The sequence below is a fragment of the Cryptomeria japonica genome, chromosome 6 (genome assembly GCF_030272615.1).
Source record: "Cryptomeria japonica chromosome 6, Sugi_1.0, whole genome shotgun sequence".
NCBI lineage: Eukaryota > Viridiplantae > Streptophyta > Pinopsida > Cupressales > Cupressaceae > Cryptomeria > Cryptomeria japonica.
The window spans coordinates 585,612,082-585,684,170 of NC_081410.1; the positions used below are offsets into that span (position 1 = coordinate 585,612,082).

At 36.3% G+C, this 72,089-nt stretch overlaps 2 protein-coding genes across 7 annotated transcripts; one reads left to right on the top strand and one right to left on the bottom strand.

Annotated features, from left to right (window-relative positions):
- Positions 1–15,744: 15,744 nt before the first annotated feature.
- Positions 15,745–41,063, bottom strand: LOC131035667 (transcription termination factor MTERF8, chloroplastic). Of its 6 annotated transcripts, none has more exons than XM_057967389.2 (2): positions 39,666–41,063; positions 15,745–15,928 (listed from the first exon to the last, which is right to left on the bottom strand). In XM_057967389.2, exon 1 carries the CDS (start codon positions 40,956–40,958, stop codon positions 39,777–39,779), a length of 1,182 nt encoding a protein of 393 aa, XP_057823372.1. In that variant the 5' UTR covers positions 40,959–41,063; the 3' UTR covers positions 15,745–15,928; positions 39,666–39,776. The 6 variants fall into 6 exon arrangements, with proteins under 6 accessions (XP_057823372.1, XP_057823371.1, XP_057823369.1 ...); XM_057967388.1 differs by lacking the exon at positions 15,745–15,928 and adding an exon at positions 35,649–38,254; XM_057967386.1 differs by lacking the exon at positions 15,745–15,928 and adding an exon at positions 35,649–38,268.
- Positions 34,138–34,803, top strand: LOC131035707 (secreted RxLR effector protein 161-like). Its single transcript, XM_057967446.1, has 2 exons — positions 34,138–34,277; positions 34,401–34,803. Exons 1-2 carry the CDS (start codon positions 34,138–34,140, stop codon positions 34,801–34,803), a joined length of 543 nt encoding a protein of 180 aa, XP_057823429.1.
- Positions 41,064–72,089: the final 31,026 nt, after the last annotated feature.

A 72,089-nucleotide genomic window follows, 5' to 3' on the forward strand; every position in this document is an offset into this window, starting at 1 on the left:
ATTTGATACATATGTGTTTAGTTTGGGATTTGAGCGTTCTAAATCAGATCACTGTGTTTATTATAAAATTGATGGTGATCATTTCATGTACATTGCATTGTATGTTGATGATATGTTACTCATTGGTAAATGGAAAGGTATGATTTTAGAGTTAAAGTCTCATCTCGCTGCTAAATTTGAAATAAAAGATCTTGGTGCAGCAAAACACATTCTTGGGATGGAAATTAAAAGAGATAGAGTGAACAGATAGCTATGGCTAAGCCAGAGTAAGTATGTGAATTCAGTGTTATAGAGGTTCAACATGCATGATTATAGACCATTGTGTGTTCCTTTTATAGTTGGAACGAAATTATCTGTTGTAGATTGTCCTTCATCTCCATCGGAGATGGAAGACATGAGCAAAGTGTCTTACCAAAGTGTAGTTGGAAGTTTGATGTATGCTATGGTCTGTACTAGACCAGACATTGCCCAAGCAATGGGAGTTCTATCCAGATATATATATCTAATCCTAGTAGAGTTCATTGGGATGCAATCATGCGGTTAAAAGATTCTTCAAATATTTGAAGGGTACCTCAGAGTATTCTTTGTGTTATCATGATAATTTAGTTGGAGATGTGATTTCCCTTGATATTCATGGTTATGTGGATTCAGACTGGGCAGGTGATATTGATAGCAGAAGATCTACCAGTGCTTATGTGTTTACTTTATTTGGTGGTGCAATTAGTTGGATGAGTAAGCGACAGGCTATGGTTGCTTTGTCCACTACTGAAGAATAGTATATGGCAACTACTCATGCTTGTAAAAAATCCATTTGGCTTAAGAGACTTTGTTCAAATATTGGAATAAAAAAAGGAGTTGTGACAATCAGAGTGTGATCTGCCTAGCTAAGAACCCGACATTTCATGCCCGGACCAAGCACATTGATATTCAGTATCATTTTGTCAGAGATCGTCGAAGATGGAAGGGTGAAGCTGGTTAAGGTAGAAACTTTGATGAATATTGTAGATTCTTTAACTAAGGTTGTGAGTACAGAGAAGTTCAGATGGTGTTTGGAGTCTATGGGCCTTATGGCCCCTAGCAATTGATTTATTGTGTTGATACTCCCTTTGCTCTTGCAAAGTGTTCGACAAGTGGGAGATTTGTTGGGAAAATGGTGTCTCAACCTTGCATTTACATGAGGTTACTATTTATACTAAGTTTTCATTTGAGCACAAAATGATGCAAAATTCTCTCTAAAGCTTCTGGTTGGATAGATAAGCATTCCGATTAAGTTACATTGGAAGATCACAACTGGTTTTGAAGATATTAAATTTTTCACTTTGGAGAGGTCCAATGAAAGGTTTAAATTTGATTTTGATGACTTTATAGGCCTCGAGATGTCTTGAAAAGTGGGTGTAAGTGGCGTAGCCACTTACGAGGCAATAAAGCACTTCGCAAGCTTTCTAACACTTCAAACAGTCCGTCAATCGGACACACGGTTCTCAAGTTATGGCCTCCGAATGTTGTACTCTTGAAATAGGAAATATAAATTACATCAGACACATAAATGAGCTGTAAAAAGGGAGGGACGTGTCATAGGGCATCTAGAACATAAATAAGGTTGGCTACACCTTATTGGGTGGTTTTAGCCCATGGTTTTGTAATACTGCTTGACAATTTATTGTATTGTATCTCCTATATATGAGGTGCGTGAGATAGAGGTTGTGTGTAAGAGTCTTATGACTATTGAGGTACCTCTAAATCTCTAATTAGTGGTACTCATGTGAAGAGCTTGCTCTGCAAGTATATTGTAATCTATTTTGATTACTCAATAATATATTGGGCGGCTTTTGGAGTGTGGGATTTTACTCCCAAAAGGGTTTTCCCAATGTAAATCACTATGTTATGGTTTGAATGTTATTATATCTATTTCTATTTTTTGTAACTGTTGTAAAGATCTGTAAAAGTTTTGCATTACCCTCCTCTCAAGGTTAGTGTAGGAAGTTGTTCTTCTACTTAACTTCCTTGCATGTATATATGCATATATATGTATGTGCACGAAAGATTATGTGGCTAATCCTTCTACACATATGTGCATATACTTGTAGATATGTATATGTGTGTTTATATGTATAGAGTTTGTGTTTATTCTGAAGAACATCCAAATAGAAAAAAAAATAATAGACAACCATGCAAAATCACAAGGCATGTATCTCTCCATTCGCATTTTCATGTACTATATGTGTAGATGGATACATATCTATTTTTGGGTAGGCACAATAAATATACAGATAGTCAAAACTGAAAATTAGAATATGGATAGGCACTTTCTGTATATACATTGTCATTGCAAGTAATGTATATTTATGGAAATACATGCATTTGTTCCTAGATATGTATGCATATGTTGATATATATAATGTCTGCATAGCATGCAAATAACATACAGACAATTTTTTTTTTGGGTCAATAATAAGATTATTTTATTAAGTAACCCGAGTATTGACCTGGCTCGAACCAATAGGGGCTACAATTAGGGAGCTCCCTCCCCATAAATGTCATCTCCTTCATGAGATGAAGATACATAGTTAATACTGCCCCCTTTTCCATTTTTATCCTTTTTTAGTTTAAATTCAATCCAACCCTCCTCCTTTGCCTCCTTCACAAACTTTATATTTATATTTTCCAGTAAATTTGTTCTTCTAGACGTTACTATCAAATTTGTTCCCTTGGTAACCAGGTGTGATTGCTCTTGCGGTTGGCCACGAACTTTCCTTGAGCCACGTCCAGCCAAAGAGTTAACCACTGAGGCATGCCCTGTCACCCTATTAGCCTAGATAGAACATCCACCTAAGAAAGATTACCTATGCACCAAGCCATCTACAACTTCAATTGTGCCTTATTTAGGAGTAGTTTCGCTCTCCATGTTTCCCAAAGCACCCTTATCAGTGCCCTCCAGACCCTTCTTGGCACCCTGATTCTCTACCACTTTATCCATCATGTATAGAAGAAAAGAAACTTCCTTCCACCAAGAAGTCGATTGTTCACCTTGCCCCTTTCACACAACGTTGCATTATGCCCAACACTAAAACATCTCCGACACCTAAATGGAACCCCTTCATAATCCATAGGCTACTTCCGACACCCTTTCGAGGTAGTAATTGAAATATAAGTTGGGAGATCCTGTGATGTATCCATCTCAACTAAAATGCGAGCAAAGGTAGTGCGCAAAAGGTTTAAAGAACCTTCATCAGTCTAAATAAACTTACCCAAAGAGTTACCCACTGCTTCAAAACAAGAATCAAACCAAAACTACATTGGAAGGTTAGACAATCTGATCCAAAGAGGGGTGTGATCAAAAGATTCTGAAAGGGGATTGAAAGTCGGATGCCATGGTTTCAACATCAATGGTTGGTTGTCCTCTCATCACCATTGACCTCCACTCAGGACCTTATTCCTATCAGCCTTAGATTGAAAAACCACAATGAAAAAACTCACGTATGAGGATAAATCTGCATACACTCATCCACCAAGGGTTCCCAGTGCATCGAAATCCACTTATGTAAATCACCAAGACTTGGCCAAAAACCTTTGAACTGCTCAATCAACCCCAAATCTGAAAAAACCTTTCAGTTGTGCTCAACCTCCTTTTCCACTTCCTCTGATAGACAAATATTGATTGGTTTAGCCAACTGAACAGGAGCCAAAGAGGAAAAACCTAGAAAAGTCAGACCGAAGACGGGGAAGCATCATGAGGCAGAGGTTGAAAACCCACACAATCCATAGCCTTACACTTCTTGTGAACCAAGAAATCACCATCTCTCATCGACGCCCTAGATATAACATCCATTCTATGCCCTCACCATAGATTAGATCCACCACAACCATACTTTATCACTGTTCTATTTCCCTGATCACCTATGTGTCGTTTTCTTGCAACATTGTGTGGTCTCTACTCTTGCCATAGATCACCCTGCTTCCTTTCAAAACTGAAACCCTAGACCACACTAGCACCCCGCAACTTGCTTAGCTTGGCCATGTTATGGCCACCGCCACCAAATCCACCCAGCCTCACCATGTTCGCCTAGTTCGGGCCATGTAGAGAACAACTACTATGCCCGACAACCACTGTCGAGAAAACCCTACCCCCAGAGGCCCATAGAGCCATTCCTATACATATAGAAAATTAAAATACACCATATGTTTGCATATACATGTGCATGCATATATATATATATATATATATATATATATATGTCATTATGGATAGACACAATGAAAATGTAGAAAATGAAAACCCTAAATTGATTGTGAACTTTGTCACTAACAATGCAATTGGCAGCCACACTTCCAAACTAGGCTGGAAATATGTACATCCATCCATATATATGTATGTGTGCATAGATGCATGCTTTGATGTATATATATGTATCTTTGCACATATATCTATGTCTCTACGAGCTTCGTTGAATATATATTTCTTGGAATATGTGCATATGATAATAAATATATGTATGTGTGTTTCTATACAGACATTGTATACCTTGCAAAGAACATGTAAACACACACAAAAAAAATTCATATACATGTCCATGTGTGTGTGTGTGTGATGGAAGTGACAAACATATAGGCTCTCACGTCATCATTGAAGCCTTCCATTTATGGTGTGTTAGGTGGTATGTCACTTCATTGTTGTGTCACACTCCAATGCATCAATATAAGATGTTCTTCAATCTGTCTTTTCATCAGCCGAAGAACGAGGCTTGGTTGAAAAGTTGCTAGAAAATAGATGTTCATTGAAAGGCTGACACTACATACTTAGATACATGCTTAAAATGAATATATATATTTTCCTCCCATACAAAAGTATGGAAATGGGTGATTATATGGTTATAGATCTTTTGGAGATATGTCCATATGCTAATACATACGTATGTATATGTTTATATATCCTCCTTTATATACCATTGAAGAAACATGCAGGGTCAAAATTAAAAGATACCATGGAATTTCACAACAACTATACATTTGGGTATACACCTACATATATATGTATACATAGATATATAAATCCTGGTGGATGGGCACAATCAAAATGCAGACAATGAAAACCCAAAATTAATTGTGAACTTCATTCCCACTGTTCCATGAATGAACTTATGCAAATACTAAAATAAATGTTAAGGAGATGTACCTCAGATCTATAATTGTTGATGATGATACAATTCTCTTTGAATGTAATCACAAATGTTTGATGTAATGGCATGAAAAACACATGATCATGAAAAAGCCTAATCACACACACATGCTTGATTGAAAGATTGATGTAACTTTGCTCCACAATGCTTGAATGATGAATATGCAACCTTGAATCTTAGAAAATGTTTGATGACATGAATGCTTCACAGATGCACAAATAATAGTGTATACCATTTAAGTCAAAATGAATCGATAGGATGTCTTTATACAGGGTTCCCTAGCTAAATTATTGATTAGTCCAACCTCCAATGATCATGTGTAGCCCCTATCGAGGAGTTATAACACCGACCCCATTTCAAAATAGGGCCTATTTGAGAGGGTCCAAGGAGTTTTGGGGTGCCCTAGTCTAGACCTGACCATTCCACACCGTGGTCCTTCTACAAATAGGACCATAATAACCAACCAAGGGGGAAAGTATCCCACATCACGACCCACCAAAGGGTATACATGACATCAAAGTTGGATAATAGGGCAAAAAAAAACCTAGAGAGACGATGGGGATATGACATGCTAAAGTAGGAGCACAAATATTAGGTGTAAATTGGACTAGTGACAATTTACGACGCTACCTATACTAAAACAATCAGCTCAATATATATGGATGCACTTTTATCAAGAAACCAAATCTTATTGTAGTCTACTTTAAAAAGTGATGGAACATTTAGAAATTTATCATTTTATTTACTTAAAACAAAAAAATTAATTAGAGACAAGGGGGTTGCATTACATTCTTATGGAGGATACAAAAATAACAACTCTAAATTAAAGAGGGAAAACAACATTAATAAATACAAAGAAAAGAGGAGTTAAAAGGGGTAGAGAGAAGTGGGAAAAGAAATGGAGTGGTGGAGAATGATCTATTTTGGGTTTTTTTTAAACAGTAGTATCATGAGTTTTCACAACAAAAAGACTTAAAGGGATGTAGATTTGAAGGTACATAGAGCTAATTATGAGTTGCATAACAATGGAGGGAGAAATAAATGAATAATGAGAGAGATATGAGAGGTGTTTATGTATTCTTTTGTAGATTAATGTAATTTGTATTACATTTTTTTGTTACCAATAAAATACGTTAAAGTTGTGTTTTCCATTATGTTGTGCACTGTGAGTTATTTATGGTTGTAGCTAAGAGTTATGCATCAAAATCCATCTTGCTATCTAAGTGGTACAACTAATAGTTTTTTGAGAAAGCATGGTCCTTGACTACTGTCAAGTTGAGTTGTTATAAAAGTTAGCAGTTATACCTAACTTAGCACTATAATTGAAAAATAGATTCCTAATTAGAAATAATTAGATCAAAATCAATTGATTTAGAATATTATACATAGTCATGAAATTCTTATGTTAATTTTCACAAACACAAAAAATACTTGGATCCAACACAAGATGGCCTATACTCAATAAATAAACAAATGCCAACTATAAGGTAGTCAACCCATTCACTTCATTCAACTCACTTCAAAAGCACATTATACATTAAATATATTTTATTAGATTATTTTATCTCTTTTATGACCATCTAATACCCAATTTTGAAAGGAAATGATGAAACTTGAAAGACCTCTAAGATCCAGTACATGTGACTAAAGTAGAAACAAGCATAGTTAATTTCCCATGCATTAACCTTTAGAGGAAACATTATGTAGTTAGAAAATAAAATTTTGGCAACATAGTAACATGTAAATCAGAACTTCAAGAACATGAAAGAAGAATAGAAAAAATATAGATAGAAGAGAAGAAACACCAATATATGTGCAGAAATCCCTTTTGGGTAGAAAAGCCCCACACTCCAATGTATCAATCCAATGTAGTAATATGAAATGAATATTTATAGTACACTTGGAGGCTCTAAGTCTTTATATGGAGTCTACATCTTGCACATGTAGAGGAAATTTGATAGCATAACTGATAGGGAGAAGCCTAAAGGAGGACCAATTAAAGCCAAGTATAATCTTCTTCTTAAGAGACTCCTTCAAATGAGAGAGGTAAGGTTTTGGTTTTCTTGATAAGGCCCACTTTCAATGTTCACAAGCTTCACTAAACCCAAAACTTCCTCCTTGAGTTCTTCCCATCATTTGTTCATACACTTGCTCAACTCAAACTACCAAGCTCACTTACTCAACACTTACTCAAACCCTTCTTATAGGTCTAAACCCCAAATATATAAACTCTGATCATACTGAGGTGTTAGGAGGTTTCCTTGAGTGTTTTCAAATGGATTCCAATGGTTCTTCAAGACCATTCAACCTTGCACCAATCAGGTTCACACTTTTTGCAAAACAGGGCTAAAAAGGGCTACTAGCCGAGTAGGCCTAATTTGGAGTATTTTGCTCATCTTGTTCAACGATGGCCAATACCAACTTGGGAGTTGATTTGGATGCTTATAACAATGCTAGAACTCAATGATTTTTCAGGTCTTAGGTTCTATAAGGTAGGTTTAGGGACTGTCCTCAATTTTAGGCTTAAAAGTAGGGTTTGGTGAGGGTTTTAGTTATTCCACCATAGTTACTCACTCCTAAGCTTGGTTCAAGCCTCCACGCTGCTGATAACCCTCTGCCACAACATACCAATGCCTGCCCTGCCACTAACAACCAAGCATTATGCCAAACACTTGGAAAACAAACTGAAAAAGAACAAAAACACTGTCAAAACCACTATTTTTCTGAGTTTTCACTGTTATTTCTGTAAGGCAGTAGGTTAGGGGCACAAATAGAACATCATCATTACACATATTTATCACCAAACAAGTGTTTAACTCCGCCCCAACATTAAAGACAATCTACCAACACAAGAAGGTAACTTTTGAGCGAGTTTTGAAGCAAAAACCCAATTATTTCCCAAAACAGGGAGTTCATTGTCCTACACCAAACAGTGACACTTTACAATGCAAAAAAAGTGTGGTTTGGAGATCCAATCCCTTCAAAAAGCTTCTAGGACAGGTGCAAACCTTTGTCCATGTTTGTTTCAACACTTGATGCTTAGAATCCAAATTTTGAGCATAAAGGAAGAATACTAATCAAGTTAGACAACTTGCCTAATAAGTGCTCAAACTCATCTTTTCCATCACAACTGACAGCAAAAACTTAAAATACAATATGTACAAAGGTCCAACTTGGTCTCCAAGGTTCATTTTTTCTTGGTTACCCATGGAGACCAAGTGTTTCAACCCATTTTCTTCAAAACCCCAGTTTAGGGTAGTCAACTGGCAAAAACTAAAAGATTTTTTTTGATAAACCAAAACACAGTAAAAACCCTAACACAAAGAATGAAAAACCTTCATAAAACCATGACACAAACTCCCATGAAAGAACAGTACAGAAATAGTTCTCTGTACAGACTGTTATAGCAGATTAAGCTTAAAAAGCATGAAAAACAATCATACTTAATAACTTCCTCTTGACAATACAAAAAAAACCTATTTACAATGTCTGAAGTGTCCTTATATAGGCACAATAAAACCATTTCAACCATTATGGCATCCATAACTACCTTGTAGAGTGATTTTACAACTTTTCTCACTTTTTGTCAAAATGTTGCTTGACAACATTAACAATTTTTGACTCTTAGTGCATTTTTGACTTACAAGACAAATATCTTCCACCTAATCATTTGAGATGGTGTCAAATCAATAAATACACCTACTCCAATTCCTTTCTAGGCTTGTTACAAGGTTTTTAACACATTTTTACTATAATGCCATTTTTGGCTTACAAGGCACTATGGACCAAAACTGGAAATAAAACTTGTGAACCCTTTGGTAAACCACTCTAAGATAAACCTAAACCATAATGAAACCTAAAACACGCACTTGGACTCTTACAATAGTCCTTTATTCAATTCATAATCCCATCAGGATCAAACAAGCCAAAATTGTGAAGTTGCTCTTGCACCAATAACCCTAAAAATAAATATTTTCCTCACTCTTCTCTTGAAACCCACATAGAAGACATACAATATATAGAGAAATACAAGTTTGAAGTGGCTTCTAGACAAAGCCAAAAGAGAGGTTTGTCCAAATCCATGTCGCACATTTTCCAACCACCTACAAACATGCAAATGACACTTGTACATCATTTTCGAACCCCTCTCACATACAACCAAATTTGGGTGCTTCATTTTTGCTAAAAATGGGTATTGATATATGTTCTTATGTACCTTACAACTGTCATAAAATATGTCATATATTTAGTTGTAAGAGAATATGTCATAAATGGCTATAATTAAATAATTATCTTAAAACTCATCATAGACTAACTTGGAAAGCCATATTATCCATGCAAGATGTCTTATAATGCTCGTCCAACTTGTCATAAGAATTTTTTATACAATAATAACTTACATAGGTTTCTAATATTCTGACATGTGGTCAAATACCTCTACTAAAGTGGGACAACTACTTTCCCATATAGGGATAAAATACATTCTTATCTTCTTCCATGTCACCTCCAAGAATGAAGACAACTCATCATGTCATGTCAATACACTAGAGTACAAAATATGATGAGAAAGAAATTACAATTAAGGAAATAAATAAAAAAATGCTAGGAATGGCTAAGCTTGAGACACCTTAATTCCCATCATTCTCCCACTTTTTGAACACCTTACCATGATCAATTTGGAAAAGATTGCAAAGGGTTAAACAAAGAGATTCAACATTGTAGCAATCTATCAAACCACACGAATCTCCAACATGCTCTCATGCTCCAACAAGGTATCTACAAAAACATTTAAGGTGTCCACCATATCAAGCAATAACTTCTCTCATCCTCCAACATACCACCTATGGAAGAAAAGGAACATGTGAAGTTGAAGATGCACCATTCTAAAGAACTAAAGCATCAAATACAAGTAATAGCAAGGGCTACAAACTGTTGCCACAACTCCATTATGCTCATGAGTTATACAAGCATCAACGATTCAATTACCAGAACACAATTCTAAAGTTCACAACATTCTTCCTAGAACAAGATCGAACATGAATGCTCCAAAAATAGAAAAACTACAATTGATTGTTAACATCTAACTAAAAAACCACATGATTCAAAAAATTAACCACAATAATGACTAATCCATCCAATTATCCATACTTCAAACATATCCAAACTATAATTAGAACTCATTTTTAGGATTTAGGTGTCATCAACCTTATAAATACTTTAATTTATTACTTTCCTAATGTCAATTGTAATTTACAAATAAGAGGTTAAACCATTCAACCAATGGTTGTGAAAGAGACCATGTAAAAGAAAAGTTACAGTTACTATTTTTAGATTCCAGGAAGGGGACAAAATAGCTAGGTTTCCCATTTGGAATCTCCAATTCTTGGGGGGTTATGACATCCATCATAAATTGTAAGAGGATCTATGATAGCTATGACAATTGTTAGAAGATACTATGACAACTATGATAGCATCTACGATAATATTTATGACAAAATCCTTACACAAGTGCCAATGCATGATAGATTCCTTATGACAGTTGTGAAAGCATATTTAAGTTGCTATTTTGGGTGGATTTGACTAATTCACAAAAGGTAGGTGTGAGTTTTTCTAGGTGGTTTTTTTGCTTGTTGTTTGGTGATACCATAGTGGTAATCATCCTCACAAACTCCTATAGATTGGTGCCTTACATGTGTTATGGTTTTCTTCTTGTTGTTTTGATTCTGCGATCACATTATTAAGGGTTAATCTGTAGTTTCATATTTGCAATAACATATTATAATCTTTCTTCACCTTTTTTTACAACATTTGGTATCATAGCTAATGGTTTTGTTGAAGCAGGCATGTCTTTCTCTATAAATGTTGAAGGGTTTTTGCTACAATAGGGGCTTTTGCTTTGTGGGCTTTTTGTAAATTTGAGAAAGATTATATACCATGGCCTCTAACTCTCATCAAGATATTGAGAAGTTCAATGGCACTAGATACAAGATGCAAAAGTTGATTGTAGAAGATCTCCTTGAAGAGAGAGATCATCAGTTGTATGCTTCTAAAGAAAAGAAACCAACTAACTCTCTAATACCAGATGAAGAATGGAATCAAAATGACAAGAGAGCATAGGGAACCAATCAGTTGTGTATCATAGACTTCTTCCTCCCAAATGTCTCTACATAGACACTACATATAAATATGGAGGAAAATAGGTGAAATCTACCAACCTAAGAGTTTGTCCAATAGGTTTTATTTGAAAAGATTAGTGTATTCTTTGAAAATGAAAGAGATCGATTTTATTAATGAACATCTAAATGCATTTAATTTGATTATAATTAAGCTTTCTTAAATAGATGTTAATATTGAAGATGAAGATATATGTATCTTCTAATTTACTCTTTGCCTAATTCTTGGAAAAATCTAGTTGTTGCCATGTGTAGTGGTGGTGCAAAGCCTAAGATAGATAGTGTGATCCCCTTACTTCTTTAAAAAAAGATGAGAAGAAAAACCATGAATGTTGACTCCCAAGATGCCTTGTGTGTTTGAGGAAGGTCTAAGGAAAAAGAGCCTAAAGGGGATAAAAGTAAGGATAGGTCAAAAGGATGTTATAAGACCCTTGGAAAGAGCATAGTTAAGTGTTGGAACTATCATCAAAGAGGGCATGTGGAGGAGTGTAGAAACAAGAAAAAGAATATTAAAGCTTCCATAGATAAGTCCTTAGATGATGGTGATTCTAATGGTTTGTTTATTTCAGCTAACTCTATTAGTAATGATGTTTGTCTTGTTGATTAAGGTGCTTCCTACCATATAACTCCTCACAAGGAGTGGTTTTATGAGTATAAAGGATAGGATGGAGGAGAATTTTTTCTTGCTGATAACACTACAATGAAGATTATTGGCAAAGGAAAGGTAAAGTTGTGTTCCAGTGATGGGAGGATTGTTTCCATTGATAATGTTTTACATATTCTAGATACTACAAGAAGTTTACTTTCAATTTCCAAGTTAAATGATTATGGAATGCATTTGACATTTGATAATTTTGGGTTTAGATTGGTAAGGGGAAACTTGGTAATTGCTAAAGGATCTCGAACATGGACTTTTTGTTAAGCTACATGCTTCTACTCTTTGTAATTTAGATTTTGTAACTAGGACTGAAAATACATGTATGTTGTGGCACCAAAGATTGGGTCACACTAGTGCAAATGATCTCAAGACCATTGTACATAAGAAACTAGTTGAGGGGATTTATGATTATTCTATTAGTAAGAGTGATTTCTGTGAGCATTGTACATTCGGTAAACAAAATAGATCTTTATTTCCTAAAGGAGTTAATAAAGCTAAGAGACTCTTCGAAATTATTCATTCAGATGTATGTGGCCTATTAGATGTTGATTCTTTGACTAGATATTGGTATTATGTTTCCTTCATTGATGATTGTTGGCAATTGTTGTCATTGATGACTAGGTGTTGTCATTGATGTCAACCCTCAACTTGTGTGTTGTTATTGTTGATATGCTCGCTATTGTGTTGAGATTGTTAGTTTTTTGTCATTGTCTCTAGATGTTGTCATTGATGTAGAATGCAAATGGATGATGTCTGTATATGTTCTTTGTCGTGGATGTTCACCTTCTTGGTGTTTGATGCCTACACTCAGTATGTTGTACTGATGCTTCTGATGATGATATGTGATGTTGAAGATCGGTGATATTGTTGAATCTCATGATTGTATAGCAAAGATGGTAGCATGATGATATCATATTAAGATAAGGATTAGAAATATTGAGATGAGGATAAGAAGCATGATGATGAAGTGATTTGATGTTGATGGTATTGTGCATACTACAAGTTGTCATAGTATCTCTCTTGTTTCTCGAGTAAACAAATGTTGTTTCAAGGTTATTTTAATCGTTGCAGATTGATGAAGTGCGAAGATGCCGGAAGATGTGTTGAAGATTGTCAGGGAAAATGCTCCACAAAATGAGATGGATAACTGAGATAAAATGAGAGTAAAATGCAAGAGATGATATGATCTCTAAGAAATGAGACAAATGAGATGGGATGGAATGGAAGGGAATACAATTCTCCAAATCCCACTACAAAATATTCCTCTAATTTTCCCTCACACTAACACTACTCTTCAACAAATATGATCTCTAAGCAATGAGACTAACTAAATGGAATTGAGAATGAATGAGAATGGAGATGGAAAAATGGGAATGAGTGAATAACCTCCAAGCTCACTCATCTATTTATATAAAAAATATGAGAAACCTAATGATACAATTAAGCTCACTATGTTGCCACAATTCACATGCAAAATGACACCACTATGACTGTGTGGCTGCTTTCTAGCTCCATGATCGACATATAACAGTCCATAAAAATGATACTACGGATCATCTATTTACAAAGTCAAAATATGATGACTAACTACACTTACCTATTCAAATAAATCTCTATCATTAACTCCAATTACCAAATGCAAATAGGTCTCTATCCCTAATTATCATATGCCTAATAACTAGGTCTTCCTTATATTTAGCATGTCTACTAAATTATTACTATTTACTAGTTCATAATTTCCTATGAATGAATATCTTTTCCTATTAACTAGGTCAATACCTACACTCCTATTTGATATGAACTTCTATACTCCTATTACATATGAGGTGATTCGATGTTATTGAACCCCTTAATTCATTCCTAGAAAAGTGGACTGGGGGGTATCGATAATATATTAAGCACATGCTAAAACTAAAGCATTCCCCACATACTTGCATATTAAATGAGGTGCACCACCTTTATGTTGATCGCCCCCTTCCCCCCTTTGACTAGTTCGCATGGTATTAACTCCTCCCCCTACGTACTAGCAAGGGTGGCAATTTCAAACACCTACTCCAATATATGTAACACATACACTTGTTGACCACCTAAGGCTAATGCAAACGGTCGATTGTGTGTGTGTGTGTGTGCCAAATAAACAAGTATTAACTCACAAAAATTAAACATTATAAATATATTTAAATATACATTAGTCTATGTATATATATCATATATATACATATATTAATATATATTTGATAATCAAATAATAATAATTATTAACGATCAATATAAACTCTTATCACATATATTTATTAATCGATTAATATGTCGATAGATAGATATGAAAGCATAAAGACTAAAATCTATCAAAGAGTTTTGATCCAAGATTCCAAGCAAGGATATACAAACCAAGACATATTGACACTTCACTAAACATCACCAATATAAAACATTACCCAAATGACATAAGACATCATATCGCTACCCAACTAATCCAACTCGACTTGGCCAACTAGGTGGTGAGTGTGTGATAGCTCAAAAGGCACATATATTAAGATTACCAAACCAAATTCCTCTCCTGAGTGATACTCTCCCTCCCCTCTAGAGGATCATTCATTTCTTGCATCCAACTCAACACATTACAACAGTAGTCAATTGTTATTAAAACATCATATGATCCATTTTTAAATATTCATGATATAAGAATGATTGCCCATTCATTCGTCTAATTTCCAAATACATTCAAAGAGTATTCATGTGCTTACAGTATTTTAACCAAAATAGGTAAAAGTAAATAGTAATGCCAAAATGGGGTGTAACATTCTCTGACCTCCAAGTCATAGCTCCATTTGGTAGACCCTTTCAATGAACCAAATACCGAAAATAGGCACTATCTCTTGTCTTTCTGAATTCTTTGGCACCTTGGATATGCTTCAACTTCAGAGACCTATTTGATGGATGATCTTTGACTCTTTTCTCATCTGAGAATGTTGTTGAATTTGCATCAGTACTTGCTACCATACCTCCTCCATCCTTGTAACGAACTTCCTACTTCTTCACTTTAGGTGTATGCTTGAACTTGTCTACATCCCTTTGCAACTTGTCCTTGACCTCTTCAACCCTGTTGCTCACCTCTTCCACCTATTGTTGTACCCCTATGTCGGCTACTTGCTCAAGTTTATTAACCTCTGGTGTGAAAGAATGACCAACATCCCCTTATGAAAGCAATGAATGGAACACTTCTCCCACCATCGTTTAAATAGCATTGTAAATTCTCTTAAAAAGCCAGTAACCACAACTATGTTCTCTTGGTGCAAGAAGGCCATGTGAAATAACTCTTCTACAACAACAAGATCTAGGAGTTCCTCCAAAACATCCACAAACATTAAGTAAGATAAACCATCACCAAAGATGAATCCATGTCTCTCCTGATAACTCCCACTACACCAAGATATTGAGCTACTCATGGCATCATGACGAACATCTCCTAAATGAAGATAATCCATGACTCTAACACAATCAAATATTTATCTTGCAATGCCAACAAAAATAAGTAGAACTAAGATCTCCAACTCTAGAAGATAAACAACATGCTACAAGTCCTTGTAATTGATGATTCAAGTACTCAACATCATCCATGTTCTTATCTCAAAATACCATACCAATGTACAAATGACCATAGACAAGGCCAACTAACAAAGTCTACATCAACACTAAATCAACCTAGTGGATATAGACAATCCACATCTGAGTCATCTCACTGCAATCAAATGGTTGGCCTGCTGACATAACTTGCATATTCAAACATAGATTTGATTTTCCAAACAAATCTACAATTGAGCACCATATCTAATGAAATAAATTAGCATTCTTGCAAATCTGAAACTTTTCTCCATCCACAAAGGTCTAATAGCCTGAACAAAATCTTTCCCACAGATCTGCAGACCAGTAAAATTTTTGTTAACATACAAAACTTGAAAAAACCATCTATTCAATCTCACATCTTTTAGTAGAACAAAAAAAGTACAAAACCTTTAGAGGAAATAGGTTGTCAAAAATCTTTTCAAATATATATAACATACCAACTTTACAACCCAAAAATATCCAATGGCAAAATATATGCAAACATTTCCTCATTGAGAAAACTACAAACCTCCTCATACCATGCATGAAACATACATGCAAAACTACAAACTATCTTGCATCCAAAAACAACCCAAGAATCATAATATGAAAAATGTCTTATTTGCGAATCTACAAAACCACAAGTTTTGATGACTTGTGTAAAACCTACAAAACCATCATGTCATGTGACATACATGCAAACCCATATCCACTTATCTTGAAGACCCACAAGTCTAAAAATCACCAAAATGGTTAAAAACCTGAATAATGGAATATTTCAAATAAGCATAACCATAGATTTTGAACAAAAAATCTATAAAACCCTCAAATCCAACCAACATGAAATTGAAAGAGGCAAGTACAACCAACCAAAAGAAAAAAGAGGTCCAAGAATTTCAAGCCCATTTGTAGGCCAACTCCACAACCATCATTAAGTACATGCACACGAAGGAGCTAGGCTATTTCAAAAGCTTCCAAATCATTCAATGATCAATCTCGTAGCCTAAATGCATTCAAACTAATGAAATGGTGTCTTCCAATACAAAGGACTAAATGCAAGCACTTGGCATACGCACACTAAACCATAGTCATGACAAACACAATTTCTTCATATAATCAAGGAACCAAACACAGATACCCAACATGAATACTCTACTACACACAACCATAGAAAGAATGAAAACCAGCATGCATGAGGGTCATAATATGTTGTCAAACAAGAGCTTCCAAATCAATATCAAATAAAATGTAAACACCTTATCAACTCCATAAAACTTTATCTTTTCTATCCTTCAAAATGCCTAATGCATCCAAAAAATAATATCAACTGTAAAACTTCCAATCAAACAAGGATTAATAAACTACCAATTTATTCAAGATACTCAATACCATGGAAATTCACATGCATTAACATGCAAGTACATGCAACACACATGCAAGTACTTGTAACTCACATGCATGAACATGAAAGCACATGTAAACCATAAATCTAAGCTTTGATACCAAATCAAAGAAAATGATGAAACCAAAAATACCTCTGAGAACCAATGTGCAACTTTAATATGCTATGTTTTTTCTTTTAAAGAGGCTTCTAGACAAAGCTGAAAGAGAGGGTCATCAAAATCCATGTGGCATATTTTTCGACCACCTATAAGCGGAAATTTGACACATGCACATCCTTTTCTAACCTCTCACATACTTCCAAACTTGGGAACTTCATTTTTGCTAAAAACGGGTATGAGAGATGCTTGTATGCACCTTAAAACTCTCATAAAATCTATCAAATATGACAACACTTACAATTATTAAAGATTCTATCACAGATTACCAAAATTAACCGATTCTCTTACAACTCATCATAACCCATCTTAGGCACCCATATTCTCCATGCAAGATGCCTTCTAACACTTGTCCAACCTGCCATAAGAATTTGTCATACAATAATGACTTACATAGGTTTCTAAGATGCTAACATATGGCAAAATATCTCTACTAAAGTGGGACACCTACTTTCCCACATAGGAACAAAATACATTCTTGTCATCTTCATGTCACCTCCCAATATGAAGACAATTCATCATGCCATGTCACACTAAATGATCTAAAATATGATGAGCAAGAAATTACAATTAAATCATTATATAAATAAATACAATGCTTAGGAACAATTAAGGTTCAGGCACCTTAATTCGCAACAATTTTGTGTAGAGATAAGGTCAAACGAATTAGGAACCCCAAAATCTGGGACTTATCCCCCTAAACACCCACCCTACAAGCTTGAGGTCATAGGGGCATCCTTTGCCCAAGGACTGCTTAGGTATCCACTTCAAAATGAGATTGAAATCAAATGTAATTTTCCTCACAAGGTCTCTCAAAGGATCTACACATAGGTTCCCATAACCAAAGTTTCATTAATGATTTCCAGCAATTATTAACACCTAACAATAGGTAGGAAAATGCTTGTCTAGGCTAACAATTAGTAAACCTATATTGAGGAACCTCTAACAAGATCCTAATTCAATGCTAGTATTCTAGAACCCTTATGATTAGCTATCAAGGATATCACACAATATTTGGTCCCCTAATTATAGCTTATAATATAGGGTTTTATTGAGGATTAGAACATGATAACCTACAATGTGATTTGGTAAAATCACAAGTGCATTGGTTCTTGATATCTTGAATCTCTTCATCATACTAATAAGAAACCTCTTAAAAATTTGTGTATGAAGATTGTAAATGATGTTCAATTTACATTCAATATGCAAATATATTCTATTAAAATAATCTTCTTGTATATATTATAGCCATAGTGTATGAATCTGACTATCTTCTTGTTTGTGGCAGGTGAGTGGAGAATTTAATATTTTCTATGTCCTATCTCACGAATGCCACTCAATATAAGTATATAACAAATGAGGTACGGTCAAGCAATGCCTTGATCGGTCATGACCGATCAAGACATTCCTTGATCGTGCCTCTTTGCTTATACTAAACAAATGCATGTTCAACGTTAATACCAATCAGTGTGGAAGTATTATAACAAACATCGGTGTTCGCACAATGCTAACAGCCAATAGTTATCGGCATGTTAGCCTTAACAACCGATAACTATCAGTGTGGGCTTAACACCCGATAACTATCCGATAACTATCGGTAACCTTTAATATAATGCCACCCGATATTAATCGGTGTTTTGATTAATCATTTATTTATCATTATTTATGTTAATCAATATAAATTAAATACAAGATTTATTAATCGATGAACATAAACAAACTACATAGTATGATTATCAATGAATAGGTTATTTATATGCAAATGTAGAATGGCTATCAAAGAGGAATTAATTGCTTGAAGGTTTTATCATAGTTATCGATATGATAAATGATTGAATGAGAGACTTCATTTATCTCTCATTCAATCATTTATCTTACCGAAGCTATCATGCATTAACACTCCCTCTTAGCTAGGTAAGATGAATGTAGACAATATATTCAAGCATCACAATTCAATTGATAGTTAGCATTTTAGACATTTTTAGGAAATCATACCACCTAATCATATGATATGAAGTATCACCTAAACACGTGATACTGAAGTCCATCACATTGACAGGATATCACCTAAGCATGTGATATCAGTATTGCCTACACATGCAATAATTAAGGATAATCATATGAGAAAGATTAATATCTCATCTTATCCAAGTTGTGATATGTGCAATAACACTTTATACAAATGTTTCATCACAACACAATCATGGCACATCCATGACACACTAGAGATCCAACATGATAACTGGTTTGGACATTATAAGATCGTCACCTTATAATGTCCCCATTCAAGTGTTCACTATCTTGAGAGATTGTCACCTCTTAGATATGAACCCAAGGGATAGAATCCAAAAATTGTCCTATCATGATAAAGAGGTTTACACATTAAACATCTTATAGGTATGCAAATATAGATTACAAAGCAAATTCCCTTTCTATCATACCTAAACCTTTTCTGAAGTGATCAACCTTCACTCTGGAAAGAGGTTTGGTCAGAATGTCTGCAGTTTGATCTCATGTACAAACATATTCCAGTTGAATTGCATTCCTATCTACCATATCTCGCACATAATGGTATGGAATCTCAAAATGCTTGGATCTGTCAAGAAACACAAAGTTTACTGAAAGTTTTATGCAGCTCTGGTTGTCACAATGTATAAGAGTGGGTTTTATAGGTTCTCCAAACAACCCCACCAGTAACTTCCTAGGCCATACTGCCTCTCGAGCAGCCATATAAGCTGCAATGTATTCTGTCTCGGTGGAGCTTTTAGCTACAGAAGACTGCTTCCTGCTGATCCAAGATATCATAGCTGAACCTAGACTGAAGCAACACCCTGAAGTGCTTTTCCTGTCTGTCACACTTCCAACCCAATCTGAATCTGTAAATCCATGTAAGTCTATATCAACTTTCTCATATTTGAGACCAAGGTTTAGGGTACCTTGTAGGTATCTCATAATGTGTTTTACTGCAACCAGGTGTATCTCCTTCGGTTCACACATAAACTGACTTAGAGCATTAACTGCATAACAGATATCTGGTCTTGTATTTACCAGGTACATCAAGGACCCAATCATCTGTCTGTATTGAGTAAGATCAATGGGTTGTGACTCTGATGCTTCTTCTTTAAGTTTATGTAAGTTGGTTTCTATAGGAGAGGTCATGGGTCTACAGTTTAGCATTCTAAATCTCTTCAAAATATCCAAGGTGTACTTTCCTTGGTTTAGTATAATGTTGTCAGAATTCTGCCATACTTCCAATCCTGGGAAGTAATGAAGGAGTCTTAAGTCCTTCATATCAAATTCTTTGGATAGATCATTCTTGCATTGATCTATAAGGTGATCATTTCCTGTGATTAATAAGTTATCAACATATAAAATCAATATTAGCATACCACCTTTATTTCTTTTGTAGTAGAGATTAGGATCTGCATCATTTTTGGAGAAGCCTAGTCCTAAGAGATAGGTGTCAATTCTTTCATACCAGGCCCTGGGAGCCTATTTGAGCCCATAGAGAGCTTTCTTGAGTCTATACACATGAAACTCTGTATCATGAATTTCAAACCCTTCAGGTTGCTCTAGGTAGACTTCTTCTGAGATCTCACCATTTAGAAAGGTTGTCTTAACATCCATTTGGTGTACCTTCCACCCTTTTGTTGTTGCAATGGCTAATACAACTCTTACTGATGTATAACTGACAACAGGTGCAAAAGTTTCTTCATAATCTATTCCCTCCCTTTGTGAGAAGCCTCTAGCTACAAATCTGGCCTAGTGTTTTTCAATACTGTCGTCTGCAACATGTTTGATTTTGAAAAGCCATTTAGATGAAACCACAAATGTCATGGTTGGCCTAGGAACAATCTCCCAAACATCATTTTTCATAATGGACTGATACTCTTCAGACATGGCATACTTCCATACTTGATGTTCAAGTGCATCCAATACATTGTTTGGTTCAACTTTAGAGAGACCATTCATAAGGGCAACATAGCTAGTGAATTTATTAGGCCTTTTGCTTTCTCTGAAGGTTCCTAAGGGAGCAACAAACTTCTGAGCTTCTTCTACAGTTTTGGTGGCCCATAGTGGTCTTTTCTTGAGGTTTTCTCTAGGTGGACTTTGAGTTTCACTCATTTTCCTCAGGATTCTCCCTCTGAAGCTTAGGAGTAGGATCTCTATCTAAGCTAGGGTTGGGAATATAGACTTTAGGATCTATAGAGCTTTGGGCTCTTTTGAAGGCTAAGTTTTCTTCAAAGATCACATCCCTACTTAGTTCAATATTCTTTTGACCAGGTATATATATCATGTAGGCTTTGGAGGTTTCACTGTATCCTACAAAGATTCCCCTTTTTCCAGAAGGCTCTAATGTTAATCTTTTCTCCTTAGGTACATGAATATAGACAGGGCATCCAAAAATCCTAAGGTGGCTTATATCCGGTTTTGATTTAGTAAAGACTTCCTCAGGGGTCTTATCTTCAAGATGAAAGTGAGGACATATGTTTTGTTGCTTCTGCCCAAAGATTGATATTTAGATTCTGACCAAGAATCATAGCTTTGGCAGCTTCAACAATTGTCTTATTTTTCCTTTCTGCTATCTCATTTTGTTGAGGGTTGTAAGGTATTGTTAACTCCCTCTTAATCCTTGAATTTTTACAAAACTCTTTAAATAATTCTGATGTGTATTCCCCCCATTATCAGTTGTTAGGGTTTTAATTTTGTTTCTTGAGTAGTTTTTTGTTAGTGATTTGAATTCTTTAAACCTATTAAGGATCTCTTCTGATTCTTTACATTTCAAAAAGTAGATCCAAGTTTTCCTAGAGTAGTTATCAACAAATATTACATAATACAGAAATCCCCCCAATGAATTTACAAGCATAGGTCCACATACATCAAAATGAACTGACTCTAAAATTTTACTTGTTTTCCTAGTACTACTCTGAAAAGCACCCTTAGTATTTTTACCTAGGGCACATCTTGTGCATGCCCTTGAATGATATTGTTTTAGCTTAGGTAGACCTGTGACAAGGTCTCTCATTGATGATAAGGCTCTAAAATTTAGGTGGCCTAGTCTTCTATGCCAGATTTCATTGGCATTTGTAGTTTCATGAATTAGGGCTAAGTTGGGCTCTGTACATAGCTCATATAAGTAGCCTTGTCTTTTACCAATTGTTTTAGCTTTCTTGATGGATGAGTTCTTTGGCCAAGCCAACACTTTGTTTTCCATGAAGGTCACTTTGTATCCATTGTCCTCCAGTGCTGATATTGAGACAAGATTCCTCTTAATGCCTGGAACATATAGCACTCCTCTAAGTTGTAATGATACACCTGACTTTAGTTTGATGGTGCAATTTCTAACTCCTTTGACAGGGTGTGTAAAGTCATCTCCAATGGTTACCTCCTCATCATTCTCCTTTTTCATGGAGTCTAGTACTTCTCTAAATCCTTTGATGTGTCTGGATGAGCCACTGTCGATCACCCAGGAGTTCACTTTGTTTGATGCTTGATTTGTGAGTGCTGAATATAGCGCATACTTCTTGGAGTCCCCTTCCCTTTTTGATTTTCCTGTTTTGGCAAATGTGGCTTGTTTAGCTCTTTCTAGACATTTAGCAACATAGTGCCCAAATTTGTCAAATCTATAACACTGAATTTGAGAGGTCCTTCTTGAAGGAGTTCTTGCTGTGACGACCTTTTCTCTTCCTGAATTGCTTCTGCTTGCCCTTTTTGTTTGAGTTCGTAGCTAGAATTTGAATATCTTCATCTATATTCTTTTGTTTGATCCCTTTCTTATTTTGCCTTGATTCCTCTTGGAGACAGTCAGCCTTTAGCCTATCGAATTTTGGAAAGTTATCCCTTGCACTGATGCCTTGGAAAAACATTTCCCAGATACTAGGCAACCCATCTAAAGCAATGAGGGTTAATTCTTTGCTTTGGATCTAATATCAAAGGGTTGCTAGTTCATCCCTTAAAGTAGATATTCGCATGAAGTAGGCATTGACTGATTCCCTTTTTATCATGGCTATATGATTTATCTCTCTTTTTAGAGCCAAGGTTCTACTGGCATTGAATATCTCAAAAGCGTCTTCAAGTGCTTTGAACATGTTGAAGGTTGTTTCATGTTTCTTTATAATAGGCATAATATTGTTCCTTACCCCATCAACTATGATTTTGATAGCCTTATCATTTCCTTCTCTCCAAATTGCTTTGTCAGGTTCAGTCTCAGGTTCTTTAGTTTCAGTCTTTACAAATGATTCAACTTTATTTTCTTTTAGAATCATTTGAATTCTGAATTTCCATGCGGAGAAGTCGTCACCCCCTGCGAGTCTGTCTTCAAATATGATAGTGCTAGCCATTGATAGGATTGTGATGTTGAATATATACTTGATTTGAATTTTACGTAAAATTGAACAGCCTCACGTTCGATTTAACTTGGCTCTGATACCATGTAAATGATGTTCAATTTACATTCAATATGCAAGTTATATTCTATTAAAATAATCTTGTTGTATATATTATAGCCTTAGTGTATGAATCTGACTATCTTCTTGTTTGTGGCAGCTGAGAGGAGCATTTAATATTTTCTATGTCCTATCTCACAAATGCCACTCAATATAAGTATATAACAAATGGGGTACGGTCAAGCAATGCCTTGATCGGTCATGACCGATCAAGACATTACTTGATCGTGCCTCTTTGTTTATACTAAACAAATGCATGTTCAACGTTAATACCAACCGGTGTAGAAGTATTATAACAAACATCGATGTTCGCACAATGCTAACAGTCGATAGTTATTGGCATGTTAGCCTCAACAACCGATAACTATCGGTGTGGGCTTAACACCCGATAACTATCGGTAACCTTTAATATAATGCCACCCTATATATCATATGCAACTCGATATTAATTGGTGTTTTGATTAATCATTTATTTATCATTATTTATGTTAATCGATATAAATTAAATACAAGATTTATTAATCGATGAACATAAACAAACTACATAATATGATTATCAATGAATAGGTTATTTATATGCAAATGTAGAATGGCTATCAAAGAGGAATTAATTGCTTGAAGATTTTATCATAGTTATCGATATGATAAATGATTGAATGAGAGACTTCATTTATCTCTCATTCAATCATTTATCTTACCAAAGCTATCATGCATTAACGAAGATGACCTAGAAGAATTAATATCCCAATTAGGATAAATTTACTAGCAATAAGAGTAGTGATGTACTCAATATATAATCCCCATGTGGCAATCACGTGAAGCCTCGATATTGCTCTAATGTTATTCTACTAAGATTATCAAGCATAGATTTCAAAACCAACATCTGCAACAACGATTCTTAACGGCACAAGCATAGTCAGAGGGCTACATCACTTTCTCTCTCCAGTTCTCTGAAACTATTGATTGAAGCATCGGTTTCCCAATATTTTGTTTTTGATTAATAAAGCAGTGAGAATAAGGGCACTAACCCTTTACATAGTAAAACAATTAAAAATCATAGTGCAGAAACAACGCTATAACAACAATTAATAACAACTATTAGCGAAAAGGAACCAAGTCTTTAAAAATCAGACACAACAACAGTCACAAAAAACAAACTACAAGAGTGCCTTATAGAAACTCCTCCATTTTTATAAGCGTGCAGAAAGCCACGGACACTTTAATTTTGTTGTTGGAAACTTGTGAATGTTAGCATATTTATAGGTTGATTTTAAGGTAGAAATTTCCTTAGTGACTAAATTTTTTATTAATCGCTTTCATAGATAGATGTCTTCCAAAGCTTTGTTGGCCACATGCATAGAATTTCATGTTCAAAAAGTAAGCTAATACAAAGTTTGTTTTTGGGTGCTGTCATCCAAAATTTTTGCATGTTTCTTATTGTTTTGCATGAATATGTCTATTTTCAACTATAACTGTTTTTTTTTTTTTTTTTGTTGTGTTGATGGATTCATCTATCTACACTTCTTGATGATATACATAAACAATAAGTCATGAAAAATAACTATGATTAGAAAATGTAACGTACTATTTGATAACAGAAAATGAAAATGGCTTTCACTGTTAGATGCACATGAGACTGCATTATATACTTGTATATAGGCCAGAGGAGAGTTGGCAGAATCCCACCACGACATAAAATGTGGCAATAGATTGTATGATCACTATATTAATAGAGGCATTAATTATGAAATTCTAGTATGCTATGAAACGTCTTGGTTAATGCTGCAATTTTCATTCAAGATACTAAAGACGAGACATAGTAAGATTTGCTGTCTCTGAGACATAATGATGTACAGCAGTACAATTTTGTATAAATTTCAGCTTCTTTTACTTGCATCAGATACATAAATGATAAGTTGCATCTTCTTTTACTCATTTTTATTAAAATAATATTCTTTATTATTATTTATGGTCAATGATATAAATATTGTAAATTTAGTTTCTTTCTATTTTTACAATTGTTTCTTTTTAGAAACATCATTGTTGTAATTCTTTATAATGATCTTCTTGATCATTTGCTAATACAACTAAATTTTTACCAATTACTTCTCACTAATATGGTATCAGAGCTAAAGGATTTTTTACAAAAAAATATTCAACAAAAAATTCAAAGAGAATTTTTCAGTTTTTTATTTGGAACTTTTTTTTCTTTTTCGAAATTGTTCCTTGGGCTCCTCTCTGCAGGTCCAGTTCTCCAGATGCAGGAATCGTCGTATTAGTCATTTCATGAATTGTTTTGAACATCCGATTACCTCTGTGTCGGAATCGCTTCGCATCTTTCTTTTTCGTGTGATTTTTCATGGCCTACAAATCGCCCTCGACTTGCAGTTTTTCGCGGCTTCTATTTACCGCACAACTTGGGTTTTTCTTCCGCGTGGTCTCTAAGCACGACGGAAGCATTTTCGTTGGAATTTTTGGCGACAGCTCCTTCAAGCTTTTCTGCAATATTTTTCCCAATGCCCTCAGTCTGTGTTTTCTTAATTCTTTTACGCCTTCCGGGTCTTCTTCCAACAACGGCTAGGATTTTTCAACCCTTCTAATCTTTTCTTCATTAAACTTGAGAATTTTTTCAGCATCCTGCATTTTTTCACGACCTAGGGTTTCTACAAATTTGGTTAGGGTTTTGCCCTTCATCTGCAGTCTCAAAAATTATTCTGATTACAGATTCCTTGTGGGTTTTTCAAGACCTCAACTGGGTTGTCATCAGATTTTTTGGGTGCATCCTTTTTGTGCCTTGGTTTTTGTGCCCACAGATTAGACTCGAAATTTGTGCCAATCATACATTTTAAAAAAAATCGTACCCGCTTCTTCCTTTGTTTCATATTCATGTCCTTTCAGATTCTCTCATTTACCATGCATTGGGAAACGTGCAAGATGGCTTCATTGACCAACTTGATGTTGGAAGGCAGTCAGCAATTTAATGGCAAAAATTATAACACCTGGAAGCAACGCATGTTGACAATTTTTGAATATCGCCGCCTTGATGATCTGGTTTTGGGAAAAGAATCTCGTCTTTCTGTAGCCGAATCAGATCAAGACAAATTTGATGATTGCAATTGGGAAGTCGTCATGCTTCTAAAGCTCTTTGTCACAAATGACCAGTTACCTCAAATTGCTTCAGGCAAATCAGCCTCAGAAATCTGGAAGCATCTGAAGGAATTGCATGAGACATTCGACAAAAGCCGAGCGTTCTTCCTGAAGAACCAGTTATTCTCCATCATGATGGATGAACCCATATCCTTACAGGAGCATCTCACAAAGATTAAGGACATTCAAGATTGGCTCGAAGTTATTGGTCGGAAAATGGAGGAAAAGGATATGGTAGTCATAACCCTGAAAAAGTCTACCAAAATATTACGAGCACTTCATAGGAACTTTCAACATTACATCTACGAATGTTGATCTGAAATTTCCAGAGTTATGTACCAAACTTCTACAATAGGATCATTGGAAACAATAGTTTGGTAGTGGTGCCACTTCGTCCTCCTCTAAACAAGCCTTTGCAACTAAATCCTGTAACCAGGATAAGGGCAAAGCTCAATCCTCTCAATCATCTCAGCAGAAGAGCTCCAGCCAGTCTCACAAAGGTTCGAAGAAGAAGAAGGTTCGGTGCAATTATTGTCACAAATATGGCCATATGATCAAGGATTGTCGCAATTGGATAGCTTCCGAACAATGGAAGCAGGGGGCCTCAGCCTAAAGCCAATGTCATTGAGCACACAGAGCAGAAAGAGGCTGCCTTTTACACCTTTATGGCTAAAAGACCTGTCGACCATGTGAAATCTTCTGTTTGGTATATAGATTTTGGTGCTTCTCGACATTTCACTCACACGTGTGATTGGTTTACAAAATTCTCTCCATATATTGATTTTGTCATATTTGGAGGAGGTGAAGAGTATAACGTTGTCGGCAAGGGCAATGTTCAAATGCAGTCTGGTGGGAGGAATCTCGTATTCCTCACTATATACTACGTTCCTGGCATGGAACTAAACCTTCTCTTAGTGAGTCAGATTATGTGGCATTCTCCTCAGCTTGATGTCATCTTCAATGCACATAAGTGTTCGATTGTTGATCGTGCGACACACACTATTGTTGTTGTTGGTATCGAGGATCATGGTCTTTACAGACTTGTGGATACAAGTGATTCTCTTGAGTATGCCTTCACAACAAAATTCTCCTCTATCACCAGTCTATGGCATCAGCGATATGGTCACCTAAGCATTGCTCAGCTTGTTCGGGAAGATTTAGTACATGGCCTACCCGAAATTCAAACTCAGAATTAGCGAGTTTGTGGAGCTTGTCAGGCTGGGAAGCAACACATGACACCGTTCAAGGATGGTGACTCATGGCGAGCCTCTAAGGTACTATAGTTGGTCCACGTTGATGTATGTGGTCCATTGAATACTCCTTCTGTTACTGGGTGCAAGTATTTCTTGCTTTTTGTTGATGATTTCAGTCGCAAAATGTGGGTGTACTTTCTCAGACAGAAATCAGATGTGTTTCCTATATTTCAAAAATTTAAGGCCTTAGTAGAAAAAGAGTCTGGTTGTTCTATTATTACTTTCTCAGACAGAAATCAGATGTGTTTCCTATATTTCAGAAATTTAAGGCCTTAGTAGAAAAAGAGTCTGGTTGTTCTATTATTACTCTTAGGTCTGATGATGGGGGGGAGTTTTGTTCTACCGCTTTCTCCACTTTCTGTGATACACATGGCATAAAACGTCAGTTAACCACACCCTACACCCCTCAGCAAAATGATGTTGTAGAATGTCGCAATCGCACCATTACAGAAATGGCTAGGTCAATGAAGGAACACCGGATGTTCCTAAGAAATATTGGGCCGAAGTAGTGTTTACTGCAGTCTATCTCCTTAATCGGTTTCCCACACATAATGTTAAGGGGAAGACTCCTGAGGAAGCATGGGCTGGTCACAAACCCAAGATCAACCATCAGAAAGTTTTTGGCTCTTTAGCATATGTATGGATTCCAGATGCCAAGCGCTCTAAGTAGGATTCCAAGAGTCAGAAGCTTATGTTTACAAGATACAGTGACAACCATAAGGCCTATCGGCTAATTGTTGTAGACATTGATCGTCTTATCTTCAATCGTGATGTTGTCTTTGATGAAGACCGAAGACTATTTCAGCTTTCCTCGTCTGAGCATAATTCTGAGGATCAACCTTTGAAGGCTTCTAATTTAGGTGTTTGTCTTCCATTTGGTTCACCTGATGGGAGGGATGATGCAGATTCAGTATTTGATGATGCACTACCTAAATTTCCTTCGAATGATGCTAATCTTCCACTTGTTCCAAATCCTCTTCCACCTTGTTGAAGTGTTTTTTATGCACATGCGAACATAGAATAAAATACCAAGGTATCTTATCCTTCCTTGAACAAAGTTTCCCCGAATGTTGAAGATTTCGCCTAAGGATCAGTCGAGGCAACTCCAAGGTTCTAGTATGTAGGGTCTCTATGTGTGGATAAGCTCTTATGGTGTGATGTGATTATGCTGGATTCACAAGGGGACTTACATTTGTATGCTTGAAAGCTTGACTTGTTGGAACTCAAGTCCTATCTACTCACCAAGGAGAATAAAGAAATAGCAAAAAGTGAAAGGCTCATAAAGTCTACTCTAAGGCCTAGAATGCGAGAAGATGGATGAATGACTAGTTGGAGTCCTACTGGGCTAGGTCTCACCATCAAACTGAACAATTCAACACCAGCTTAGTGCGATCTTCTAAGGGATGCTTCGAATATGTTCAAATCGTTACACCATCTGACACTGATCACCATTCAAGTTAATGCATGAACAATAGACGCGTAACGACTCGAGATTAAGCTCATTCAATGCCAATTGACCACGCAGGACACCCTTACAATCAACAAGAGGCTAGTGGTTTGGACTAAACATTCCACGCGAGTGCATTCAGTAACTTCATTCAATCTAATTATCTATCATCTAAAACGAAGATTCAATAAGAGACTATGCATATTGCAAAGAAACGACACACTTCACCATAACTTCAATGAAAATGGAGTTCATTTACAATTTAGGCAACAATTTCTTGCCTTCTCCTCCTAATCTACTCTAATTGTTATTCTATTCACTATTCTAGCTACTAATTCTTAGCTATTAACCTTTACAAAATGAAGAGCCAGAGCCTTATATAAAGAGCCCTTTACATTTCAATGGCTCTGATTGATTTACAATCAATGGCTAGGATTAGAAGATGGAAACCCTAATTAGAGTTTGTTACAACAAACTCCCTTAGCCACATTCAATATTTGAGACCCAATAGGAAACAAGGGTAGGTGCCTCAAAGTTTATGTCATCACTAGTGAGTCAGGTACATTGAATCTAGACATGCTAATGTGGACCTATTTGACTGGAGGAACAGTGATTGGGATGCCACCTTGTCTTGCGCTTGTGCTTGGTTAATCAAGGAACGTTGTATTTTTTGATATTCACTGTGATGATGATGAGAAGCTAACATTGATTAACTCTTCTGAAACTATCTACTTCTTCAACGTACCCTTGCACTGACCTGGTTGATCTTCCTCTGTCTTTGATGTGCTTGATGAATGATGTACCTCTCATTGACTCTCATGTGTTTGATGAAGCCTCCTTCTTGATTTTGCATTATGGTGATAGGAAGTCATGGTCAAGTCACCTTCTTTAGTAGCTCACTTTGCCTTGAAGTGTTTGTAAGATCTTTCTTTTGACATCCTGTGGCTTCTCTGTGTGGTAGAATGAGGCCTTTGATGATATCTTGGTCTTTTACGTGCAACTCTTTGAACACTTGAAGTCCTCCAACTTGGAAGCACCTTGAGTCCTCCTCCATGCATTTGAAGTGTCCTTAATGATGATGAAACTGGAAGAGGTCGCCCTTGTCCTGGCCTAACCTTCCTCCATCTTGATTTTGTTGATCTGCAAAACAAACAAAAGATGATTAAGTACACATGATATATTGATTCTAACATGGCATTTCTTACCTTAAATCATCAACAAGAAGGCATGAAGATTAATTTCGCTCTGGATCCTCTCCAAGGACGGGACCTATAATAAAATGCGCTCTGGATCCTCTCCAAGGTAGAGGACCTATAATGAGATTTTCACTCTGGATCCTCTCCAAGGTACAAGACCTATAATAAGATTTCCGCTCTATATCCTCTCCAAGGTACATGACCTATAATGAGATTTTCAATCTGGACCCTTTGGAAGGGTCAAGAGCAATTTTTTTGCATTTTGCACAAATTCTTCACTTTCTCATCATTTTTCTTTACTTCAATTGTCTCCAAGGCATGATAACGTCCTAGTTGAGGTTCCAAGGCATGAAATTAGTTCATATTTGAAGCAAAAAGGAGGGTCTTAGGAAAATTTGCTCTGGACCCTTTGGAAGGGTAAGGAGCGATTTTTTGTCATTTAGCCTTTAATTCATCATTCCCTTTGCTTCAATTCACTTCTCAAGGCAAGTATACATCAATCATCCCTCAATCATATCATAGGAACAAAAACTTTGATTTGAACAAGGAGGAAATATGTGTTTTTAGGAGAATTCGCTCTAGACCCTTTGGAAGGGTCAGGAGCGAAATTCTTCCTAGGCTCAATTCATCATTCATTCATCCTTTCTTTGCCTTGAATTTAACTTATTACACCTCCTCTTATCACCATCAAGTCAATTCGTTATCAAAACAAGGCTCCCTTAGTGCACTAGGTGGAATTGAGAGTCCATCTAAGGATTTCGCTCTGGACCCTTTGAGAGGGTTAGGAGCGAAATTTTGCATTTTTAGGCTCAATTCACATTCAACTTGCCTTGGATTTAACTTTTCCACCCCTACCTTATCATACTCAAGCCAACTTGCTCTCAAAGTGATGTCTACTCAATACTTTTGGTGAGGAAATAAGTCTTTCTAAGAATTTTGCTCTAGACCCTTTGGAAGGGTTGGGAGCGAAATTGATGTTTTAGGCTCAAATTTTCCATTATTGACTTCATTTTCAACCTTTCCTCGTCAAAAACAAGTGTTTTGCCTTCAAAGATGCTTGGGAATGAGTTAGTTTAAAGGTTTGTGCAAGGTATAATGCTTTATGAAGAAATTCGCCATGGACCCTTTGGAAAGGTCAGGAGCTTAGACAAATTTCGCTCTGGACCCTTTAGAAGGGTCAGGAACGAAATTTGGAAAATAGGGCTTGTCCTTGATAAAGTTTTCTCTTAGCTTGCTTGATTAGCTTCAAACCATCTTAGGAAAATACCTTGAGGGCAATTTGCTTTAAAATTGTGAGGACAATACATGTTTTTGAGAAATTCGCTCTGGACCTTTTGGAAGGGTCGGGAGTGAATTTCTTCCTCTAGACCCAATTCTTCCTTCTTTTCACTCATCTAGCTTTAACTTGTCTTTTTGAATCCTTTCCTTGCCATGTATGTCCACCATTTGGTGTCCCTAGTGAAGAAATAAGTCTTTTGGAGGATTTCGCTCTGGACCCTTTGGAAGGGTTAGGAGCAAATTTTGCAATTATGCTCAAATCCTTCAAAGGGTTGGGAGCGAATTTTGCAATTATACGCAAATCCTTCACTTTCCATCACTTCATTTTGTTTCACACATCAATACTCTCTCAATCACACCATAGGGATAAGGTTTAAAATTAGGACCAAGAAGGGAGATATAAGGAAATTCACTCTGGACCCTTTGGAAGGGTCAGGAGAGAATTTGAGGAGTTAGTCTTAGACACCATCCAAACACTCAGACTTCACCCTCTATCACATTGTTCTCACCTTAGGACATGCCAACAAATCACCTTAAGGAAGTGCCTAGTAAAAATGTTGAATGAAAAGTGCATCTTAACAATTTCACTTAGGTACCTTTGGAAGGACAAGACCTATCTAGGGATTTCGCTCTAGACCCTTTGGAAGGGTTTGGAGCGAAATTTGTCTTTTTGCACAAATTCCTCATAGAACCTTCCTCACTTGGTTGCAACTTACTCACAAGGCCTGCATGAATCAATCTTGCCTCAATCGCGCCAAAGATTTTGACCTAAATAAGAAGATCAAAGGAAATTCGCTCTGGACCCTTTGGAAGGGTCGGGAGCAAAATTTGTCATTTTGGTCAAATTCCTAACATTTTCATCATCCAATCTTGTTTGAATATGCTCACAAGGCATAAATAGGTCATTCCTCATTGTTCAAGGCGTAGGAGCAAGGATTTGAGGTCTTAACTGGGGGCAAGAGAGGAGTCTAAGGAAATTCGCTCTAGACCCTTTGGAAGGGTCAAGAGCAAATTTTGCAAAAATGCTCAAATTCTTGACCTTTCTCCAAATTTTCAAGTCTAGGCTTGGTCGTTAGGCATTTGTAAGGGCAAAATAGGTCAATTTTATACCAATCAATGCCTAGAGGACAAGAACTCGTCATCCATTGACTTGACCAACTCAAACCTTTAAAGGGAAAATCCTTGATGATACAAACCTTTAAAACCTTCATTCACTTCCTTAACTCAAAGACATAGGTTTCAAAAGGCAAGACTCCTAACAAGATAATATAAGGACTTCCTCAAACTCAATCAAGACTTAACCTAGAAACAAGAGCAAGGCTTGACCTAGAGAAGGCTTTCAAAGAGACCTTGACCTGGACCACCTACTGACCCACCTCAACTCAAGTAGACCTACTCTCCAATGCAAAGGCTAATAACCAAGACCAGACAACCAAGCAAAGAAAACTAACCCTAGAAAACAAAAAGTAGGGGTCCCCATTTGCAATGGGGCGATGTGTGAATACGTCACAACAAACCTCCAATTCCAATTATTCCTCCTCCATCTGATGTTGGCACGTCTACTCTCCGACCTAAATGGTGGGCTAAGACAATCAGTGATCTTTGTCCTAATGAGCTCATTGAGGGTCAGAAATAAGGGCAAATAGCACAATACAGTTAACTTTGCTCTCATGGCCAACATTCATAGTATTTGTGAGCCTCAAACCTATACAGAGGCAAAAGGGATTCCAGATTGGGAACAGGCAATGGATCTAGAATACCAAAGTCTTCTGAAGATCAACACCTGGGTTCTCTCTTATCTTCCTCCAAGGAAAAAGCCCAAGCTGCAAATCGGTGTATAAGGTCAAGTATCATGCAGATGGTACTTTGGATAAGTATAAGGCCAGATTAGTTGCTTGAGGATTCACACAACGAGAGGGCATTGATTATGAGGAGACATTTGCTCCTACTACCTAGATGAGTACCATTTGTCTTCTTCTCACTATTGCAGCTCAATTTAGATGGAAAGTCCATCAAATGGATGTTAAGAGTGCCTTCCTCAATGGTGAGTTGCAAGAAGAAGTCTACATGGCACAGCCTCTTGGTTTCAAGGTTGTCGACAAAGAACATCAAGTATGTAGACTTAAGAAAGCACTCTATGGACTCAAACAGGATCCTCGAGCGTGGTACATCAAGATTGATCAGTACTTAGTTGCTCATGGTTTTCAGCGTAGCCCTTCTAATAGTAATCTGTATATCAAACATTGGTGATGATGTTCTCTTCCTTGTTGTCTATGTGGATGACTTGATCATTACTGGCAGTTCAACACATTTGATTACAGAAATCAAACGAGACATGTGCAAGGCTTTTGATATGACAAATTTGAGGCTTCTCCATTATTGTTTAGGTGTTGAGGTTTGGCAGACTGATGGTAGCATTTTTATTTCTCAGTCTAAGTATGTCAAGAACTTGCTTGACAGGTTTCGAATGCAAGATTGCAAACTTGCTTTCACACCTATGGAGACAGGACTGAAGTTGTCAACCAAGTATGATTCTCCTCTTATAGATGAAACACAATTCAGGGAACTAGTGGGCAATCTCATCTATCTTACTACTACTAGACCTGATCTTAGTTTTGCAGTGAGCTACATTTCATGCTTCATGACAACCCCCAAAGCTAATCATTGGGTAGCAACGAAGCGTGTGCTACATTATGTGAAGGGCACCTCTGATTATGGACTTTTTTACACTAAGAGTCATGATCCTACACTTAGTGGCTACACAGATTTAGATTGGGCAAGTTCAGTTGATGACAGGAAATCAACCTCTGGATATGTGTTTAGCTTGGGATCTTGTGCAGTCATATGGACTAGTAAAAAGTAGCAAGAAGTGGCTCTCCCCTCAACAGAAGCGAAGTATCGAGGAGTAGTTAAGGCAGTGTGTGAGGCAGTTTGGCTTTGTCGGATGCTTGCAAATATGCAAATATCTCAAGCAAGCCCGACTCCCTTGTTCTCAGACAATCAAGGAGTTCTCAAACTTGCCAGGAATCCAATCTTCCATGAAACAACCAAACATGTAGAGCTTCATTGTCATTACATTCAGTAGTTGGTTGAAGATGGGTCAGTTCAGTTGCAGTATGTTCCAACTGCGGATCAGACTGCAGACATTCTCACCAAGTCTCTCAACCCAAATAAGTTTGTTAAATTCAAGGGGCAGCTTGGTGTTGTTGACAGGTTGACCATTAAGTGAAGGTATTAGAATAATATTCTTTATTATTATTTAATCGTCAACTATATAAATATTGTAAATTTAGTTTCTTTCTATTTTTACGATTGTTTCTTTTTAGAAACATCGTTGTTGTAATTCTTTATAATGATCTTTTTGATCATTTGTTAATACAACTAAATTTTTACCAATTACTTCTCAATAATAATTTTTGCACTTTATGTTTCAGATATTGATTTTTCTATTTTATTTTTACTGCGGTCCACAATGTCTGGAAAAAGAAATTCACCTCCAAAACCCATTGGTCTATCCCCAAACTCTGAGGAACACTGTTAACAACATAAATTTAAGAGACCAAGAGATGCAGCACTTGAAACGTTCACAGACCTTTCAAAGTACATGCACACAGAAATTGAAGAGAATTCATTGTATAACAGCAGACTGATACACTTATAAGCAAGGGTTAACAGAGCACAGTTAATAGCACTTAGAAACAGCAAAGAGAATACAGAAGATACGTTTCCATTAACAGAAAACTATTTACAAAACTAAAAGTTCAGCTCCCCTACCTATCCACCCTTCTATCATTACAAAACTTCAGTTGAACATATCCTTTCTTTGCTAACAAAGCAACCTCCTCCTAACAGAACACTAACTCTCTATTTTTAGTAATAGTTGTTTCCCACCAGTTTGAGCCATTATTAGCTACATATAAACATAGCAAATACAGCTAAGACTATTCCCTAATTCTGAGGAATCGTTCTGATTGTGCCTCCTGATTCATAGGTGTCAGTTTGCAACAATCACCCCTTCTTTTAAAATTTTTGAACCTCCTAGTTCAATGCTTATTTATATTAAACGAACTTCAACAAGTTAAAACACTGAGATCTTAACAACCTAACTATTACATTTTCTATTTTTGTGATGCAGGATTGTGTTTTTTATCCCAGGATGTTGTCGCAACAAACATCCAAAAAAGAGTTTGGAATAGATGATAGAACCATCCTTCTGACTTAAAGAATCAAGCCATGGAGTTCATTTCCACCACATTAGATATCTCCACAAATTATCACATTTTTTCTTCTTCCGCCCACAGCCTCTTGTTGGAGTAAGTATCCTCCTCTGCCAATTGGTTTTCTTCCTTTATTCCCAGCTCCTTGAAGGCTTAGTAGTCCTCCTCCACTGAAGATCATCATTGCTCTTCGCATCACTCATACCAGCTCCTATCACACCTGCAAAAAAATCATTAAAAACAGAAACAAAGTTAAGGGAATGAAAATTTCCCATAAGTGCTTCCTCCTCCATGTTATGCCATTCAGGCATGCTTTCAAGTTCTTTTATAAGGTCTCTGTTTCTTGAATCCACATGATGTCGTCCACAAATCCACTCCTTTTCATATCCTTCTTTGTTGCAGAATAGATATTTGTGCTTCTATTTCGTCCCTGAGTCACCCTCGTTACTTCCATAGGAAAGTGAAGATCTTCTATTCCTTTTTCCTCACAAATGGGATTCTCTAGAGTCTAGACATTCCTCTAGCTGCTCCAGGCAAGTTTTGTTTTGTAAAAACAATAAATCTTCATCACATATGAAGATCCCAAAGATCTCCATTTTTGTTGCAGCTTCTTCTCCAATGTGGATTGCTTCCACTGCTACAACATTTTGGGCCTCCTTTTGTGATAAGCTGCATTATTCTTCGTTGCAATCTTCCAACTCTTCTCTTTTTGCATTGTCCTCTTGAATACCATCCCCTTCTTTAAGGTAACGCCAATCAACAATTCCATTCCATTTATCCTCTTTATCATCATCCCATTTATCTATCTCTGCTCTCTATAACTCTAAAAACATCTCATTCAAAGGTCTTTTATCCACTCATATTTCTACCAAAACTTCAAGGAATTTTATATTTCCCTGTTCTAACAATTCCATACCTTGTCTAATCCTTGACTCGATGGCTTTTCTCTCTGAGAATGGCTCTTGCTCGCAAGATGAATATTTACGCCCACCATTCTTTTTCACCTTCTCACAACTTTTCAACACCTTTGCTGTAAATTTCTTTTTCTTTGCTTGTTTATTGTTCCATAACTCACATTCCTCCCACAGGCATCAGAACTCTTTCAGCTCAATCTCTAACTTTTTGCAATTCATTTTGGTCGTTTGTTAGCTTCTTCCTCTACCTTTGTCTAACCCTTCCTTCCAACTTAACTATCCTCCATTTTAACAACATGGTACCATTCCATATTTGCATGCACAGCCAAAAACCAAATACACAGTTTCAACAAAGGGAGATTCAATTGGCTTTTGACAACTACAGCAGTTTGGAAGTAAGGGAATCATCCACCGTGCCCACCAATTAATAAGGCAGATCAATGAGGAAATAAGCCTCCAGAATATATCAAGTAAAAAAACAGTAACATCATATATTAACAGATAAAATGGAAAGTCTCTGCTCAAAACAAAATTTGATCTTCCCCTCCTTGCTTTCAAATCCCTTCTTCCTATGCTTTCTCTTACTTCAATCTTCAATGCTTTATCCTAATTCAATCTTCTTCAGGATCACTTGAAAATGCAGATACTTCACTTGAACTGCTATCATTACAATGTCACTTTCTTTCTAAAGGAAGATGTGAAGGCTCAAAAAGGTTGTGTTATGGCTGCAACACATCATACTATGGTGAGCTCCATACCCGATCTGTTGAAGGCCGACAACACTATCATATTTGTGTCTCCTTTTAGGTGGAATGCTTATTCAACAACTATAACTCAGAACTAACAGCAATCTACTATATCAATAGATTTCTCACCTCTTTTGACTCAGCAGCCTTCAGATTTCCTCACCCAAAAATATTTCTAGTTTGCATTTGATGCTAGAAAATTTGGATGTTGCTCCCAGCACGTACAAGATCCTCAAAACAGCAGCAATGGCATTCACTCGCACTGCCAAGAAGACCTAGTCAAATGCGGACTCATATTGACCTCGGTCTTGAATATATGTAGCCTCAAACTACTTACCATCTTCTTTGGTGGTGCCCTCCTTTTCTTTTGATCTTCACACCAACAGATCTCGCTTTTCTCTTTAATTCAGCCTCACATTGTATTCACAACACCTCCGCTGCCAAAGAATGACTGAGAACAGAACTCAGTGAATATCTCTCATTAAATGTATTTTTGCTTTGATACCAAACTGATGCAGCACTTAGAACATCCACAAACCTTTCAAAATACACGCAGAAAGAAATTGAAGAGCATCCACTGTATGACAGCAGACAGATACAGTTATAAGCAAGGGTTAATGGAGCACAGTTAATAGCACTTAGAAACAGCAAGGAGATTATAGAAGATATGTTTCCATTAACATAGAAAATATTTACAAAACTCAAAGTTCAACTCCCCTACCCCCCCTTTCCATCGTTACAAATCTTCAGTTGAATGTCTCCTTTCTTTGCTCACAAAGCCACCCCCTCCTAACAGAACACTTCACTCTCAATTTTTAATAATCACGTAACGGTTGTTTCCCACCCATTTGAGCCATTATTAGCTACTTATAACAAATACAGTAAGACATGTCTCCTGATTCTGAGGAATCGGTCTGATTGTGCCTCCTGATTTGTAGGAGTCAGTTTGCATCACCAAGCATCTGTGGTAGACTTACAAAGTCCTAAGCTGAGCCAGCAGCAGCAAACTTTGGTGTCTTGACTCTATCAACTCACAAATTTTGACAGAAATTTGCAGAATCTTCTACGTTGCTGTGTTTTTGGTAGAACTTGCCTGAGACTAAATCAATCTCGGGGCCGCCTTGTTTCATAAAGTCAAAAGCGATATCAAAAATCCTGAACACTAAAACTCAAAAGACTTATCATCATTTAATTAACAGCGACCATTTTAAAATTTTAGACCCTCAGCAACTCGTTTAATCTATTAAGTATCTCAAATTCATTAAATCATGAGTAGATTCTCAAATTGGGTATCTGCTATATGTAACACAGCAACCTGTTCACTGAAATTTAAGACGATTTGCACTTTCAATATATGTCAAAATGTCTAATTTCTCTAGGAATACATTTTTTTTAATTTGTTGTGCCAGGACTTGAGCTTGAACTGGTAAGGCTAAGTCCCAAAACTATGATTTGAACCATTTCTTAACCGACTTCCAACTAATAATGTTTTCTGATGTTATTACTGATGAACTTCCACTATAAATGGAAAAGCCTAATGTTTTGGTTTACTGATTTCATGTATTCATTCTTGAAGAACTGACTCTGGTGTTCTAATAGCTACTACACCAAACCCATAATTACAACTTCTTCAAACATGTGGGTGCCGGAAAACTTGTTTGCACAACATTATCGTTCGCTCCGCACACTTGGAGAGTTCCCATTTGGAACATAACAATTAAATTTCTGAGATAATTTTCAGATGTAACAAATCTTCTATGTATTTTATATTCGCCAATTACATCACACTTAATGGCTGCAGGGCGAGCAATTAGCTCTCTTCAAAAAATTGATCATTACAATGCGTACCTTGCTTAAAGCGCAACTAGATGGAAAGGGCTTGCCTGCCTTCTGCCAAAGACTCGATCAGTTAATTTGCTGTGCTTTTTGAGTCCTGACGCTCACTTTCTCCATCCAAAATTATGGTTTTGTTGAGCTCTCTGTGCGCAATGTGCGGTTGGAGGCATCAGAGATGGCATTTTCATAAATTGTCCATAGTGTTTGAGATTCAGGATGCCCTTTTATAATCTTGCTAACAAACCTTGCCTCTGTCATCAACAATACCGTGAAAAAAGCAATGTTGAAGTCATTGATGGATTTGATTTTCTGCCAAACCAGAAACCTGGGCCTCGTAGTCTTTTCCAAACTGACTGTTAATATCCCAGGGTGCTTCACTGCATAATTTGCAGGGAGTTCCATGGTATTAACTAGAAAGTCCATTTTTTTCTTAACATTTTCCTTGGAGAATTTAAGGAGTAGAGGGCAAGCTCCAAATAGTTGCCAGATTTCTTCAGCCGAGAGCCCGCAGTATTTGAGATTCTCTATCTTGGCTTCTAACGTTTCCACGCGGCTAACAGCCACTATACTTACAATATATTTGAACATTTTGCTTTCCTTGTCAACGCCAATCTTGTGAATGAGATCCACGCGTGCAGGCGTTAGAGAAGTGCGCGAGAGAACGTCCGGTTGTACCCGTAAGAAGCTAAAGAGCCCCGTCCCACAAAAACCCCATCCTTGCCAAAAAGCGAACGAGGGCTTGAGGTTCTTCTCCAAGCTAAAACTGAGAAGTCTTGGTGATTTTAACAGGGCTTTAACGAGCACATCTTGTGACTGAAATACTTCCTTAAGAAACACCATCTTGGGAAGAAGACTGGAATTAAGGCTATTGCACAAAATGGATGGATTGATCGTCAAAAGTTTGGCCAGATTTCGATCCACAAAACCGAAATCTTCCAGTAGTTTGAGCTTAGGTTCCAATGTTCCTTCTGCTCTTCCGATAAGCCGGGGCATTGTCTTCATTATTTTAGCAATTTGGACTTCAGAGCAGCCGTGCTTCTTCAACGAATGAATAAACTGCTCTACCTTGAGGAGAGCTCGAGGATTCTGGAATTGGGGAGCCAACTTGAGGATCCGAGTAATGTCGGCCTCAGACATGTTAAGTTTGGAGGAGTCGAAGAGTGAAACGAGGCTCTGAGAATGAGCTATAGTTGAGAAAACATTGCGAAAATGGAATGGACGAATAGAAAACAATTTGCAGCATAAAATGGAGTTCATGGGAGCTGCTACAACAACAAATAGGTTACAGCATAACGTGGTGCTCATCGTGGAAGCTGAAGCAACAACAGAAGGATAGGGTAGGGTTTCTACCAAGCTCAGTTGTATGGTAAAATAAATTAATAAAAATAGGTTAGGGTTTCTACCAAGCTCAGTTGTATGGTAAAATAAATTAATAAAAATAGGTTAGGGTTTGAATATTTGTTAGTCGTGCGTGATCAGTTCGTGCAATGAATACAAAACTAGGTCCTTAGGAGGTTCAAAGGGATACTCCATAAAAAAAATTCGTCAATTTTACATATATTATAATATTATATAACTAGCAATTGCACCTTTGTGTGCAATGGCTAGGCCGAAAATGTGTGAAAGGTCAATAATTTTTATTTTTTTGGTCTATTTTGTGCATATCCAGAAGGAAATGGAGATGGAGATATAGATGAAGAAGGAGATAAAGATAGGGGATAAAGAGATGGGGAGAGAAATAGATAAAGATGGTAGAGACAAATATATAGATAAGGGAACAGAGAGAGAAAGAAAATAAAGATATAGGACACAATATATAGAGAGAGGTAGAGAGATGAAAATATAACAAGATAGAAATAGGGGACAGATTAGAAGAAATATGGAGAGATGGAGATAAAGGAGTGAAGATATATAGATACAGAGGTTTAGAAAGAGGGGGAGAGACATGGATTGGTAAATAGTGGGAGACATGTCTAGAGATAGAGGGGGAAAGGGGAAAATAGAGGGAGAGATGAAGATGGAGGGATGGAGGAAGAGGGTGAGAAATAGATAGAGAGATAGAGAGGGTTAGATGGAGAGATAAATATAGAGGTAGGGAGAGGGAGAGGGAGAGATGGAGATATATAGATGATGAGATAGAGTGATGAACATATTAAATCTAAGGAGATATGGAGGGGAAGAGGAAGAGAAACAAAGAGATGGATAAAGAGGTAAGAGAAGTAGAGAGAGAGAGAGTGTGGGAGATGGAGAGATGTATCTAGATGTATAAATACATAGGAAGTGATATATATATATATATATATATATATATATATATTGTTACCCCTTATTTATCTGCTTATAGCTTATCAATTAGGGGGTATTATTTTATTAAGTATTGCAAAGCTTAAGTCTTCATCAATTTGAGTTTCGTACTCGTTCGTTGAACCCTTTATAAAGTTCAAAATTCTGGTTCAAAGGAAATGTGGTCTATTAAGTTCTAAGTCTTCATTAGCATAGTCATTGAACTTGAACTTTGAACCTTTCGGGTTCAAGGTTCAATCGGTCTTTTGTCTTATGTATTGTGGTTGTCCCTTTAACGTCAGTCATTGTGGTCGTCTTGAACTTGAACCATTGAACCACTCTTGGAATGGTTCAAGGTTCAAGGTTCATTTTCGCGTCATTGAAATTTTCTTTTGTTTCCTTCTTCCTTGCCGCAAGTGATCTTTTGTCTTTGAACTTTGAACCAATGAACTTCTTTTGAAATAGTTCAAGGTTCAAAGAGTTGTTTCAAATCAGCTCGATGGTGTTTAGGAGATAAAGGTGGCACGATGGGAACAAAATATTCTTCGTTTTCCATGTTTTCAAACTATAATTATGGAAAGCAATCATGAGAAAGCATGTCGACTGTGTGGAATTGATTTTTAATTAATGAGCATGTCAGAACTATATCAAATCATGGGAAGTTTTACACAGATAAATGAGTGGGGGCGAAGCATGCTTTGGTACTTTTCAGTGTTTTTCGTCCTTAAATATGATGCTTCTCAGGTAAGAAAATCATTGTTGCTGCTAGCGAAGAGTAAGGACGCGGAAGGTAATTTAGCTCAGTTTTTTCAAGGGTTACACAATTTGATGGTGAAGACAGGTGAGTTTAATCACTAACCTCCCTTGCTCTGTTTTAGCTCTGAAATTGGTTAGTGTAATTCTTTGCCTCGGGGTTGAATGTTGTCTGATTGATGCAATTTTAAGCAAACATGAGACCAATTCTTCCGAACTTGGGTCGAACATCATGCTTAATTAGTACCCTTCCAGAATTAGATGATACAGCTTTAGTTCAGGATGAGTTAGAGAATTTTCTAGAAAGGTCTAAGAATCCAGAGGCCAATTCCATGATGGAAAAGATAGTTCATAGCGGTCTGGTAGAAGCCACTACTTTCCCAATCGCTGCTCCTTGCCCAGAATTAGTGTATGCATGCATGAGCAAATATGATGCTAGTAACAGGTGTATTAGGGCCAGTGATGGAGACATTTTAGTGCAGATTGATAGAGAAACAATAATGGCTGCAATTGGGATCCCTCACAAAGAGTCGTACGAAGATTGGTCCATAGGAACCTCATATGCATTTTTCTCTGAGAAGAAAAGTGTTTATCGGAGCGTCATTGCTAGAAATTGGCTCCTTAAAATGCATAAGGGAGGTTCTAGGTTACCTAAAGCTTTGACAAGGGAGCATTTTATTACAGAAGTGAGGGACATTGTTATTCTTTTGAACAGGCTCAAGGGGAATTCACATGCCTTCTATTGGGAAGACTAGATGTATTTTTACATTCAAGTGCTATTATCTGGCAAGAAATACCTTGATTGGGCGCAAGTAATTGTAGAGAGATTGCATGAGGGTTTGAGTAATTCTATTGGAATAGCCAGTTTTCATATGTCTTCCTACCTGTTTTATATTTTAGCCTGCATCAGAGAATGGCTAGGATTATATCAAGAACCATGGGTTGATGGAATGAAAGTCTTTGAGTTCTATCCACACTTGCAGAGACAAGGGTATACAGAAAACTTCTTGAGATGGAGTGATGTTTTTGTAGGAAGATTAACTTTTGAACAGTAGGGAAACATGAATAAGAGAATGTCATCCGAAGCATTAAAATTGATTAGTACTTATGGGAGTTGTTTTATTCAATTTCCTAGGTTCACTTATATTAGAATTGGAGGCTTTGAAGATGAACCTTTCAAACTGCCCAGATATACTCTTGATAGTTATGTACTCCTGGAAGTCTGCCGACAGTTAGCTCATGTTGATAAGAAATTAGGGATGAAAAGTGAGTCTGGAGCAATTTTCCTAATTGAACTTGGATATTACAGCTGCAAAACTACCTCTGATGTATTGAATTTAGAAGAGGAACTCAAGAAAATGAAGCTGCAGCCTTATGTTGCTCGGTAGGGGTTTGACAGTAAAGGATATGCAATAAAACATTTGAATGTTGATATGAACTTTTCACATATACTCCAGTTAGAAGACTACTGGGAAGATTGTTGTGATGAATTTGAAGTCCGAAGAAGATTATGGTCAAGGTTCACTTTGCGGCAAATCATTACTATGAAATTATCAATGAACATAGCAGGAGTACATGAAGAGGAAGGTGAAGATGTATTGGACCCGGAGTTCAATAAAAGAATTCATAAGCAACCTATTCCTGAAATTGACTGGGATAGGAGAGAAGAAGAAACTATCCAATCCAGAACCTTTAATGTTATAAGGAGATCATAAAAGTGGTTAAGAAACCGTAAATTTGGAATGAAACTGACCACTACCTCAGTTGAGAAATTAGTTAAGCAACCCCATACTGCTGCACAAACACTCATTTCTTCCTCTGCCATAATTGTTGATATTGCAGGTGCTACTGATATGCAGAGTGAGAAGGTTCAAACTAAGAGGTTCAAGGAATCACTATTTGGCTCTTCATCAGTTCGAGTCACTCGTTCCAGAAATAAGAAGAAAAGTAAAGAACCTACAAGGGAAGAAGCCATCATAATTCTTGATAGTGAAGAAGCACAAGTAATTATGGGTGAACCAGTAGCAGATATCCCTGCAACTCAAGATGCAGATAAACAAAAAGAACAACCTAAGGATAATCTCAATCAGGTGGCCACTTTGGCTATTATGGATTCATCAGACTATCAAACGCCACCAGCGAAGGAATCTCCAAATGTTTCCAGATGGTTGGGAGCCTCAATCAGCAAGAAACGAAATGTGGTTCCTATCGGCATTCCAATAGAAGATATGGTGAGTAGATGCCTTGGAAAGATGTCTAAGTCTAAGAGGCTAAAAGCAGAGGCCATGTTGGAGGTGGATGAGAATATAGGGCATTGGGTAGCTGAAATGGCCAAACCAATTTCAGACAAAGATCCAGAAAATGCTACTGAGAAGGACTTTACCATCGAAAAGATTGATTTAGGAACTGCTTCCAGGGTTGCTGACGCAAAACATTTAGAGTCTTCCACTAAAAGGATGTTATCAAGAACATGGAAGGATAAGAAGGACAAGCAGGAACTGAAACAAGTTGTTAAACAGATGGAAGAATACATCAATGCCATACACCATCCCAGCCCGCAACCCCTGTTGCAAATTTCTTTGTGTTTTGATCCTAAATCGCCAATGAACCAAAATTTGTTGGATAAGGTTTAGAGGAATCGTATGATGGCAGAAACCTTCGAAGAGTGGATTGAATCCATAATTCAATAGGGAGCAGGATATATTGCTAATTTGATCAGGGTATACGAGGACGCTGTAACTGTAACTCAAGAGCTTGAAACAGAGGTGATAGCGTGGGAAAAAGAAAGGAACAAATGGGCAACAGTGCTGATTCAGATGAAAGATGTGCAAAAATATGGTGTCATGAAATTTCTCGCTGAAAAGGCGGTTAAAGATTTGGATGACAAGATATTGTATGTGGCAAAAGAAAATATTGAATGGAGAAATTCAATCATCAAGCAAGGCCACGAAGAATCCATTAAGTTGTTGAAAGAATTGAAAGAACTCATTGCTGTAATGCAGAAAGATTTGAAGTGCATTGATGTACAACTTCTCAAGGAAGACAGACAAACCATCGAGCAAACAATGGATATGGTGGAGAATTTCAAAGGAAAGATGAACCTGGTTAAAGAATCAAAATCTTTAACCAAAGATGACTTCTCCAGAGTTGTCGAAATTGAATCTATGTTGGTTGTTTGTTCTGATCACTTGGAAACACACAAAACTAAAGTTATGGAAGTGAATATGGACAAAGAGGTTTGGAAGGAACGCATCTTGCACATTGGGCTCCCACATTATCAGGTTGTTCACAACTTTTCAGTGGCTCATATGGAGTGGCGAAATATACGTGGCACAACACACCAATAGGACAAATCAAGAACCATTTCCTGTTTTGCAATTATGGCTTTGTTTACAACTCTTGGCCGTTTTAGTTAATTTCAATTACGAACGATTGTTTCTTGAAGCTTTGTGTTTAGTTAAGGTTGGCCTGAAGACTATAAATATTAAGAATGGATGTTTTGGCGGGATCCATAAAATTTTGGTAAAAATTAAGATAGCAGACTGTTTTTTTTTCTGGTTAATTTCAGTGAAATATTCCATCTTTGAATGGAATGGAATGTCTAATACAACTTTTGAAACCTGTGCATTGGAATATATAAAAGATTTCTGTTGGGATATTTATATGTTCATGTATTGGATTCCTTTCTCTGATTTTTATCAAATATTAAGTCTGTGAATCAATCTGATGAATGAAATTAGCTAAAAGCATTTCAATATTCTGATTCCCTTTGTCCTGTGAGGCATAAGCGAGTATCAATCAGAGTTCAAATATTTTGATCACTTCATATAGGATAATCATTATTTGAAGCTTAATGTTTTGTTACGCATTCCAATAATCTTTGTGAGACATTCATTTTGGGTTGACAAGTGAATGTTAAAGCCTTTCTTTTCTTTTTGGTTAAAAGTGAATTATATGATAAAATTTGGTCAAAATTCATTGAATATCATATGGGGAGCTGTACCCTTATGCAGAGGGTAAATTAACATTATTTACCCAACTGTTGGTTTTCATTGGTTTCCTACTGGGCGAACATGAGTATTTGTTAATAAATTTTGGGAAATCCAATCTATTAACTAACATATATATATATATATATATATATATATATATATATATATATATATATATATATATATATATATATATATATATATATATATATATATATATATATATAAAGAGGGAGAGAGAAATGGGAAGATATCAAAAGAGGGGGTAAGAGTGAGAGATAAAGGAGATGATGTAGATAAGTAATAGGGACAGTGAGGGATAGATAGAGAGGGGGGGATAGATAGAGACAAGAAAGAAGAAACAAGGAGTTAGTGTGTATATGTGAGTGATAGAGATATATAGATCTCGAAACAAGGAGGGAGAAATAGGGAGTGTGTGAGTGAGAGAGTGAGAGTGAGAGAGATATGGAGATAGTGCTAGTGATCCAAACATGATTAAAACAAAGCTTCTAAATTAGGAAAGCTAGAGAGATATTGGGGTAGAGAGAGATTGAAAGATAATGAGATACGCATAGAATGAGAGATAAAAGAAGAAATATGGAGATATAGATAGAGAGGAAAAGAGATAAAGATATAGATGTCTATGAAGAGGAGAGGGAGAGGGATAGAGAGAGAGATGGATGGATATGGAGAGACATTTCTAGAGAGAGAGAGATTCACAAAGAGAAATAGATGGAGATAGGCCGAGGGAAAGAGAAAAAGGGAGAGGCAAAGATATATGTCAAGAAAAAAAGACAAAGGTAAAGATATATGGGAAGACAAAGGGAGAGATATATAAAGATAGAGAGAGAGAGAGAGAGAGAGAGAGAGAGAGAGAGAGAGAGAGAGAGAGAGAGAGAGAGAGAGAGAGAGAGAGAGAGAGAGAGGAGGAGGAGGAGGAGGAGGAGGGAGAGGAATATAGTTAGAGGGAAATATATAGAGTAAAATGCCTATAAATATATGTTTGTGGTCACTAAATTTAAAGTTTAGAACTTACGACTCAAATTTGTAATGAAGAGGGCATTAAGTGGCCTAATCCAAGATATCAAATGATGTAGATGTGTGGATCATTTTGGATAAAAATAGGATATAATAAAATTTGGATAACAAACTCTAAATACAAATTAATACAAACACCAAAAAACAAATAAAATATAACTTTATGGTTACAAATGATATATAAATTTAAAAATAAAAAATAAAAAATATATATTTTTATCCCTTACATATAAAAACCTAAAAAAAGAAATGAGACAAAATAATCTTTGAACCAATATTAACAATTTTAACAAAATATTGAATTCTTTTTAGTTGACATGCATAACCTTATTTTATTTTATTGTCACAAATGCACAGTCCTTTAGTGCCCTTGTCCATGTATACTTCTTAAGACAAAATACATTCTGAGGAATTTTGTAGAGAGAGTGGCAAGGGAGGAAGCTACTTATAATTTGCATAGGTGCCATTTTTCATTGAATTGTATGATGTTCATAGAATATTTATTAGTTTGACTTCGTTGCAACTAATTTATTTTAGCTTTATTATCATTTCTCTTGTTTATACTTGTTTCTTGTCTTTGAGAGTCTTAAATTGCACTATATGCCATTATTTTCCTTATATTTGTACTTGCCTTAATTTAGTTTAACATATAACTTTATTACCATTGATAAGTAAATAAATACAAAATAGTATTGAACTAATTTAATTATTATTATATGATATTAAATAGAATTTAAATAATATCTATTATTGATTACTATTAATACAATAAAATTTATATAACAAGGTTGTTTCTATGATTATAAAATAAAATGAATATAATTTATAAATGATTATATATACTAGATAGAATGTAAAATATTTATTATTGCTAATAAGAAAAATTGTTTTTTTATGTTAATTTAATTTGTATTATATTTAAAAATATGTATAATATAATATTATATTTTTATCATGATTGTAATATAATATAAGTATGATACAATAATTATTAAAATAAGTAAAAAATAGAATTTAAGAAAACATATAATTTATTATCAATTTTTTAAATATATAATTAATTAGTAATATACTATCTTTATCATTTTAATATTATAAACTTAAAAAAGAGTAAAAATTAATAGATAAAAGTTTAACAGAAAAAAATAAAAATAATCTATTTTTAAAACTCAAAACTGTTGCAGTACTTTCAACCCATCCAAAATCTGACGGTCATGATCTTTGTGATGGTCTTGCAACTCGCCAGATACATTATAGACCATTGATTTATAAAGTCAGTTGGTGCATCTCATATAAGAGACCGGTGTAATTAGTTATACAACAATATGAATCTATACATATTTTTATCTCGAGAAGGAAACTTCTCGTCGTATTTTATATATAATATTAATATATATAAGCTAGTAGCAGACGCCACACAATATCAAAGATATTAAATAATAATTAATATATAAATACACTATTGTATTATTAGTCTTTGGCTTAGGCTTAATGTTTAGGGTTAGGGTTTACATTAGGCTTAGGCTTAGGGCTAGGGTTAATTAGAATTACGCTTAGGATTTAGGGTTATGGTTATGGGTAGGGTTAGGGTTGATATCATGGGTACAGGCCATCGTTTAAAGGGTCAAGTTATTGTTTGGGATCTATAACATGGTTATTGTTAGGGTTAGTATTGAGGTTAAGCTTAGGATTTGCGATTATGATTAAAATAATGGGTTGACTTAGAGTTTATATCATGATTAGTGTTAGGGTTAGGATTAAGGGTTGTGGTTAGAATTATGATTATGGTTATTTTTAGGGATAGAGTTATGGTTAGTGTTAGGATTTGCACTATAGTTACAATTAGAATAAAGATTGTGGTTAGGATTAGGGTTTAGGATTATGGCTAGGGTTAGTGTTTACATCATGTTTAGGTTTAGGGTAATATTTTGGGTAAGGGTTTAGGGTTAGGATGCAAATTATAATTAGCATTTACCTCATGGTTAGGATTAGGAAAAGGGATCAGTTTAGGATTAAATTTCAATTTAGCTTAATTTATAGTTGTTTGAAGGTTGGGTTATGATTCTATTTAGTTTATATTAGAATTCAATTTGTTTTAGTTATAGAAGTAGGCTTAAAATTAGTTTAATATTTAATTACATGGAGGAGGTTAAGGGTTCATTTCAGTTTAGTTTTAGGTTTAAGGCTCAATATGGTCTAGGGTTCAAGGTTAGGGTTTATTGCGGTTAGGGTTAGGGTTTGTAAAGCATGACAATTCTTTATGATTTACGATTACGATTAAGGTCATAAATTAGGATTCTTGTTAAATTTGGCATGCTATTAAGGGTAGGGTTAGTTTGATTTGGGGATAGGCTTAGGGATGTGGTTTAATTTCATGGTTACATTTTTGTGCTATAGCTTTCAATTGAAACAGAGGTTAACATTGGTGAATTCATTAGTTTTCACTTTTAATTTTCGTTGGTAATGTTCTTCAAATTTGAGAGGTTATATTTGTTAAATATTTTACATAGTTGTTCTTTTATGCTTAATTTAGTTTTCTATTCTTTTATTTAATTACGCTTCATGATTCCTTGTAATAATATATCTATGTTATTTTAAATCTATTTCAAAAATATATTTAAAATAGTTAGAAATATTCATATGTTGAACTTTAATTGATTTGAAAACAAACAAATAATAGGCACTACATTGCCAACTATTGAATATGTTAAATAAATTTTAAAAATTAACTTCTTTTAAATTATTTTATATATGGTCAAAGTTATTCTAATGCATAAGCAACTTTTATGTACCAGTATTCTATTTAATTATTAGATATAATAGATTGTTACACATTTAGAGATCAACTATCTCAAAATTTAAAACATTTAGATTAAATATGTCTCTTCATCTATCTTAAATTATTAAGATATCAAATTTGATATTATTAAGTTTCATGAATTTCATAATTTTAATAAATGCATTAAATTTAATAAATTAAAGACATTTTGGATATTTAATAAGTTTAATAAATTTAAGAACTTTAAAATATTTATTAAAAATTTACAATTTAATATATTTTATTTAAATAATTAATAGTTGTTGTATATGTCCAAAATTAATTAAATTAATTCATCCTTTCTGCATAATAAACTAATTTAATTATGTTACCCTTATTCTTCTCAAAATTAATTGAATTGAATTTAATTAATCTTGTCACTATAGTCCAATAATTAATTTATCAAATAAATTAACTATTTTCCATATTCTTCTAAAGTCAATCAAATCATTAATTCTTCTAAGTCCCATTTAGTTAATTGATTTTAAATAATTAACTTGACCAAAGTGATTCCTACAAATCACTTTTCCTAATCTCTACTTAATCTAATTAATTCTTCTAGAAGCCTGATTATCATTATTCCTCAATCTTTAATTCCTCCACTCATTCAATCTCCTCTTGTCAAATCCTCCTAACTTATCCACTTGCTCTCTAATCTCTGATTAATCCACCCAATCTCATCTCTTAATCATTTGCACAATCCTAATCACCATGATTAGGAGCAAGTCAACCATTTGTCATAAATGGTTTGTCCCCTCTCATCTTCCAAACCTTAAATGCACCAACTTTGGTTGTTTCAAGGATTTCAAATTTCTCCATTTCCCCATGCTCCCTCACTTCCCAAGAAATTTTAAATTCCCTTTCTCTCCTCTTTCTTCCATGTAATCCATTATTTGAGAATTTGCCATTCTCTTTCCATCTCCCAAGGAAATTTAAATTCCTTTTTATTCTCCCAATGCACTTGTGAATCCCTTCTCCTTGTAGCTCTAGGTGCATGGAGACAAGAAATGCCTTTATGGAAAATCTCTTGGACCCTACACCTTGTCCTCTCAATCCCTTCCATCATTTTCCTTCAATCCTCACCCTTCATTCCAAATCAATCTTGACCCTCCTTTTCTCCCCTCCCAAATCTATAAATTGAGGTCTCCTACACTTCATTTCATATCCATCCTTTGTGCAATCTCATGCTGCTAGTATAATCTTAAAATCATAGTCATTGCATCTCCACTATAGTCAAATTTGTCCTCCATACTTATCCATTTCAGTCATCCATCCAATCACCCATCAAAATATTATTGTTGTGTTGTGGAGAGAAATCCACATCCTATCATAGGACCAATCCAATCAAGTGAAGAAGGGGCACATTCTTCACTTCACTGAAGGTCTAATCTGAAGAGAAAGTGACAACATTGTGAAGGTATAAAGGTTTCCTAGCATTTACTTGAGTATGTGTGTTTCTTTTGATTTAATCTAACCTTTGCACCACTACATTGTTTTCCCTTGGTTCATTTTGGCACGCCCAGTGGGACCCACGTCCTAGTTACTAATCTTTTATTTGAGATTTTATGAAGTTTAGCTACAGGTTTCTAGTTTGCCATCTCTAACTATAAAACAGTGTCTTCGCGTCCGATGAATCGGAAATCTTCATTGTGCTTTGTCGTCTACGTCCTAACTTCAAAAAAGATTCCTGCTTTGTTTTGTAGGGTTCGTAAATTGGCGTCTGCATTCTAGGATTTGGCGTCTCCGCATTCGGTGTCTCTAAACACTTTTTCTTGAGCTTTTTTCATTTTTATTAATTAAAAAGCACAAAAACAACTAAAAACTTATCTAAAACCACAAAAATATTTAAATTAGGTGATTTACAATCTCTCATATTTAGATTTTTAGTAGGAATTTGAAATTTTAGGCTAACTTAGTAGTTTTTGGGCTAATCGACGCATTAGCATCTGCGTAGACGACCTACATTTGTGCTCTGATTCGACATATGTGCCCGACCTGGTTTCCCGTCTATTTTTTAAATTTAAAATTTTGAATTCTTGTACTTAACATTTTCATTCACAACAGTGTTTTAACGTTTACATAGAGGAATAGCGTATGTGTTTTACAACAATATCTTTGTGAGTAACAAGTTCACAATCAGTTTTCAAATTTAAATTTCAAAATATTTTTCCTGCATATTCTATTTTTAGTTTGTAGTTCAAGCCCTACATCGACATCTATGTAGACGTTTACTATCTACGCAAATGTTTGGCGTCTGCACCAAGGCTATTAAGGGTTTAGTGTGTTGATCAAATTTGAGTTTTGTAGGCCTTAATTGTGTATTCAAGACAAAATTTTCAGACTACTTGTAGACACCTAAAAATGTCTCATTTGTCATGTACTGATTATTCATCCAATTAATTAAATAATTCTTTAATTATTTAATTAAGCTAATTAATCTTATTCTTCTAATTTCATATTTCCTCATAGTCTTAGTAATTATTGTATTTCAATTTTATCATCGTTTAATCATTTAAACCATTTTCTAATGATTAATTAAATATTTATTATTTAATTAATTATGATTATTAATCTTTCAATTTAAATAATCTTTATTATTTAAATAAATTCAACTTCTATTCTATCTCTATTTAATCATTTAACCTTTTTCTTAATATTAATTAAGTATTTGTCCAAGGGGTTGAGCTTAAGTGGTTAAAACACTGGGTTCTCATTGTGGAGACCCAAGTTCAATTCCCAATAGGGACATCTAAAGTGGAATTGTAAGTTGTAACTCTTCAATCTAATCAAAACATAATAATAATAATAATAATAATAATAATAATAATAATTCAAAGATATGTAATGGGGATGGGGTCCCCTACTGTGTCCCCACTGGTTCATAGCTCCAGTTAAAATCTATTCAGGCTTCGACCAATTACCTATCAAAAAAAAATATTAATTAAGTATTTATTATTTAATTAATTGTGATTTTAATCCTTTAATTTAAATAATCTTTATTATTTAATTAAATTCAATTTCTAAATAATTAAATATTTTCTTTAAACTATTTAATTAACTAATAAATTCTTCAAATTCTAATTCCAAATTTAAATTCTAATTCTTGTAATTTCATATTCATTTAATTTCATTAATTCTTCCAAATTCAAATTCATATTCATATTCTTCCAATGTCTTCTAATTCAAATACATGTGCATGATTTCAAAAATCAAATTGAAAATCAAAGCCAAGTTCTAAATATATCCAAATAATAAATTAAATTTAAAATAAATTCAATATTTGAATTAAATCTCAGGCAAAGATTAAATTGAAAATCAAAGTCAAAGTTCAAGCACATGCTAAATTAATTAATTCAATTAATTAATTAATTAAAGCATTTCTTTTTCAATCTCTATTTCTATCTTCCACTTTGCTTTTTTCCAAAAAGCTTTCAATTAGTTAACTATTCAATCTATTTCAATCGATCATTTCAATAAATTGATTAATTACATCATTTCTTTAATTCTCTCCAATGATTCTTTTTCTATCTTCTAGTTAGCTTTTTCTAAATAAAGCTTTATTTGTCATCAATCAATTCTCCTCCGATCATTCTTTTTCATCTATCAATCAACTTTTTTCTCAATCAGTTAACTCGATTAACCATTCAATCTATTCTATTCCACCTCCAAATCAGCAGTTCAACTATCAATCAACATGTGAGCTCACCTGAGTTCCACCTCTTAATCATTTTGTTCCACCTCTCATTCATTCCTTTCCAAAAATCTATAAATTGAGCATTCAATCTCTATTTTCAACAATCACGAACAATCAACAACAATCATGAACTTTTAATCTTTGTGTCATTTGTAGGTTGCCAGTGCAATATATGAGAGCTATCATACCACAAAGAAGAGAATAACAATGGAAGCTACATGCGATCACGGAATACAAAGTTTTTATTGATAGATTTTATATTCCTATTGCTTGATTGTGTTATTTCATTGATGTTTGTTTTTAATTCTTTTATTAGATAGGGATTCATGATTTCCCTTTGATTTATAATCGAACAATGATGATTTTAAGCATACACACTACTAATTTATGTTTTTGCAACTCACTTGTCAAAGACATCATTTTCTCACTAGTATTAGTTTATTTTTATTCCATTTCTAGATAAGAAAACCTTATCGTGTGGGATTTAAATAACCTATATTTTTCATGTTTGGTGCGCTTGCACTCGTGTAGGGTGGACCCATCGTCACACCTACTATCCTCTCCCCTTGCCTTCGTGGACCTTGGGTGATGATAAAGGTGATTGACAGCACCTGCATTTTTCTTTTGTAGTTGAGAGCTATTTTTGATTGGGGATTCCATCACCCTACAAGGGTAGTTCAAATTGGGACACATCAGGGATATTGACTCTCCCAATGCAATCTCGAGTGGGTTTTCTAAGCCGCTATATAAATATCTCAGTCAAGCGATTGAAGTGATGAGTGAATTCGATGTATGTGGAGGCCCCCTTTGCATCGTTAAGCTTAGTTAAAGTCTTAAGTGGCTTGCTTCGAGAACCTATCGTTGGATTGATGATCCGTCAGAATTACACTAAGAACCTTGTTGTAGTAGCCAAAATCCCACATTTGATGGTGCAAGGGATGCGGATCATACCCCAAATTTACCTCTCATGTACCCACTCAGAATGAGACAGGAATTCCCCATATAATAGATACTCAGATCTTTGGGGTAAGATAATTTGGTATGCCTGATAAATGAGTGCATTGTAAGGGGGAGTCAGTGCTACCAGAATCCCTATCTATCTTCCTGTTTGAGGTATTGCTTTGTACGAGAGGCCTATCAAATGGTTTCCACTTTCCAGCTTAAGTTGTATGCCTGATGCGTGTCTTCATTTTGTGCAATACCAGTATAACTTATTTGAGCTAATCTAGGCCCCCAATCACTCTTATGCTTGCCATTTATCATTTCCCTTGGCCAACGTGTATGCAATGTTTGATGTTTTCTTGCCAAGAGTAGTCAACAATCAAACACTTTCCCAAATCGACCAAATTTAGCTAGCTTTCGATCAAAATTTCACATCAAAACTATCAAACCTGTTCTTTAGCATCTTCACCCTGTCTACATTTCCAATCAATTTTCTTCAAGCATCATAATACCAAGTCGCTCAATCATCCAAAAAGGTCCATATATCATCAAGTCAAGAAGAAGAAACCAAGTTACAATCAACTCCTCAAGCATCAAAAAAATTTATACATCAATCAAAAACTCTTGTTGAAACATAGGATATTTTTACATCATTTCCACGATTATCTCCATGGTCATAACATTGAGTTTGATGAGGAGTCTTTGAGAGAACGTGCTTTCCATCAGAGGTCAGGCTTGTTGCAATCTATCAATAGGGATGGTTGTATCCCTTTGTTCAATTTGCCTTCTCCACCAATTAATTATTGAGTCTTTGTCCATCTAGGGTAACCTTGCATTTCATCACATTTTCCTTTCTCCAATCTCTTTCCTTTCTCCCATAATCATTATCACCTTATAATCATTTTCACCTTCAACCTCTAAAGGACTTAGCGCAATCAATCAATTTCAATCCAATCAATCAAATCATCTAAATCAATCAATTAACCAATCTCATCTCGAGGTTAGAACTTTGTAAAAGTTTGATTTATACCTTCATCCTTAATCAATTAATTAATTGGCTTTTGTGCTTGGGAAAGAATCTCCCAAATATCTTTGTCTTATCATTGAGGGTTGATCAAAACCCTTATTCTTTGTCTTTTTTTTCTTAAGGATGTTAGTCTACCCTAAGTAGAAGAGGACCTGATCAATATCATAAGGTCTAAATTTTTACCTAGCTTGGTTGTCACCTTGCTTGTGATTACGCCATCAATCCCCCACCTAAAATCCTAATCCAATGACTAAGTTGTCATCCTAATAAAATCAATCTCAAATCAAATCAAAACTTGGTGATTCCTCCCATCATCATTTCCAACTTCTAGATCAATTCCTTCCTCAAGGTTACCTATGTATGGTCCTAACTCGCTCACAAAAAGAGAAAAAGGTCGTTGAAGGCAATGAGATGCCTGAGACTAGTCACCACTTCGATCAAGAAGAACAACTTTTTGATTAACCCGAGCTTTCTTCGTGTGTCCAATCTTTTCTTGACGATCCTTACAATCAAGATGTGATGAAAAGGTTTTTCAAACATAATCCTAATGGTCTTATAGCTCATATTATCACTCAAGGGGTACGCTTGACCCTAGGATTTTATTGGTCTTAGAAGGTGACCTCATAGATCAACCCGTCATTGATGCCATTCTTCACCACAACTCGCAACATTCGCACCCACAACTTCTTTACCCCCAATTTCCATACCTCAAACACATCACATCTAGTCATATCTCAACCTCCTAGGTTGATCACGCCTCTCCATAAATTTTCTCTCAATTACATCAACACGAGTTCGCCTCCTGCTAGCACTATTCACAGGTCACGTCCTCAAGTCACATCACAACCTTTCGTTTCTTCGTACCAATACATTGGTGGTGGTAGTGGTATTCCATCCTCATCTAATCAAATCCCTAGGTTTAACATGGGTCATTATGTCCCTCATGTCCCTAACCAACAACCCGATCTCATGAAAGAAATTCAGGATATGAAGGACCTTATCAAGAATCTTAAGAATGGGACAAAAAAGAGACCCTACACTTTCAAGGAAATGTGTCCCTACTCATATGATCCTTCTATTTTCGTTGTACCCTATCCACCTAGTTTTGAAATGCCTAAATTTGAAAAATACAAAGGCAAGGGTGATCCTAGAGACCATGTTCATGAATTTTGCATCTTATGCTAAGATGTCTCTTATAGTGACATCTACCTTAGAAGACTTTTTCCAAAGAGTCTTAGTGGGGGTGCCCTCGCTTAGTTTTCTGCCTTACCCCACGGCTCCATCAAGTCTTTTCCAAACCTACTAGAAATTTTTGTGTCTCACTACACCTGCAACATTGAGAATGATGCTTCTATGATGAACTTGTGCAATAAAAAGAAAAGGCCAAGAGAAACCTTCACCAACTTCCTCCAAAGGTGGTGACGTCTCATCAAGAAGTTCCCTTGGGACATACCAGAACCACACCAAGTGGAGTTATTTCAATGTAATTTAATACCTAAATTATCTAAACCTTTTACTTTTCAATGTTTGAGTACCTTTGATGAAATATCCAACAAAGGTTTAGCCTTAGAGCGTGTGCTCCTAGAGGAAGGAACTTTAAAACATTATCAAAAATCAAATCAAAATTCCTCTTCTTACAACGACAAGCCAAAGTATTAGTCTAAGAACAAGAATGTTGTCAATGATAGAGTCATCGACGCCAAGCGTGTCCAGATCATGGCCACCCCATCCAAACCCACCAACAACAACTTCTTCAACAATCAATCCAACCCTTGCAATCAATCTAATTCTCACAATCATTCGGAACCTCGCAACAATCCCTCCGTCCAGGGTCAACCTCCCCTCTCCAATAATCAACCCAAGTGTGAATACACTCTGCTTGCTAAACCCATTGATGTCATCTTCAGAAGCTAGTCAAGGCTGGCATTATTGTCTTTGTGATAACACGCCCTTTTGATCCCAATCAACCTAAAAGTTGATGGTATAATGAAAATGAATATTGTGACTACCATCGTGTCAATGGTCATGATACACACAAGTGTATGAAGCTCAAAAATTACATCCAAGACCTTATTGACAAGGGTGACATTGAGGTTGATATCACAAAACTGAGTAGCTCCAATGACAAACTTAAAATGTATCAGTACCCTTTTCCTAAACATGGTAAGGACAAAGCCTCATCATCTCATGTTGTCAATTATGACTATACCAATTATGTACCTAGCTTTGACTCCTTGGTAGGCCGCATAAAAACTGTCGATACCTATGTTAACACTATCACAATCAAAGGAGTTGATCCCCCTCCTGCCACTCATATACCCAGAGTCACCATTCAAGGTATCCCTCCTCCATAATCCTCAAACCGAGCCCCTCAAGCAAAAAGTCATTCAAGGCATCACACCTTCTTATTTTCAAAATGACTATAATGTTACCACTCGAAGAGGAAGAGTGATCGTCTAGGGAGCTCCTCCTCCTCCTCCACAACCTCCCATGTCATCCACCTGTCACTACGATATCTTTGATAATCTCAGCAAAAAACTTGCACAGATCTCCATCCTTGAGCTCCTCAAGACATCCCTCATCTACAAAGATATCCTTGAACAAGTGCTCCTAGAGTCCCGTGTCCTTGACAATATCCATGTAGCCCAATTTCAGGACCTTATTGGCAACCTTGTTATGCAACATAACTTTTGTGTTCACATCCAAGGACATGCCTATTGAAAACCTATCTCACAATAATCCCCTCTACATTGAAGCTATTATCCATAAGTACAAAGGGTCCAAGTATAGATGGTGGATCTAGCTTAAATATTTGTACATACAAGTTAATTAAACAATTGGGAATCTCTGAAGACTTGGCTGATCCATCTAGAAAGATCACAATAAAGGCCTATGATGATGCAGAGCAAGTTTCCAAAGGAATGATCATATTACCTCTCCAAGTGGGCCCTACTATGGTGGAAATAACATGTCAGGTCTTAGACCTAGACCTCCCATATAACATCCTTCTTGGCCATCCATGGATCCATTCTATTCAAGCTTTCCCATCCACCTACCATCAATGCCTAAAGTTCCCCTTCAATGGTAGATAAATCACCATCCTTGCTGACTCACAACCCTTCCAATATTGTGAACTCCTTAAAGAGAAGCACCCCTACCATTGTCCGCTCAATTCACCTGCTCCACCACCTCCATCTGATCCCTCAAATATCGTCTCCACTTCACCTCAACCCAAGGTCAAGGTCAAGATTTTTTATAATGGTTGTGGAGAGTACACCCTTTAGAATGCTCTCTACATGGGTCAACTCCCACCCTCTCCCAAGTCATATAGAAAGCTGAAAGAAATCAAGAAATAAAGCAAACCCACCTTTAAGTGCAAGAAAACTACCTTCCAGCAGTGGGGCTCAATTGAAGAAGAAAAATTGGAAATCGATGTCACCTCTTGGTTGTATTGGGAAGAAGATGAAGCACCAACATACATCCCTAAGAAAATGCATCCTAAGGCATCTACCAAGGTAGATAAGATGGGTTATAAAGGACATGATCTTGGACCACAAGAACAGGGAATCAATTCACTGATTTCACTCATCTTTTATAAGCACAATAGGGGCTTGGGTTACTCAATATTGTCTAAAATCATTATCGTTGGTGCCTAGCCAAACCCTCCTATGGAAGTTGGTGAAGAGGAATTTCATGAAACGCCTTTCGAATACCTTGGTGACATATTCGACAATGCATGCGTAAACACCATCACCCCTGACACCCCTTTCATCCTATTTGAGCTTAAACTCGTACACCCCAAACTTATTGATTGGGGCCAATGAGGACAACCTGCCTTGGACATCGGTGTTGATGATGATGCCCAATTGGCATTACTCAACATGAAAGACCTTTAGAACCACACATCCATGAATGGGATACAACTTCATCCGGAAGCCTACTTTGGTTGTCAATTCAATTCCGTTAGTCATAAAAATTAAAATAAAAAGAAAACTCAGAAGTGCCCTAGTGAAAACCTCTCTGAGGCACCTTCAAACAAAGAAAAATTAAAAATAAAGGATGCATCTTTTAGTGAAAACCTGGATCAAGCGCTAGAAGATGGGGGTCTTGACTTGCCTACCATGGTTCCCCTACATCAAGAAAAATCACCTCTACTTATTGGGGAGAAAAACACAATCAATGTGAGTACAAAAGACACTCCAAAGAATGTGCTCATAGCCAAGTCTCTAATGGATCAAGAAAGACAGAACTTCATGAACTTTTTAGATAAGACAAAAATCAATTTTGCCTAGTCATATGCTGACATGCCAGGCCTTGACCCTGACTTGGTAGTACACAATCTTTTTGTCCGTCCAAATGCCAAACCAGTTAAGTAGAAGCTACACAAGATGCACGCTTAGATTTCCCTCCTAGTCAAAGCAGAATTACAAAAGATGTTGGATGTTGGTAAATCATAAAACCCATTGATTATCCAGAGTGGGTTTCCAACATAGTACACGTCGGTAAGCCCGCTAGGAGAATCAAAATTTGTATAGACTTCAAAGACCTTAATAAAGAATGTTTGAAAGATGACTTTCCTCTACCAAACATAGACATTTTTGTAGATCTCACCGTAGGACATAAGATGCTCTCCCTAATGGATGGGGTTTTTGGGTAGAATCAGTGCAAAAGAAGATCAACATAAGACAACTTTTACAACTCCTTGGGGTACCTTTTGTTACCAAGTTATGTCCTATGGCCTCAAGAATGTAGGAGAAACATATCAAAGGGCAATGCCCACTATCTTCCATGACCTTTTGTACAATATAATGGAAGACTGTGGATGATCTTCTAGGAAAATAAAAAACAAGAGAAGAACATATTCAATCCTAAGAAAGATCTTCGAGATACTTGAGAAATATAAGTTATGCCTAAATCCTAAGAAATGTGTCTTTGGGGTTACATCAGAAAAACTCCTAAGGTTTATAGTCTCTCACAGAGGCATAAAATTTGACTAGACAATTGTAAAATCTATAATGGAAATGCCTCCTCTAAAGACACTCAAACAACTCTGTAGCCTTCAAGGGGAACTTTAGTTAATTCGCATATTCATTGCATAGCTGACAGACAAGTGTCATTCATTTGTGCACCTCTTAAGGAAAGATACTAAATTCAAATGGGATTGTTTATGCCAGAATGCCTTTGACAAGCTAAAAGAATATATGGCTTCTCCTCTAGTTTTGATTCCTCCTACTCTGGAACAGATACTCATCTTGTACATATCAGCAACCGCAGTGGCATTAGGGGTATTACTAGCATTGATAGATGACCAAGGCAAAGAACACACAATATACTACATCGGTCGTACTCTTATAGGGTATGAACTTAATTACACTCCCATAAAAAGAGATTGCCTTGTGCTTGTTTTCAACATACAGAAACTACGACACTACATGCTTAATAACAAGACAAAGTTGATAGCAAAGGTAGATCCCCTTAAGTACTTGCTATCGAAAGCTGCTCTCACTGGATGCACTGCAAAATGGGTCATGCTCTTGAGTTAATTTGACATTGAATATGTAGATAGGAAAGGAATCAAAGGACAATTTATAGTTGATCAATTGGTTGATGCTCCCCTACAAGGTGACCACCCCCTTATCATAGAGTTCCCTGATGATTCCATTATGATTGTCACCACATCATCAAAATGACAGTTGTATTTTGATGGTTCCTGCACATAAAACAAATCGATGACATGCATCTTGTTAATAACCCCTCAATGAGATTGCATTCCCAAGTCATACAAGATCGCCTTTGCATGCACCAACAACATCATGAAGTATGAAGTTTTGATCACTAGTCTCCACCTGGCTATCCAATGGAAGATCATTGAGCTACAGGTTTATGGTGATTTCCAACTTGTCATTAAACAAGTCAATGATGAATATCGGACAAAGGATGACAAGCTACTTCCTTATCACAACATGGTAGAAGACCTTAAGAAGCTCTTCACTCTTATTCAATTTGATCAGATTCCCAAGACAAACACCAGAGTTGTTTACACTATGGATACAATTGGCTCCCTCCTACAAATGTTGGCAAATAGTCAAAAGTGTGAGTTTTTTTAGAGCAACTCCTAATACTGGCATACGATGTCCGCGAATCAGAAATGGTATGTGTTCTCATTGGTCCTCAATCCCCTTGGTACCAAGAAACATTCACCTACTTACGAGACAACATTATCCCCCCTCACCTCTCTAAAACCCAACAACAAACCTTCATTTATCGATCTTCTTGAAACACCATCCTTGGTGATACCCTCTTTCAAAGGCATTTTGATGAATCCCTCCTAAGGTGTTTAGACAAAGAGGAGGCTGAATGGGCACTACATAAAGTGCACAAAGGTGTTTGTGGAGCACACTCAAGTGACCTCACTCTCGCTAAGAAACTCTTGCACATGGGATACTACTGGCCTACAATGGAAGAAGATGCGTATCACTATGTGAAGAAATGTACTCCTTGTCAAAAACATGACAACAAAATTCATGCACCTCTCAGGATTTGCAATTGTTTATCACTCTTTGGTCCTTCTCTCAATGGGGGCTCGATCTCATAGGGAAAATCCACCCCTCCTCATCTAATAATCATAAATTCATAATAACTGTCATAGAGTACTTCACTAAATGGGTGGAAGTTATACCCTCACCTTCACTACTGGCAACCAAATTTCCAAGTTTATCCTAAACTACCTCATCTACTACTATGGAATTCCTAAGGTAATCATTATAGATAATGGTAGACCTTTCAAAAACTAGGATGTCAAGGAATTGTGCCAGAAGTTCTCCATCCAACATCTCTTTTCCACCCCGTATTACTCGCAAGGTAATGATCAAGTTGAGGCTTCAAATAAAACCCTTATCAAAATCCTCAAGAAAAAAGTCAATGAAGCTGATAGTGATTGGCACTTGCAACTTTATCCCACCCTTTGGGTGTACCACACAAGAATTTGCACTCATACAGGAGCTACCCCATACTCCCTTGTCTTTGTTTCTGAAGTCATCCTCCCCCTTGAGATCGAAATCCCCTCACCCAAGGAATCACTACAAAACATTGTACCTAATGAGGAATATAGAGTAGTCAGACTACAAGAGCTAGAACTACCGGATGAAAGGCGTCTCAAGGCCTTAAACCATCTCTAGGTATTGTTGGGACCTCAAAAATTTTGCATAATTTTGAGGACCCAGGTTCAAAATTTTGTATAATACATTTAGATTGTCTTTTATTGAACAAGCCTGTGTAGCTCAGTTTGAGAGCCCATATTTTTGCACATATTAAGTTTCATGTAGAATCCCTTGGGGGAGGTATTGAGCACCTTTCAAAGATGTTGTATGTCCATTTTCAACCTCCCATGAGCTGTTTTGATGTGTTTTTGAAGTCTTGGTTTGGAGGTCTAGAGGTAGGTTGTTGATTTGTAGTAGTTTGACCTTTTTGAGTAAGCCCTCTTTGTACCATATGAATATTAAGCCTAACTGATATTTTTCCATGATTCTCTACAATTTTTTGAAGCCCCATGTCAGTTGGCAAGGCCCCATGAATCCGTTTGACAAGTTTTCAAAGTCAAATCCATCTGCAAAAGTTTAGTTTTGCAAGTTGACTGTGCACAATCTGTAGAAAGTAGCCCTACATTCGAGTTTATATTTGTTGATACTGATGACTTGTGTGTAAAATCAATGTTCCCCATGATCCTTTATTATATTATCTACCATCTTGTTGGTTTATAGCCCCCTAGCCCATCATTTGATATTTTTTCAAAGCCCATTTGAATCTGAATTTTTTCAAATTTTACAAGCAACATTTCCAGATTTTTCAAAGGGGGCAAGTTTGAGCAGAAATATTTCACACATGTGATGGAATTATGCAAAACCCTCTTGCACACATATTCAAGATATCTAGATGTATCAGTTCGCCAAGTGGCAGCTCTTGAAACTGAGTTTTGATATTTTCTCCAATCAGTGTTTCAAGGGGCCTCGGGTTGATTTAATAGTTGCAGTTTCACTAAAGCTTGAGCAAGCAACTTTGAGGATTAAAATCTTTTGCCTCATATATCATTTTGAGAATCTGTTTGATGCCTTGAATTCTCTATATAACAATTTTCCAGTGTGCCAGCTTGCAGGCCTTGATGAGGTGTGTTAGTCAGTTTTTGAAGTCGCCCAGAAACATTTGCAAACATCAGTTGCCCAGAAACATTTTTTTTAGCTGGGCTAAGTACACATGAAACCCAATAAAACTAATCAAAGCCAATTAAAAGGATATTTATTATTTAAACCATCCTAGTTTAAGTAACATGACATCTTGGGCCAATAAAATTATCTATATAATTTGGTTGGTTTATTTACCCAGACATATATTAAATGGTGGATAAATAAAACTTATCACTCAATTGGTTTAAAGGGGTCTGGGAGCATAATGGAGGAAAATTATATTATTTTAAATCCTTTTAGATTAAAATAATACTACACATTGCCAAATCCACTTATGTAGAGGTGAGTACGACATTAGCCAAATCAACCATTAAATTTAAATGGAGGTTTCTTAGAAGGTAAAAAAGTTAAAATGCAACAAAATCGAATCATTTTAATGATGATTTGGATTTCATGATTTATATTTCCTCGCCTTTTGAAAATCCCTGGTGGGCCCGTGAGAACAAGCTTGGGGCCCTGGGGGTATGAAAAATTATTATCCAAAAAACCTTTACAATGATCTACCTGAGCAAGCAGAAAAGGAGGAGTCAAAGTTTTTTAAGTTTTCTTATTTCTTTTACCCCGTGTCATCTTTTGGTCAGGCATGGAAACCGTGCGGGGTGGCGAGAAAGGACAGGGTCGATTCTTTTTCCTATCACACAGGTCTTCCACAGCAGGCGGGATAAGCTTGCGGGACAGCGGGGGTGGGTAAAGTGGGATCCTCTCGCCACCCCACAGTGCACATAGGGAAACTGAGGAGAGGGTGCAGGGTAAGCGAGGAAAGAGGGAAAAGGTTTCCCCACCAGCCCATGGGAGGAGCCAGAGTCCAAAAAAAATGGTGCGGGGTAACGAAAAGGTATATGCCAATGAACAAGGAATTAGGGTGTGTGGGCTCAAATTATTTAGGTATTGATCCATATCTGGTATCTTCGATGGTATGGCTCCCACTTTTCCGAGATTGTGGATCGATGTGTGTGGCTCAATAATAAACTATGAGCCGTATTAGATGATGTTTTATGATTCAGAAAACATGCTTTGTTTACCACCGAATACCGCATTGATAGCTATGTTTCGATGTCATTTCAAGGAGATTTGGGTATCCCAGCACAGAAGAGCGACAAGTGATCCTAATGTGAGACAATCCATGGAAAGTAAAATTGCAAAAGGATATGCATTGAAGGTGACTTGAAATATGCGAAGCGTCCAAAGGACAACAACAGACTTGATCGCCATGCTATGGGATTTGAAGCGGTGTAGGGTTCAAATTCTTTTTCATGCTACAGTTTGCAGAGGACGAAGGTTGCCACATCAATAGAAATGCATGTCATAATATCATGGTCCGCAACTTCCCTGATATAAGCAATGGAGACTTGTCGAAGCCAAATGATGGAGATGTGCCACAAGTAACAGGTTGGAGAGACCAAATTTGAGGATTGGCACAATATGTAGTGCGATGCAGTAGGGCATGTTTCAAGGAATGGCGTTGTTCCTCCTTTCTTCTCGTGAATGAAAAGATTTTGTCAGATGTAATGGTTATAGCCATTAGCCACCACGCACACACAATACAAAAGCATATACAAGGCGCAGGAATTAGTCTGGAATGCCCCTAAAGGAATGTTATTTTATGGGTGTTGAACAAGGGAGGAAGAATGTCGTGTTGGTTATGAGATCATAGCGGAAGAAATGCGAGGTTCCCTTCAGATATCGGTCCCATTAGTGGGTACATTGATTGTATCTTCTATTTCTCTAGCTGGAAGCAGTAATACAAATCTATCTTTCATGCAAGATCGGTTGTAAGTGCCTCGTGGTTTTCAAACACTACTCCATCTTAGGTGACAGTGTGAATGCAAAGTTGTTTACAATGGTGAACAGGTGTGGTTCTTGTTAGCGCATAACTAGCTTTTCCACGGTTTTTTTTTTACTCCGTGCCAAGCATGAAAATCACAGTTTTATTGTTTTATTCCCGAGTGGATAAATCTGCTTTAAAACTATTGTTGCTTTGGTTTAAGCCAAACAAAGGAAAGGTTCAAAGATTTTTATTAATCTGCCCTTCTTTTATCCCCCTTTTTCTTTTACGGAGACATTATGTATTGTAATTTTTTTAATTTTTTTTTAATAGAAAACTGTTTTATCTTTTGCTCTGAAATTTTTTCTTTGTGCACTTGTAAGTTCTCTTCTTTCTTTTGTAGCTAGATTCAATTTGTGTAGGTTCTGAGGCTTACGGTCTCCTTTGCTTATCCATTTCTCCAGAGTTATTGTTTGATGTTTAAGCATGCACAACACCAAACATGGTTTGGACTATGTTGGAGACTCTTTTTGTAAAGCAAGATGAGATACAAGGTCACATCTTGGAGAATGAACTCAACTTATTAGATCCAAAAAGTTTTGAGAATATTCAAGACTTCTTCACAAAGTTCAAAGAATTGTTACTTCAACTGAAAGGTTGTGGAATCCAGGTCATGAGTTCGAATCCTAGGAGTTTCCCTTAGAATCCTCTGTTGGTGCGGAGGGGGGGTGCCCCTGGAATCCTCAGTAGGTGTTGAGGGGGGGATTGTTGGTCACGGTTAGCACCTCTTGTGGATTCATGACTTGGATTTCTCCTGCCTCCCATCTCCCATGGATCCTTAACTCTGGCCACTCTCTCGTTCATTGATAGCTCAAGCTTTTGGTGTAATGACAGCAGTGATTCCAACAAATGGTATTAGAGCAGGTTGAGCTAGGAAGAAGGAGGAATACCTTTTTTTGTAGGTATTGAAAAGATTAGAGCAATTAAGAAGAATGGAATCTCCAGCCTCAGCAATTCTCACACATTATAATTATTTCGAAAAGAGAAGCCTAAGATTCTGCTTCAACTTAGAAGTAGAGGCGCGTATCAGATTGTAATGGCGACAGAGGTTGAACCCAATTCTGTAGTTGAAAAATTTGAATATTTCAATTGGATGGATGAGGCTTACGGTCTCCTTTGCTTATCCATTTCTCCAGAGTTATTGTTTGATGTTGAAGCATGCACAACACCAAACATAGTGTGGACTATGTTGGAGATTCTTTTTGTAAAGCAAGATGAGATGCGAGGTCACATCCTGGAGAATGAACTCAACTTATTAACTTATTAGATCCAAAAAGTTTTGAGAATATTCAAGACTTCTTCACAAAGTTCAAAGCATTGTTACTTAAACTGAAAGGTTGCAGAATTGATAAAGCCAAAGAAGAAAACAAGTTAATTCTTGCAATTTTGACAAAATTGGGTCCAAAATATGTTGTAATTGTTTCTGTTTTTCACACAATCAGGCTAACAACTAGAGTAACTTGGTAAATGCTCACACTCGATGCTTTTATTGAGTCTCTGATACATGAGTTGGATGATATCATAAAGATGGGTACCTTGAAAAACTCCAAAGCTCATGCACTTGTTGTGCATGCAAGTGGTAAGAACAATTCAAAATCCAATCAACAATCCAAAGGCAAAGGGAAGAAGGATCTTGATCCTAAAGAAGGAGCTAATTTAAAACCTTCAAATGAATCTTCTAGTTCAAAGGAAAAGGACAAAAAGGGTAAATCAAAGTGCAACTATTGTAACCGTGGTTACCATCTAGAACCATTATGCATGAAGAAGACCATTGATCTCATGGCACAACCACTTCAGCAGAATAATCTTGGTAACTTCATTCCATAAAGTGCCAAGAAGAAGCTGGAAGAAAAAGCACTAGAAACAAGAGGTAATGCGCATGCATTAATTGCTATTCATTCTTCTCTAGATGCATGGATCATCAATTCTAGAGCTTCACACCATGTCATGGCTACCACAATAGATGCTCTTTCATCCTTAAACCCATATGAAGGTCCTCCTATTCTCATGGGAGATAACTCTCCAGTAGATGCAATTGGACAAGGACGAGTAGAGATTGGTATTGGTAGTTTTGAGAGTGTTCTTCACATTCCAAAGCTTTATGTCAATCTTCTCTCTGTATACCAAATGACACATACTGGACCTAGAAGGAGAGTTGAATTCACCCCAGATTCGACAAGCATATTTGACATGCAAGACAACTCTCTAATTGTTGTTGGTAAGGCAAACCATCAATCTCACCTGTATACTTTTTCTGACTTTGTTGCAAAATTAGATTCTACTTTACTTCTAACACACGCAAATGATGAAAGTAGAATTTGGCATGAAATATATGGTCATTTAAATTTCAGATGCATGCAGCAACTTAGTAAATAGGGGATGGTAAAAGGTCTGCCTACCATTGAATTTTCTAATGGACTTTGTGAAGCTTGTGCTCTTGGAAAGCATCCTCAAGAAAAGATTTCGAAGGGGAATGCATGGAGAGCTTCTTCTCCTTTAGAGATTGTTCAGAGTGATCTTATGGGTCCATTTCCAGAACCTTCCATGAGAAAAGCCAAATATGTGCTTACATTCATTGATGATTGCACACAATACACATGGGTGTATTTTCTCAAATTCAAGTCTGAAGCTTTTGAGAATCTCAAGATTTTCAAAGCTTATGCAGAGAAGCAGTCCGGGAAAATGATCAAGATCCTTCTCACAGATGATGGGGGAGAGTATGTCAACAGTGATGTTTAACATCTTTGTGATAAAGCTAGAATATAGTCGCAGAACACAATTCCTTTCCTTACACTCCACAACAGAACGGGGTAGCTAAGAGGAAGAATCGATCTTTGAAAGAGATGACTAGTTGCATGTTGATGGTAAGATCTCTTCCTTCTGAATTGTGGGATAAAGAAATCAATTGTGCTTCGTACATACGAAATAGATCTCCTCACAAATCTGTTACAAGAAAAACACCTTTTGAAGCTTGGAGTGGCATGCAACCTGACGTCACCCACTTTCGCATCTTTAGATCACGTGCATGGGCCCACATTCCTACAGAAAAGAGGAAGGCTTTGGAGCGTCAAAGAAAAGAGTGCATCTTTGTTGGCTATCCAGATGGTGTCAAGGGATATAGACTATTAAATCTTTCAACTGAAAATGTCTTTATTGAGAGGAGTGTCTACTTTGATGAAAGTCTCTCTTATGCATCTCAGGAACACCATGCCACCACTTCTATGCTACCTCCTCACACAAATCTCAAAGATGATACATGCAGTCATTCTGATATTATTTTTGATATATTTGAATCTGATTTAGATGACCCTGAGCATGCAAATGAAGATCCACATCTAGATCAAAATTGGGCTTCCAGTGATGATTCAGTATCCCCTAAGAGAAATCAAAGAACAAGGAGCTTAGCTGAAATATATGAAGCTCCTCAGGCACTCTCAGCTACAGAGCCTATCATGCTAATGCATGTCTGCGTGGTTATAGAATCTAATGCAGAAGCTGCAGGGAATCCTCTTTGGGAAGCAGCCATGGACGAGGAGTACAACTCTCTCATTGCAAACCAAACTTGGGACTTGGTTCCTCTTCCTTCCAATCGCAAGCTTGTTAGATGTGAATGGGTCTGTAGGACAAAGAAAGCAACAAATGGACGTGTGAGTAGATATAAAGAAAGGTTGGTAGCCAAAGGATTTCAGCAAATTCATGGTATTGACTATGATGAAGCTTTTGCACCAATGACAAAAATGGACTCCATTCGGTTGGCTTTTGCCATTGCAGCAACAAGAAGGTGGGAGATTTATCACATGGATGTGAAGAATGTATCTCTTCATGTGATCTTGAAGAGGAAATCTATATGGAGCAACTACAATGGTATGTACAAAATTCATCTTTGGTATGTCGACTTAAGAAGTCACTCTATGGCCTTAACCAGGCACCTCGGGCATGGTATGCTAAAATGGATTCATATCTTCTATCTCAAAGTTTTATACATTCAAAACCTGATCCAAATATTTATATGATGAGAACATTTGACTCTTTGTTGATCATAGTACTTTATGTAGATGATCTACTCATAACAGGTAGTTCATCTTCAGCCATTGCTACAATTAAAAGTTCTTTGCATAACAAATTTTCCATGACAAACATAGGTCTCCTACACTTTTTCCTTGGACTTGAAATCAACCAAAGTGAATCGGGAATCAATATAGCTCAATCCAAGTATGCTACAGATCTCCTAGTTTGGTTTCACATGACTGACGACAAGCCATCTGCCACACCTTTTCTTTTTGGGGTAAAGCTTGAAGATGGAAAAGATACACCATTGGTTGACTGCACTCAGTATCGACAACTAGTGGAGAGTCTTTTGTATCTCACTCACTCTCATCCTAATCTCTCATATGTAGTAGGGGTTGTTTCCAGATACATGCAAGAGCCACATGAGCTACATTGGAAAGTTGCCAAGCGCATCCTTCGCTATGTTCAGGGAACCATTAGCTATGGGATTCATTATTCAGTCGGATGTACTTTGGATCTCCTTGGCTACATTGATTCTGATTGGGCTAGTGATAACATTGATCGCAAGTCTACTTCAGGATACATTCTTAGTTTGGGATCTGGTCCCATTTGTTGGTCAAGCAAGAAGCAATCTACCATTGCTTTATAATCTGTAGAAGCCAAATATAGAGGTGTTGTCAATGTTACAGTTCAAGCCATTTGGTTGCAAAACTTTCTCACTGAGCTCGGTATTCTTTTTCATCATCTAACACTCATTTGGTGTGACAATCAGAGTACCCTGAAGTTTTGTAGAGATCCCATGCAGCGACATCGAACCAAACACATCGAGATCCACATGCACTTCATCCGAGAACTGATCCATGATGGGGTCATTGATTTGAAGTATTGTCCCACTTCTAAACAAATTGTTGACATCTTCACGAAGACTTTCACAGAGCAAAAATTTCAAATTCTATAAGATCATCTTAGGGTTAAAGACACTACAACATAGTGTTTCATGTATTGTTTGTTTCTATTTTGATGGGAGGTTTTGTTCCCATTGGGTTTTCCCTCTTTCCTCTTTCCTTCTTTAGTTTTGTTTTTAGTCTCCTTTGTTAGACTTAAGGGGGGTTGTTAGCCCATAACTAGCTTTTCCAGCTTTCCTCCATCTTTTACGGTTTTTTTTTACTTCGTGCCAAGCATGAAAATCATAGTTTTATTGTTTTATTCCCGAGTTGGATAAATCTTCTTTAAAACTATTGTTGCTTTGGTTTCAGCCAAACAAAGGAAAGGTTTGATGATTTTTCTAAATCTACCCTTCTTTTCTCCTTGTTTTTCTTTTACGGAGACATTGTCTATTCTAATTTTAATTCTTTTTTGTAATAGAAAACTGTTTTATCTTTTGCTCTGAAATTTTTTCTTTGTGCACCTGTAAGTTCTCTTCTTTCTTTTGTAAACTTGTGCAGGTTTAGAGAAAATTTTACAGTTCTTGTATCTGATGTACCTCAAGACACATTTCAATGTGATCGCGAGTATTGTTGTAGATTACTTTCGTAGAAATGAGTCTTGATCTCATTTCTAGGTTAGGATTTTGAAATCTCCTTGTGTGGTTAAAAATAGATGCAAACAATGAGTTGCAGAATGGTTCCAAAGGCATAAGGGCAGTGTACGACATAATACAAAATATGATATTCGAAGTCAAACCTTAACTATCTATTTTGTGGGGCATCACCCATACTATAATACACAGGTTTTTATTTGAAGTGCAGCGCAATGATTGCAAGTTGTGGACATCCATCAAAGCATGCAAGATAGAGGAATTTTATTGACTATTGTA

Bases quoted from the DNA above. Each gene is read 5' to 3' on its own strand.
- LOC131035707 (XM_057967446.1), top strand. From the start codon at position 34,138: ATGGTTTTCAGCGTAGCCCTTCTAATAGTAATCTGTATATCAAACATT. The intron at 34,278-34,400 runs GTGCAAGGCTTT...CTTGCTTGACAG, and splicing joins ACAGAAATCAAACGAGACAT to GTTTCGAATGCAAGATTGCA.
- LOC131035667 (XM_057967389.2), bottom strand. From the start codon at position 40,958: ATGAGCACCACGTTATGCTGTAACCTATTTGTTGTTGTAGCAGCTCCC.